This window comes from Lactuca sativa, chromosome 6 (assembly GCF_002870075.4).
Source record: "Lactuca sativa cultivar Salinas chromosome 6, Lsat_Salinas_v11, whole genome shotgun sequence".
Taxonomy (NCBI): Eukaryota; Viridiplantae; Streptophyta; class Magnoliopsida; order Asterales; family Asteraceae; genus Lactuca; species Lactuca sativa.
This window is the reverse complement of record NC_056628.2, coordinates 130647840-130719928: the sequence shown is the minus strand read 5'-3', so window position 1 is coordinate 130719928 and position 72089 is coordinate 130647840. Positions and strand designations below refer to the sequence as shown.

General features: G+C 38.7%; 3 protein-coding genes across 4 annotated transcripts; 1 reads left to right on the top strand and 2 right to left on the bottom strand.

Moving 5' to 3' along the window:
• Positions 1 to 27526: 27526 nt before the first annotated feature.
• Positions 27527 to 35473, bottom strand: LOC111880470 (uncharacterized). 2 transcript variants are annotated; one of them, XM_023876904.3, is made up of 4 exons: positions 35178 to 35473; positions 33221 to 33359; positions 32974 to 33135; positions 27527 to 28824 (listed from the first exon to the last, which is right to left on the bottom strand). In XM_023876904.3, exons 3-4 carry the CDS (start codon positions 33006 to 33008, stop codon positions 27735 to 27737), a joined length of 1125 nt encoding a protein of 374 aa, XP_023732672.1. In that variant the 5' UTR covers positions 33009 to 33135; positions 33221 to 33359; positions 35178 to 35473; the 3' UTR covers positions 27527 to 27734. The 2 variants fall into 2 exon arrangements, with proteins under 2 accessions (XP_023732672.1, XP_023732673.1); XM_023876905.3 differs by lacking the exons at positions 32974 to 33135; positions 33221 to 33359; positions 35178 to 35473 and adding an exon at positions 29151 to 29922.
• Positions 35474 to 42670: 7197 nt separating this feature from the next.
• Positions 42671 to 68363, bottom strand: LOC128126719 (uncharacterized). Its single transcript, XM_052764710.1, has 2 exons — positions 68202 to 68363; positions 42671 to 46802 (listed from the first exon to the last, which is right to left on the bottom strand). Exon 2 carries the CDS (start codon positions 44708 to 44710, stop codon positions 43490 to 43492), a length of 1221 nt encoding a protein of 406 aa, XP_052620670.1. The 5' UTR covers positions 44711 to 46802; positions 68202 to 68363; the 3' UTR covers positions 42671 to 43489.
• Positions 49248 to 49978, top strand: LOC111880403 (uncharacterized). Its single transcript, XM_042896133.1, has 3 exons — positions 49248 to 49499; positions 49563 to 49658; positions 49757 to 49978. Exons 1-3 carry the CDS (start codon positions 49248 to 49250, stop codon positions 49976 to 49978), a joined length of 570 nt encoding a protein of 189 aa, XP_042752067.1.
• Positions 68364 to 72089: the final 3726 nt, after the last annotated feature.

Below are 72089 nucleotides of genomic sequence, written 5' to 3'. Positions count from 1 at the left end.
CACAGGTAGTAGCAACCTTAGATGAATATCACAAAGACAATAATCTATCATACAACTCCTACTGGTGGGCCGGCATTGTGGCCGTAGACCCACCGCTACTGGAAGGTAACTCACCTCAAAGTAGCCGCTGATCTGCGTGGGAACTGACTGTCTTCTGCTGCCGCTGCTCCGGAAATCCTCCGGCTATAATTCCCACAAAACCCTTAGTCAAACACTGCTAACCTACCTCGGGGTAAAATGACCATTTACCCCTAACCAAACCAAGAGTCAAGTCAAAGTCACTGCCAGTTGACCCGACTCGCCGAGTTGGCTTGCCAACTCGCCGAGTCCCTATCCCTTTGTCTGACCATAAACCCGTCTCTACTCGTCGAGTGAGGCATTGACTCGACGGGTTTTCCTTCTAAATCAAAGGCCAATAGTCCTTTATTCTACTCGCCGAGTTATATGAACAACTCGCCGAGTTCATCTTCATCCGAAGAACACTCTATGTTGGGACTCGCCGAGCTGTATGAACAACTCGCCGATTCTGTTCTTGAGGCAAGAAGATTGCCTTGAACTCGCCGAGTCATGGCATTGACTCGCCGAGTTACTTCATGAGCGAGTCTGGCTTCCGACCCAATGACTCACTACTCCAACCCACAAATACGAAAAGGGGGAAAACTCGGGGAATCGCGACTCGACTCGCCGAGTCAGATGAACGACTCGCCGATTCGGCCACATGCAAATACTATACACGCGATTCTGCTTGAATCCAGCTCATGTCATTCATAGGTCTGGGTTTCTAGGGCCTGATTAACACGTAAATTTTCCAAATTTACATGTAAATAAACACCCATGAGGGTTTTAGGGCTCAAAATGTACCAAAAGAGTAGATCTAGGGCTTTCATGCAATATGGCTCCATAAAGGCAGTAGATCCAAGCTCCTGGAGCTCAATCATGCCTAGATCTGGAGGCTAACAACTTATTACAACCCACAATGCACAAACAAGCTTGGGGAAAGGCTCAAGAAGGACTTTCATGGAGCTACAATGGACAATAAGCATGAAAACAGAGCGAAACTAAGTTATACCTACAGGAAATCACATAGATAACACAAATATGCCTGGCCTCCTTCTTCTCTTTTTGATCCACACTCCTTCCTTCACCAAATCTTGAAGAAAACACACCAAAAAGCTTCAAACTCACAAGGAACAAGGCTTGAACGAAGTATAGAGGTCTGAGGGTGAATGGGGGCGAGCTTGGGGGCAGATAAGAGGGTTTAAATAGGGTGCTAACCCTTAAAATTTAGGGTTTCATCAGACAGCGGGGACTCGCCGAGTCCAGAATATAGACTCACCGAGTCCAGAATATGGACTCGCCAAGTCGCCAACTTAAACGTGTTCCGGATCCCGTCTCTACTCGGCGAGTCGGACCTCCAACTCGCTGAGTTCAAGGCTAAAAAAGAAAAACACTAAGATAAATTTTACGTATCAGGAACCAGGTGCTACACTTTTCCACATAAATCATATGTGATTAGATACATATAATCACATGTGATTAAATATATTTAATCGCATATTTCATTATCGTGCTCTCGATTCAATAATTATTATTTTTCTCAACTTTAATCATATGTGATTAGATACATATAATCACATACGGGGTTTCCTTCTTGTGCTAAGGAGGTTCCCTAGACTTGGGAGGGGTTTAAGGAGGCTAGAGAGAAGTTAGAGAGATAAAGAAAGGCTTATGGTGTGAAGAAAATATGAAGGATTAATCCTTTATTTATAGGGATTTTATCGTAGAGTAGACTCTAAGCTTCGTCCGTATCTTCTGCGTACGAACTCCGTTTTCTATGTTATTTATATCCACACGTTGGTATTTACGAGTACCACAACTTTCATTTAGAACCCGTTGGCTAATTCTCATTGTATCTTAGATTTACAAAACTCTATTCGAATTCGCCGCACTCGAAAAGTAGAGACTAAGCTTCGTCCATATCTTTCACATACGAGCTTTGTTTTTGATGTTATTTATATCCACGTGTTGGTATTTATGAGTACTACAACTTTCATTTATACACCGTTGTCTAATTCTCATTCTATCTCGGAATTACAAAACTGTATCGAATTCGCCGTGCTCGAAGAGTAGAGACTAAGCTTCGTCCATATCTTTCGCATACGAGCTCCGTTTTCATCTGTCCTTTTATCGTTTAACTCCTATTAACGATATATTCATTTCTTGTTTAGATTATTTTGGCTAAAAATCGACCGATCTAAAATTCGAATTTCGAGTTGTGCACTGTTATGCTAAATCTTAGAAAAATCATAACTTCCTCTTACGAAGTCAGATTTTGACATTCTTATTATGCACGCTCTCAATTTAACATATACTACAACTTTCTTCTATATCGCTAAGGCTAGAAAGTATTTTGTCGTAAATTCACTTTTTACGATTCCCGGTGTCGCGCCGGTTTTGCCGTAAAACTTTGACGGGTCATAACTTCTTCGTTATAACTCGGATTTCGGCGTTCTTTATATGTACAGATCATGTGTGACATATACTATAAATTGGTTAAGATTATTTATTCTAAATAATGTTCTATCAAAAAGTCATTTCTGACGCTCATTGTTTCTAAAGTGACTAGTCCGGATCTACGGGCGTTACAATTATCTCCCCCTTAGGATGATTACATCCTGGAATCATCAACGAAATAGGGTTGTATAATGACTCCTTACGTTATCTCTTCATCCTAGGTAATAACCGTAACTTCTATGTCGCTTCGAACGAGTATCTAACTCTTGGACTCCCTGACTACAAACGGTGCTCGATCTTGCACCCACTTTCTATCTCACGTTAGACTCCAAATTATGACCTACAAGTCATAATCTCTATCCTTAGTGGAGACTCCTTCTTCTTCTTAACAAACTTAAGATATGTTTTTTATTACTATAATGGATTGATGTGTCATATTTTAATGACCTATCATCGTAGGTTGCAATGCTTAGACTCAGGTCTCTTAGAGTCAAATTCCAGAACTTACTATGCCTTCCTTCATGTACTAATGTGATATAATCACATCTTAGAAGGTAGTATTCCTAGATACAAGCAACTATCGGGATACCTCTACTGATCGCTTTGATTGTCTTTCCCTTCTAGTTTCAATCTTAAGTCAGATGCTACATCGGACTTGGTTCTCTGAACCATCTAACATACTCTTCTTAGTCGGAATCAATTTGATATTACCACTAGGGTCGGAATAACAATCATCTTCTTAGTCATTACTGAAAAAGTAGTAACGACATACTTGAATAAAACGGATTCAATTACTAGCTTCTTGGTAACCTTGTGACTTTCCTTGATCCAAGCGTGAGTCCTGTGCTTTCGGTAGTATATGCATCTACTACCTTTCACACCATCTCATACTCGTCCCAAGTATTGTCTCGCAGTTTTTTAATTTACCATAAAAAATCACATAGCAAATTGACACATCAAATAACAAAATGCAGGTTTATATTATTCCTTGAAACGATTACATAGGTGTTCAAGTTCAACCTATACTATGCCTCTAATAGGCTACACCTCCTAATACTATCCGCTTGGCTTCTTCATAACTTAATCCTCGGATATCCATCCTCACTCCTGATTCCTTGCATTGCCATCTAATTCGTCAAGGATCATTTGGAATGCTCCTGCTTTTGCCTTTAGTGGCGCATTTTGCCTTGCAGCTTCGTTCTTCTTTGGACAGTTCTTCGAAATATGCCCATCATTTCCACATTCGTAGCACTTCTTATTGTCGAATGTACAATATCAAGAATAGTGATCGGTCCTACCACACTTATAGCACGTCACTTCTCCATCGCATCTTCCGAAGTGATTCTTTTTGCACTTCTCACACCATCTTGCTTCACCGCCTCCTCCTCCAGACTTTGGGAATTTTCTCTCCTTGTTGGACCTTGAAGATCCTTCATTGTTCCTTTTTCTCGCCAACTTCAGCTCTCTCCAGACCCTTTTTCTCTTATCTGGGTCTCCACATTCTTAGCAGCCTAGATGGCAACTTTCATAGTGGTTGCTTGCTTGACCATTGGACCAAAGTCCACTGGTAATCCGTGGGCAAACTTGTTGACCTTGGAGAGCTCAGTTGGAACTAGATAAGGAACGAGCTTCATCTTCTCCATAAAACTTGCAGCATACTCGGTGATACTCATCCTCCCCTTCTTCAGATTCTGGAATTCATTGTTGATCACCAGAAGATCCTGCTCAGAGCAGTACTGCATCTTTAATTGCACTAGGAAATCTTCCCAAGACATCTTGCTTGCTTCTCCCTTGGGCATCGTGTTAGCTAGTAGCTTCCACTAGCTCAATACTCCCGACTTTAATAGAGGGACCGCAAGGGCAGTCTTTTGTTGGTTGCTACACTTGCAACTCTCAAACATTGTCTCCATCTCGGAGATCCAGTCCATAACTTCCACCGGTGATGGGCTTCCAGAATGACTCGGGGGTTTGGATGCCATGAAATCCTTGTACTTGCATCCAAGTTCGTCATTTTCTCCATCCTGATTGTTTCGTTTAACTATCAGTGGGTTGTCTTGACCAACCGTCCCACTGTAGTTCACTCCTTCTGACTGCCCATCATTCAGCTCGGGCTGTTCAATAGGCAACGTAAGTTCCTCTCGATTTTGTTGAAGTAAACGCCTTGTTTCCTCCATTTGACGATCCAACATCATTTGGATCATTGCTTGTACCCTGGCCATGGTGATTGGCTCAGGTGCGGTTACTACAACAGGTATTTGTTCAATCACCGGGGGTTGTTGATTCCTATTTCCATTTGTATTCCTGACTCCACTTTTGGTTCATGCCTTTTCGATCTATACACCAAATCCGACGGTCAGTGTGTAATGACGATAATTAAGATAGGAAAGATTTTATCTATGATTGATATATAAATCCCCTTATCTCTCCAAAAAGTTATATGCCAGTTCTAATACCGTAATTAAACCTTTAGAAACCTGAACACATAAAGTTTCCAGATCCGGTCGGCAATAGACCATAGATCCGATCATATAATGCATATCATAAATCATTTAGCACATAAAAGCATGTTAGTCATTTTTCCCTAAATAAGCTAGTGCTTGTGTCTATTCAAGTGTATTACCTAAGACACACTCCTCACAATCATTGCTTAGCATTCTAAGTTTAAGTCTAGAAATAAATCATTATGCCTAGTTTGCTTAAACTAATCTTCTGATACCAACTGTGACATCCTTATTTTCACGGCCAAAAAAGACCGATTTTTTTATGCTTTATAAAAATCAGAGTATCTCTTTCAATAAAAACGTTGCAGAATTTGTTCCCAGAAAAACATGATAATTTCATTATCAACGCATTTCCGAAAAATGTATTTTTATTCCTTTTAAAACATTTGGGATGTCATCGTCAATACAGAAAAATAAGCATAAACAGAACTTACATTCGTTTACACTAGTGATCTATATCTCCTTAATCTCTCAGTGTAATGTAACTTCACATCGTCACCTGTGATACAAGTAAACAGAGTGGTTTAGGTTGGGAAACATGGTGATTACATAGGGTTTTCAACCCACAATAATATAATTATTATGTTTAATCATCAAACAGTTAACCCAATTACTCATCCCCATTATCTTCTTTATTCCTAAGTACCTTCCCTAAGGATTTATCCTAAGGGTCATCTCCTACATCATATTTACCTCTCATCTCCTTACATCGCATTTCCTTATATGTTTTTTCCTAAGGACTCCACTAAGGATCATCGCCTACATCGCATAGACAATATTGATTCAGGGATTACTCCCTCAATACGTGCCCAACAAGGGTTAGGGTATCATCGCATGAATACGTAGTTACAACATCGTCTGAACTCGTAATTCATAGTAAGGGGTTAGAGTATCATCGCATGAATACGTAGTTACAACATCGCCTGAACTCGTAATTCATCACCTACAGGTTATGAACCTGCTGGTGTTTCCACTGGGTTGTCTATAATAGTCTGTGGTCGCCATCTATACTCTGGTAGATGACTACATCTCCAAATTGCCGGACAAGGTTATAATATCTTTCATCCTACATCCCGATGCATCATCACCTATCTATCCTCACCTAATTATCATCACATATCTCTCATCATTTTATTTCATCACACATCAACTATTTCATCTACCCATGATTTATCCCAACATATTTGTAGATATAAAATAAATATATAGCTTAAATCGTTTAAAACATGTATAAAATCATTCATCCAGCATAGACAACAAGTATCCAGATAATATGCACACATGGCACGTAATGTATATAAAATACTCCATATCTATGTGTAATATGAAAGTAACTATGCACTCACTTGTTAAAGTGATGATTCCAAACTCGGATAGCGCTTCGCTTCTTAACAATATAATTTCCTTCGACAAAACCTAGTATAATTACCACTAGATTTTAGTCTAATATTTACCATGACTAATTATTAGTCTTAGCATTATTATTATTATTATTATAAGCGTTTAAAGAATATTTTCCAACCACTATGTACAAACAGGGGCCAGAAAAAAAACACCGGAGGGCAGAACCATTTTGGCATATAACACTTCTACAATCCAACAACCCTATGCGGCCCTTTAAACCAGATTCCCCGTACCGCGAGTGGTTAAAAAGATATTATAGCGACACTTATATAACCCATAATAATAGCCTAAATAATTATTATCAGGTCCTAATAACATCACTATATTTTAAATAAAAGCTATATTAGAAATAGTGTAAGTGTAGCTCACTTACAGCGGGTTTTTATTAAAAAAAAAAGGTTTTGCTGGAGCAACATTTTCGAGCCGAAAGCTTTTCTTTACGGAGCCGTCGGGCGCTCCGGGGTTTCCTTTTCATGCTAGGGAGGTTCCCTAGACTTGGGAGGGGTTTAGGGAGGCTAGAGAGAAGTTAGAGAGAGAAAGAAAGGCTTATGGTGTGAAGAAAATATGAAGGATTCATCCTTTATTTATACGAATTTTATCGTAGTGTAGTCTCTAAGCTTCGTCCTTATCTTCGCGTACGAGCTCCGTTTTCTACGTTATTTATATCCACCCGTTGGTATTTACGAGTACTACAACTTTCATTTAGACCCCGTCGGCTAATTCTCATTGTATCTCATATTTACAAAACTGTATTCGAATTCGCCGCGCTCGAAAAGTAGAGACTAGGCTTCGTCCATATCTTTCGCATACAAGCTTCATTTTTGACGTTATTTATATCCACATGTTGGTATTTATGAGTACTACAACTTACATTTAGACACTGTTGGCTAATTCTCATTCTATCTCGGAATTACAAAACTGTATCAAATTCGTCGCGCTCGAAGAGTAGAGACTAAGCCTCGTCCATATCTTTCGCATACGTGCTCCGTTTTCATCTTTCTTTTTATCATTTAACTCTTATTAACAATATCTTCATTTCTCGTTTAGATTATTTTGGCTGAAAATCAACCGATCTAAAATTCGAATTTCGGGTTGTGCATTGTTATGCTAAATCTTAGAAAAATCATAACTTCCTTATACGAAGTCAGATTTGGACGTTCTTATTGTGCACGCTCTCAGATTAACATATACTATGACTTTCATCTAGATCGCTAAGGCTAGAAAGTATTTTGTCGTAAATTCACGTTTTACTATTCCCGGTGTCGCGCCAGTTTTGCCGTAAAACTTAGACGGGTCATAACTTCTTCGTTATAACTCGGATTTTGGCGTTCTTTATATGTATAGATCCTTTGTGACATATACTATAACTTGGTTAAGATTATTTATTCTAAATAATTTTCTATCAAAAAGTTATTTTTGACGCTTATTGTCTCTAAAGTGACTAGCCCGGATCTACATGCGTTACAAGGTACGACCCTAATCTGTTGGTCGAGGTCGGTCAGAGATTCATGCGGAGTACCAAAGTCGTACTCATACTGAGATGATTAAGCAGGCCTGAAGTAGGCTACAGACTGCTCAGAGTCAGCAAAATAGTTATACCGACAAGCGCCAGTCGGACCTGGAGTTTTTGGTAGGGGATATGGTTCTCTTGAAGGTGTCACCTTGGAAGGGTGTCATCCGATTCAGGAGGTAGGGCAAGCTGGGTCCCAGGTACATCGTTCCGTTCAAGGTTTTGGCTCGGGTGGGCCGTGTAGCTTATCGTCTTGATCTTCCAGCCGAGCTTAGTCAGATGCACAATACTTTTCATGTCTCCGAGCTGTGGAAGTGCTTAGTGGATCACTCCTCAGTTGTACCTTTAGAGGATATTCAGGTGGACGAATGCCTAAACTACGTTGAGAGGCCAGTAGTGATTCTGGATTAGAAGACGAAAACCTTGAGGAAAAAGGTTGTACAGTTAGTGAAGGTGTAGTGGCGACACCGCATGGGGTCAGAGTGGACTTGGGAGCTAGAGGAGGAGATGAGAGAGAATTATCCAGAATTATTTGAGACAACAGACTTCGAGGACGAAGTCTGAGAGAAGTGGGGGTGAATTGTAATGCCTGGTTCCTGATATGTATGTAACTTATAATTATTCATTGTCATATAGCAACTCGACGATTTGGAGGCCCCAAACTCGTCGAGTAGAGATGTTTTGGACCACACATTTTGGCAACCAACATGATGAGTTAGGAGGTCTCAACTCGACGAGTTGGCCAGGTAAAATGAAACCCTAATTCCAGGGTTTTGCACCATATCTAAACACCTTAACCCTAAGGCTTTGGCCTCATTTCCAGCTTCCACTGTCCTAGCCCTAAATCGCAAAAACCTAAAGCTACTTTGAGTGATTGTGATCCATTTTAGGTGTTTTTAGTGTGTTGAAGCCATTGGAAGAAGGAAAAACTTGAAGACACAAGAAAGAGCTTATAGATGCAGAATCCTTGCCTCATCCATGACACCTTTCTGGTATAAAGCTTGAACCTTGACTTTTAGTTGTTAAGATCTTCTTTTAGGGCTATTTTGGTTGGTTTTGTCCAAATATTATGGTCCTTGGGATATGGATGTCCCAAATGGGTTAACACTACAGATCTAGGGTCTTGAAGGGTTTTCATAGCATAAAGGTGCCAACTTTATAGCCATGGAGGTCCCATGCAACCTTTAGACCATCATTTTGGCCTTTTGGAGCTTCTAATGGTCATTCATGTGGAGAAAGTTGGGACTTTACATGATCCTTTTGTCCCTAGAGTCCAAATCTATGACCTCATGGTCTCTTTTGTAGTTTTGGTGGTGTTTGGATTAAGACTTTGGCCTTTCTGGGTTAGGGTTTGAGCTTAATCCCTTTAGGAAAGGTGTTAATGGGTAAAGTTGGAAACTTTACCCTTCTAGGAGCATTTCCAGTCCAAATCTGGAGTATAGGGTGTAGATCTGAAGAATAATAGCTTAATGCATTAAGAAGAGTTAGCAGACTGTAGAACTTGACGAGTTCACGGAAGGACTCGACGAGTTGTATTGAGGAGTCCCGATCCTACTGAAAAGGAAGAACCCGAAGAGTTGGAGGAAAAATCGACGAGTTGGATCGCGATTTCATGATTCTGTGATTCATGGGAACTCGGCGAGTTAAAGGGCAAACTCGACGAGTTGATGTCACACCCCCGAACCAGACGGCGGAAACGTCCGGGGGCTGTCGTGACTCAATTGAATACCATCACAATGAATATACATGAAACATAACATCATTCATCACCAACATTTGAATATTACAACTGATAGTGTTTACATTCATTACATTGTCTCAAACCATTACATTTCCAAAAAAATCAAATTGTTCGGTTCATACATAAATAATCTGCAACCGTCACTGAATATGTTTTCCTTTGGTTCACTGGTTCCCTGAGAATACAAGTATTTTGAAAAACGTCAACATATGAAATGTTGGTGAGTTCATAAGTAGTGTTTGAAATCCAATGTTTGTATTGTTCGAAAAACCACCAGAAAATCCGATATTTTCTGAAAAGAAAAGCTTTGGAAAACGTTTGTGAAGATCCATAGGTATGCTTGTTTGTTTCTATACTTGTAAAAAAAATGTTCATTGAAGTCGTATGCATTTCAAATCTGTATGTATTGAAAACCCTAGGAAAACCCGATGTTCTCCTAGTTCCTTGAATTACATGAAGTTACATTGAAACCATTGCATAGAGTATAGTGTCAGTCCCAGGCGACGTTGGAAGGTTCTCGAGCATGATTATTTACTACAAACCCGCATTACACAAACGCCCAGTTTATAGTTATACTAACGATCCCGAAGGCGTCGTCAGTACTAATCACGTTATCCAATCGCCCTGACTAGGTGTAGTCCCACATCCGAAGAGAAGGAGGTCACGAAGACCCCGGTAACTCCATTAACCGGTTGGGGATAAAAATGTACGAGGGGTCCCCGACCCGCCTCGCATGAAATGTAGACTTTACTAGCAATACCAAAGGACCGTTGGGGACCGGTGGTATACAAGCCATTGAAAGTCCATTTACGTTGTGTCGGATCGGTAAAACCCAACACTCCGTAAAAAAATGTCTTCGGGCCTTAAGATCAGGTCATTGGGCTAGCTAGGCTCAACGAACAAGATTTTACACTTTTGGGGCCCAAAGATGGTGCGTAGACGTCTGTGCACACTCGCATGTATAATGTATTACCAATCGTTACTTGTATGAATCGTAGTGTCGTAGTGTTAGTAGTTGTAGATTTCTATTGGCTCGAGACCGAGCCAATTCGTTTAACAACGACTTTTGGTATTGTAATGTATTGTATTTAGTCGATAGTCGCGGTGCCATTATTTGATCAAATTGTATACATTGAATTAGCCTTGAAATATTTCTGTTTTCAGCCCCTCATTGTTTGTAAAATTTACATTTTCAACCCTTTTATTAAATATTTCCCGGTTTGGTCCTGGAACTAATTTTCTTGACATTTTAACACCAAAAATTATTGAAATTAATATTTTTCAGCATATTTTTCATAGAAAACAGTTTAAGTCCCTGAAAATGCAGTTTTCTCGGTTTTAATCCCTTCTTTTCGCAACTTTGACAATTTTGGCCCAAATTGGAAAATTTTTGCAACTTTGGTCCTTTTTAAATTTAGAAAGCATTTTAAACCTTTGAAAAGGACTTGGGTCACTTATGGTCCACTGTTTTACAGAAAATCACAGTTTTGGCCCTCCAAAACAGAAAAATTCGCATAATGGGCCTCATTGGGCCGAAATTTTCATTTTTAGCCCATTAAGCTTGAAATTCATGTTTTTAATCCTCTAATTGAGTATAATTCCAGAAATAGTTTTATGGAAACTGTTTTGGCACACTTCATCCATCAGAATCTGTGAAATGTCAATTTGGGCCCTTAATTTTGTATTTTTCACATTTTCGGCCCAAAATTTGTGTTTTTAGCTTAAAGAAAATTGTTACTAAATCATTTAGCTATCTTTCTTGAAACACTTTGTGTGTAGAAATACATTTCATGCTAAAATCATATAACATAAGTTATATCTCGGTTTTGAGGAGATTTATGGCTAGATCCAACATTAAAACACATAAAAGCATACATATAAGCATGGAAAGCATACAAGGCATACAAACACATATAGATCTACACTTTCACTTGTATTCCCCCCCCCCCCACAAAACTCATAAAAACAGAAAATAGGGGGTATGAAGCTCACCTTGGGTGTTGATTCGGTTTTTGAAGAAAGATTGGAAGAAATGAAGTGATTTTTGGCCTTTGCACTCCTTGATGAACTTTTCGAGTTTATGGGGTTTCTAGAGTGCAAGATCATGATTTTTGCATGGATTAGGAAGAGATTCTTGATAAATAAGGAATACAAGTCATAGATCTAAGCAAAACCTTACCTTAGATGATGATTTTGTGGAAGAACTTCCTTGAATGCTTCCTAATTTTCGAGATTTTGGATGGAGAAGAGGAAGAAGTCTTGAGTGAATTTTAGAGAGTGTTTGTGAGTGTTTTGTGTGTGTGTGGTGTTGCTCTCGGCCGAGAATGAGAGAGGAGAGAAGAAGAGATGTGATTTTGAAGTGATTTGCATGGAAGAATGGGAAATAATGCATGGAAGTCCTATGGGTAATAGTGAGGTGGCAAGCAAATAGTCAACTCTTTCTTGGATTTGGGCCTTGGGCCGAGATTTTGGAAGGGAAAAGAAAATTTTGGGCCTTAATGCTTAAGCCCAATTCTCATGGTTAAGTTGAGTGATTTTTGGTCCAAATAAATATAAAGGTGATTTTTATAACTTGTTAGGGTCAAATTAGGTCAATTATGGATCAAAGCTTTCAATTTATTTCATTCTAGGCCCAATATGGCCCATAATATTGAAATAAATTAGTGTGGGTCCAATTAGAGCCCAATTAGGGTTCTAAGCCCATGATAGTCTAATTGGAAGCTTATTGGTCCATTTGGATCCAATAAGGAAGTTCTAGTCCAAGGTGTACCTAAACAAGAACTTTTAGGGTCTCCAATTGTTTGATGACTACTTGTAGTACTTGTATAATGTATTTGATTGAAGTTTTTGATTCACATTAACTTGAATGTTTAGATTACATGACACAAAATTTCCAGTTGTGACATCATCCCCCCGTTAGAGGGAATTTCGTCCCGAAATTCTGTTTGAAAGCTAGGTTTGAGCTTGTTAGAATAGGTGAGGGTACTTCTGCTTCATTTGGTCTTCGCGTTCCCATGTGAATTCTGGCCCACGCTTCGCGTTCCACCGTACCTTCACGATCGGGATGCGACTTTGCTTAGTACGCTTCACCTCCCTGTCCATGATTTCGATTGGTTCTTCGACGAACAGGAGATTCTCATTGATTTCGATTTCGTCAAGAGGAATGACAAGGGTTTCATCTGATAGGCACCTTTTCAGATTAGAGACATGAAACACGGGGTGTACACCGTTTAGCTCCGCGGGTAGTTGTAGTCTGTATGCTACTGGACCTATTCGAGCGACGATTTCGAAAGGTCCAATGTATCGCGGGTTCAGCTTTCCCCGTTTTCCGAAACGTATAACCCCTTTCCAGGGTGAGACTTTTAACAGTACTCAATCGCCGACCTGGAATTCTAAGGGCTTTCGCCGTTTATCAGCGTAGCTCTTTTGTCGGTCACGCGACGCTTGCAATCGAGATCTGATCTGTACGATCTTTTCTGTGGTTTCGCGAATAATCTCCGGTCCTGTTATTGCCCTATTCGACGTATGCGTTCTTGCTAGCTGGGTGTCACCTACTTTAGCCCAGCATAACGGTGACCTACATTTACGCCCATACAGTGCTTCGAAAGGGGCCACCTTGATGCTCGAATGGTAACTATTGTTATATGAGAATTCGATTAACGGTAGGTGGGTATCCCAAGACTTTCCAAAGTCTATCACACAAGCACGAAGCATGTCTTCAAGCGTTTGAATGGTTCGCTCACTTTGACCGTCCGTTTGTGGGTGATACGCGGTGCTCATATCGAGATGAGTTCCCATTGCCTTGTGGAGTGATTGCCAAAACCGCGACGTGAACCTACTGTCCCTATCCGAGATGATAGATTTTGGCACTCCATGGAGTCTTACGATTTCTCGTAGGTACAAACGCGTCAGTCTCTCCATCTTGTAGGACTCTTTGATTGGTAAGAAATGGGCAGATTTCGTCAGTCGGTCGATTATTACCCATATGGTGTCCAATCCGTCCGACGTCTTGGGCAGCTTGGTCACGAAATCCATAGAAATTCCTTCCCATTTCCACTTAGGGATTGCCGGTTGTTGTAACAGGCCTGAAGGTTTCTGGTATTCCACCTTTACCCTGGCACACGTAAGGCACTTACCAATATAGGTCGCGATTTCCGCCTTCATGTTAGGCCACCAATAGTGTTGCTTGATGTCCAAATACATCTTGTCCGAACCGGGATGAATGGAGTATCGTGTCTTGTGGGCTTCCTTCATAACGGTCTCCCTAAATCCTCCGATTTTTGGGACCCAAATACGGTTCATGAAGTGGTATACCCCATTCTCTTTGACTTCCAGGTTCTTCTCCATTCCGCGTAATGCCTCGCTAGTTCTATTTTTCGCTTTCATAGCCTCTGCCTGGACTGATGCAATTTGAGTGGCCAGATGAGACTGAATGGTTATCGAGTGCGTTTTCGTACGGCGACTAGAGTACTCCTTCCGACTTAATGCGTCAGCTACCACATTGGCCTTGCCTGGATGGTACTTGATCTCGCATTCATAGTCGTTTAGCAATTCCACCCATCTTCGTTGTCTCATGTTCAGCTCCTTCTGATTCAAGATGTGCTGGAGGCTCTTGTGGTCCGTGAAGATGGTGCACTTTGTACCGTACAGGTAGTGCCTCCAAATTTTCAGAGCGAAGACCACGGCTCCCAGTTCTAGGTCATGGGTCGTGTAATTTACTTCGTGTGTCTTTAGTTGGCGGGACGCATATGCTATCACTCTTCCACGTTGCATGAGAACGCAACCTAAGCCTTGATTCGACGCGTCACAGTAAACTACAAAATCTTCCGTTCCTTCAGGTAGAGATAGTACAGGAGCGCTACAAAGAGCTTGCTTCAAGGTTCGAAACGCAATCTCTTGTCGGTCTGTCCACTTGAATGGCACGCTCTTTCGCGTGAGCAAGGTAAGCGGCTTGGCGATCTTAGAGAAGTTTTGGATGAATCTCCTATAGTAGCCTGCTAGGCCTAAAAACTAACGAATTTCTGTGGGCGTAGTCGGAGTTGAACATCCTTCCACAGCTTTGACCTTAGAGGGGTCCACATGAATTCCGTCTTGGCTAACTACGTGGCCTAGGAAATTCACACTCCGAAGCCAGAACTCACACTTGGAGAGTTTGGCGTAAAGCTTTTCCGATCGCAGAGTGTCTAGAATTTGTCGTAGATGCTGGTCGTGCTCCTCCTTGCTTCGAGAATAGACGAGGATGTCGTCGATGAACACAATGACGAAGTTGTCAAGGAACGGTCGACAGATTCGATTCATTAGGTCCATAAATGCGGCGGGTGCATTTGTTAGACCGAAGGGCATTACGACGAATTCATAATGTCCGTAGCGAGTTCGAAAAGCGGTTTTAGGAATATCTTCTTCTCGGACTTTGAGTTGGTGGTATCCGGATCGTAGATCTATTTTAGAAAAATAGCTAGCTCCTTGGAGCTGGTCAAATAGATCATCGATTCGCGGGAGTGGGTAGCGGTTTTTAACAGTGAGTTTATTCAACTCCCTGTAATCGATGCATATTCTGAAAGATCCGTCCTTCTTTTTGACAAAGAGCACCGGAGCTCCCCATGGCGAGTAGCTAGGTCGGATAAATCCCTTATCCAGAAGCTCACTGAGTTGGCTGGACAATTCCTGCATTTCAGCAGGTGCCAACCGATATGGTGATTTAGCGAGAGGAGTTGCTCCTGGAACGAGGTCGATTCGGAACTCAACCTGTCTCTCTGGGGGTACTCCTGGAAGATCTTCGGGAAACACGTCCGGAAATTCACACGCTACTGGAATGTCTTGGATGTTAGTTTCTTCTTTGGTCTTGTCCACTATGTGAGCCAAGAACGCCAAATTGTTCTTTCGCAAGTGTTTTTGTGCTTTGATGCACGAGATGAGACGAAGATTCGTACTGGGTTTATCTCCGTAAATTACTAGGGTTTCGTGATTTGGGAGACGAAGGCGAATGGCCTTCTCATGGCACATAATCTCAGCATGGTGGGGGCTTAACCAATCCATGCCGATAATCACATCGAAACTCCTAATTGATACTGGCATCAGATCTATTCGTAAGACGTGTCGGTTGAGGGTTAGGGTACATCCGATGTAGATCTCCCTAGTGGATTCGGTTTTCCCATTGGCCATTTCCACCGTATGGATTTCATTTAGCTTCTGGGGTTGTTGTTTTAATAAATGTTTAAACTTCTCGCTTACGAAACTTCGCTCCGCTCCGGGATCAAATAAGATGCATGCATAAGTGTGGTTTAGGAGAAACGTACCGGTCACAACTGCGGGGTCTTGAACTGCATCACTCTGACCCATAGTCAGCATTCTTCCTGCTCCTCTGTTTCCTGAGTTGTTGTTGTTGTTAGGGAAATCTCGACGGAAATGCCCCGTCCTTCCACACCCAAAACAGGTGTGGCTAGGCCCTGCGTTGTTGCCGCCGGTATTGGTGTTGATGTTATTGCGAGGGTTGTTGTTGTTCTGGTTGTTTCCCTGACTCTGGTTCTGAGAAGGATAAGTCCTGCAGAACCTTGCAGTGTGTCCCCTTCGGTTGCAACTGGTGCAATGGAACTCCCTACATTCTCCTTGGTGATGGAAACCGCACTTGTTGCATTTGGGAAGATTACCGGAATAGGATCTTGAAGCATTTGAAGTAGCTGAGGCTGGAGCATGTGGTGTGGCTGGAACCGGTGCGGTGACAGCGTTAACTGCCACGGTTTGCTGCTTTTTAGAGGCCTCGGGGCCCTGACGCCCCTTTCTCTTGTTGTTCCATCCTTTCTTACCATCACCCTCCTTTTTCTTCTCAGTCTCCACTGGCTTCTCGCCCTTTTTGTGGTTATGATCATATAGCCTCTTTGCCAATCTCTTCGCACTGTCAAATGTTTCAGGGTTTGCAGCTATCACATTCCCTTGAATGGGGGATGTCAGTCCCCAGATGAATCGTTCGATCTTCTTTCCCTCTGATGTGATCATACCCGAGCACAACAGAGATAGTTCACTGAATCTCGATATGTAAGCGTCGATATTCCCATTCTACACCGTGAGATTCCATAGTTCCTGCTCCATCTTCTGTATTTCGCCTCGGGGGCAGTATTCAGCCGTTAACATCTCTTTCATTTCTGCCCAGGGAATAGAGTTGGCAACAGGGAGTGTCATAGCTTCTACGTGACCATTCCACCAAGTGAGTGCTTGGTCCACAAAAGTGCAGGCCGCGAACTTCACTTTCATCTGCTCGGGGCACTCGCATATCTCGAATACCGACTCTACCTTCTCGATCCATCGCTTCAGAGCGATCACTCCTCCAGTGCCGTTGAAAGTTCGGGGTTTAGCATTCGTAAAATCCTTGTAGGTGCACGTTTTAGTGGTTCCTTGGTTCGTCCCATTGTTCGAACTTCCGGATCCTTGTCCGTTACCTCCTCCGTTGTTCCCTCGGTGAAGTTGTGCCATAGCTGCTGTGACCGCAGCAGACACGGCTGCCTAGAAAGCAGTGGAGTCAACTTCGGGCGGAGTTGGTTCGGGATTCCCGCGAGTAGCTGGGCGACGCATCTTTCTGTCATGAAACGGAAAGATGTTGAGTGTACGTGATTTCTGCGAGGTGGCGACCCTATTAACTAGGTGTATGGTACGAACCTAAACATTACTATCATCAAGCATACAATCATAACGTCTCAACACATAACAACTGAGAATATCATAGCAAAACACACAAAAGTTTATTAATATTATTCGCATTTAATACAAGAAAATTTGCTCGTAGGAGCATACATATGTGACACTAATCCGACAGCATAACGGCTCCATGAGTAGTGTAGTCACTTAAACATAGAGCCGGAGTACATAACATAGTTCCTAATAACCTACTATGATAAGTCTATCCCTAACCGCGATGAGCTGCGTCAGGAGGTGGTGCTGAAGATGTGGATGCTCCCTGAAGACGAGCCACCAAGCGTTCTGCATCCTGAAGTCGAGATTCCCACCTTACCTGCCTCATGTGAAACTCCCGGAGGATGTCACGCGTCTCCTGTTCCGCACGCTCGACCCTAGTCCACAACTGGCGTACTTGATCAGCAGTGCCCTGAGCAAGGTCGCCGGTGTCCCGTAATCGTCTCACCATGACCGGTAGGGCTCGGTCGGCCGGTCCTCCGTCCCTCAAGTCAAAGAACTCACGTGACATGCCAAACGGGGGTCGCTGTCCCTGATGTCTGCTCCATCTCCAAAGATCAATGCCCCAAGGAGGGGTAGGTCTAGTGGGTCCCACACGATAAGCAGGCACCCTGATCGGGTAAGGGGGGTCGATGACCTCGGACTCTGCGTCCGAATCACCCCCTTCGCTGTCATCGAGTTCCTCTCCGAAAGGTTCTTCGTCTTCTTCGGGTTCGGCAGGCTCGCCCTTGACTTCTGCCTCCGGTTCCCCGTCAGATTCCTCTTCGGGGTCCTCCTCAGGTTCTTCTTCAGGCTCTTCCTCAGGCTCCTCCTCTAGCCACCCGTTGTTTCCCTGATTAGGGAAGTAGGGGTCTCCAGGGTGATGAAAACCAGCCATGCTGTCTGCGCGAGTACGTAAATATGCTAACATTATCCTAGGATGCTATGACTATTGCACAGACTAAGCAAACATTCTCTTTTTGGGTGATAAAGGGTATAGTTTTAGGTTCCCTGGCTATCCCGATCTCATCAAGACGTGTGTTAGTTTTACCTTGGAGAGAATGTAGTTGATCAGGCTACATTCACTCCGTGGTATCACTAAGAACAGTCCCGAATTAACCGAGATACCAGTGTTATTGTGTTTGATTCAACGTTAGGTCCTTATCTCTAATGCAAGCAAGTGTGTTTTATTTACTTGTTTTGTTCAGAGTTATGTTAGTCCCTCTTTTTGGTTTATAGTTGCATATCTATGTATGGCTCGACATGCTAGTTCACTATAAACAAAGCTCTGATACCAACCTGTCACACCCCCGAACCAGATGGCGGAAACGTCCGGGGGCTGTCGTGACTCAATTGAATACCATCACAATGAATATACATGAAACATAACATCATTCATCACCAACATTTGAATATTACAACTGATAGTGTTTACATTCATTACATTGTCTCAAACCATTACATTTCCAAAAAAATCAAATTGTTCGGTTCATACATAAATAATCTGCAACCGTCACTGAATATGTTTTCCTTTGGTTCACTGGTTCCCTGAGAATACAAGTATTTTGAAAAACGTCAACATATGAAATGTTGGTGAGTTCATAAGTAGTGTTTGAAATCCAATGTTTGTATTGTTCGAAAAACCACCAGAAAATCCGATATTTTCTGAAAAGAAAAGCTTTGGAAAACGTTTGTGAAGATCCATAGGTATGCTTGTTTGTTTCTATACTTGTAAAAAAAATGTTCATTGAAGTCGTATGCATTTCAAATCTGTATGTATTGAAAACCCTAGGAAAACCCGATGTTCTCCTAGTTCCTTGAATTACATGAAGTTACATTGAAACCATTGCATAGCATATAGTGTCAGTCCCAGGCGACGTTGGAAGGTTCTCGAGCATGATTATTTACTACAAACCCGCATTACACAAACGCCCAGTTTATAGTTATACTAACGATCCCGAAGGCGTCGTCAGTACTAATCACGTTATCCAATCGCCCTGACTAGGTGTAGTCCCACATCCGAAGAGAAAGAGGTCACGAAGACCCCGGTAACTCCATTAACCGGTTGGGGATAAAAATGTACGAGGGGTCCCCGACCCGCCTCGCATGAAATGTAGACTTTACTAGCAATACCAAAGGACCGTTGGGGACCGGTGGTATACAAGCCATTGAAAGTCCATTTACGTTGTGTCGGATCGGTAAAACCCAACACTCCGTAAAAAAATGTCTTCGGGCCTTAAGATCAGGTCATTGGGCTAGCTAGGCTCAACGAACAAGATTTTACACTTTTGGGGCCCAAAGATGGTGCGTAGACGTCTGTGCACACTCGCATGTATAATGTATTACCAATCGTTACTTGTATGAATCGTAGTGTCGTAGTGTTAGTAGTTGTAGATTTCTATTGGCTCGAGACCGAGCCAATTCGTTTAACAACGACTTTTGGTATTGTAATGTATTGTATTTAGTCGATAGTCGCGGTGCCATTATTTGATCAAATTGTATACATTGAATTAGCCTTGAAATATTTCTGTTTTCAGCCCCTCATTGTTTGTAAAATTTACATTTTCAACCCTTTTATTAAATATTTCCCGGTTTGGTCCTGGAACTAATTTTCTTGACATTTTAACACCAAAAATTATTGAAATTAATATTTTTCAGCATATTTTTCATAGAAAACAGTTTAAGTCCCTGAAAATGCAGTTTTCTCGGTTTTAATCCCTTCTTTTCGCAACTTTGACAATTTTGGCCCAAATTGGAAAATTTTTGCAACTTTGGTCCTTTTTAAATTTAGAAAGCATTTTAAACCTTTGAAAAGGACTTGGGTCACTTATGGTCCACTGTTTTACAGAAAATCACAGTTTTGGCCCTCCAAAACAGAAAAATTCGCATAATGGGCCTCATTGGGCCGAAATTTTCATTTTTAGCCCATTAAGCTTGAAATTCATGTTTTTAATCCTCTAATTGAGTATAATTCCAGAAATAGTTTTATGGAAACTGTTTTGGCACACTTCATCCATCAGAATCTGTGAAATGTCAATTTGGGCCCTTAATTTTGTATTTTTCACATTTTTGGCCCAAAATTTGTGTTTTTAGCTTAAAGAAAATTGTTACTAAATCATTTAGCTATCTTTCATGAAACACTTTGTGTGTAGAAATACATTTCATGCTAAAATCATATAACATAAGTTATATCTCGGTTTTGAGGAGATTTATGGCTAGATCCAACATTAAAACACATAAAAGCATACATATAAGCATGGAAATCATACAAGGCATACAAACACATATAGATCTACACTTTCACTTGTATTCCCCCCCCCCCCCCCCCCACAAAACTCATAAAAACAGAAAATAGGGGGTATGAAGCTCACCTTGGGTGTTGATTCGGTTTTTGAAGAAAGATTGGAAGAAATGAAGTGATTTTTGGCCTTTGCACTCCTTGATGAACTTTTCGAGTTTATGGGGTTTCTAGAGTGCAAGATCATGATTTTTGCATGGATTAGGAAGAGATTCTTGATAAATAAGGAATACAAGTCATAGATCTAAGCAAAACCTTACCTTAGATGATGATTTTGTGGAAGAACTTCCTTGAATGCTTCCTAATTTTCGAGATTTTGGATGGAGAAGAGGAAGAAGTCTTGAGTGAATTTTAGAGAGAGTTTGTGAGTGTTTTGTGTGTGTGTGGTGTTGCTCTCGGCCGAGAATGAGAGAGGAGAGAAGAAGAGATGTGATTTTGAAGTGATTTGCATGGAAGAATGGGAAATAATGCATGGAAGTCCTATGGGTAATAGTGAGGTGGCAAGCAAATAGTCAACTCTTTCTTGGATTTGGGCCTTGGGCCGAGATTTTGGAAGGGAAAAGAAAATTTTGGGCCTTAATGCTTAAGCCCAATTCTCATGGTTAAGTTGAGTGATTTTTGGTCCAAATAAATATAAAGGTGATTTTTATAACTTGTTAGGGTCAAATTAGGTCAATTATGGATCAAAGCTTTCAATTTATTTCATTCTAGGCCCAATATGGCCCATAATATTGAAATAAATTAGTGTGGGTCCAATTAGAGCCCAATTAGGGTTCTAAGCCCATGATAGTCTAATTGGAAGCTTATTGGTCCATTTGGATCCAATAAGGAAGTTCTAGTCCAAGGTGTACCTAAACAAGAACTTTTAGGGTCTCCAATTGTTTGATGACTACTTGTAGTACTTGTATAATGTATTTGATTGAAGTTTTTGATTCACATTAACTTGAATGTTTAGATTACATGACACAAAATTTCCAGTTGTGACAGTTGAGTCAACTCAGAGCGTTGACTTTGACTTTGACTTGGACCAAAGTTGACCCTTAAGGGGTTATGAGTATGAAAGAGGTACTTAAGGAAATCTTTTATGTGTAGAGGATTGAGTTGGGTTGATATTCTGAGCCGGGGACTGTTCGGATACTTCCAGTTTTCGAGGTGAGTTACCATCCTGGTATAGGTGTGTCGAAGGCATCTATGTCAGCCCACTAGTAGTTGATTATAGTAGAGATGATTGTGTTTATGATAATTGTTTGGTATGCCATTATCTATTGAGATTTATGTGCTTGTTTGCTATGTTATTACGGGGTAGTGGTAGAGATGAAGTAAACCCCATAACCGATCGAAAGAGATCGAATGGGTAGGCCAGCACCCAGATATGCTAGGCAGTATGTGATTTATGTACTTATATGCTAGGATATTATGTGGTAGTGGTAGGGGTGATATAGACCTCGTAATCGGTTGAAAGAGACCGCAAGGGTAGGCCAAGACCCATATATGTTAAGCAGTAACCAGTTAAAAGATACTGAAGGGGTAGGCCAGCACCCAGATATTCTAGGCGGTATCCGGTTGAAAGAGACCGAATGGGTAGGCCGGCACCCATATATGCTCGGTAGTATCCGATTGAAAGAGACCGAAGGGGTAGGCCAGCACCCGGATATGTTAGGCAGTATGTTAATTGTATGGTATGTGGTATGATGGGAGAACTCACTAAGCTTCGTGCTTACGGTTTTGAGTTTTAGTTTCAGGTACTTCTACTTCGAAAGGAAAGGAGCCGGCATGATCGCATCGCATCACACTATGATTTTCCACACATGAGATCTTTTGGAGTTGTACTTTGATGTTGTTTTCTTATGGCATGTTTTCGTTATTCATATATTTGTTATTGAGATATTGGTTTTGATTATGACTACTAGTTTTTATAATTATGTAATTATAAAAAATCAATTTTTTGGTCATAAATTTGGGATATTACACTTTGAGAGATTGTTAATCAAATGGTCTTAATCAAAATATCAAGAGGTTAGTGTTCTTACCTTTCTTTAGTTTAATTTCAAAGTAGGTTGTTATAGTAAAACTTAGATCCTAGGGTGCATGTGCACATATGGCTTGTCTTCTTATTTTTTTGTGCTTATCTAATGTGTATTGATGTATTAAAACCCCTACAAATCTACAAAAAGATCGTGCCGAGAACCCTAAACTGGTCGTGTCACGAGCCGCAAACCAGTCGTGTCGTGCAAGTTGTCTGAACAACCTTCTCCTTAAGGACTTAATCCCTTTAGTATAGAGGTCTAATTTTCCGGATCTGAACCTTATAAAGGAATTATTGGATAAAGTTTCCAATTTTATCCATAACCAAGGCTTAATCACTCACAAACCAAAACCCTAAGTCTAAAAACTCAATAAAAGTGCCAAATCCAAGTGCATGGCTCAAAGAAAGCACATAAACACCTTTTTTTTTTATCCAACATCAAAGTTCTAGAAGCATCTAAGTATCATCATTAAGCTCTGGATTTCCTTAAACTCTAATATCACTAAGATTATGGGACCAAAAATACTATAAGCCACCAATAACCTAGACCTAGCATGTAAAAACCATTAACGTTGGATTTTGGAGATTTACAAAGCTATGAGAGGCAAAAAGAAGGTAGAAAACTTCAGTAGCTTGCTTCCTTCAACACTAAAATGTACTCTTCTTCTTCAAAATGACAGAAAGGAAGCAATAAGAAAATAAAGCACCAAAAGAGGCTAGGGTTTGGGTTAGAAAATATTTTCTGGAGTTCGAGGGTGAAAATGACAAAACCTATGAAATTATGTCCTTAAATAGGCCCAAATCCCAAGGCCTTTAGGGTTTGGCCTATCTATCTTATAGGTCTGCGATCTTCATTAAGGGTAGCCTTGCTACTTTATCGCGTCACGCCCCTCAAGTAGTCGCAACACTACCTATAGAAAATCCTAAAAACATAAAATTTTCAAACTTAATTAATCAAAAAACATACTGGAAACATGGGTGTTACACCAAAATTTATGGATTTTACTAGGCATGCTTTAGATCGCTAGAATTGTCCAATATGATCTTGTTTTCTTTATGGATATATAATGTATTTGAAATTAAGTATATGGGCATTTCTATTCGAATTTGTCTATTTGGATGGTAGGGTCCCCCATAAGATCATAATGACCCCAAATGGACTTACATTAAGTCAAACTTATTATGAGGAAAAAGTTTTTTTGAAGTTAAGCTTTAGTGATTCTAATGTAGCTAAAACACCAGTTGATATAAATCATCACATGAGTAAATACAGATGTGAAGGAGTTACACAAGTAGAATATGCAAGAGTTATTGGTAGTTCGATGTACCTTCTAAATTATATTAGAACCATCGTAGTTTTTTCAATAAGCATATTAAGCAGATATATCATTATCAGAGTGATAAAAATTTGAAGAGTATTACAAGAGTATTGTGATAGAAACGTATAGCAATGCAAATTACATATCTCACATATAAAATTTCAAGTCAATCAGTGGTTTTCTATTTACATGTGGAGTTAGAGTTATATAATGTAAATCATCAAAACAAACGGTTATAACCAGATCCACCATGAAATTTAAGTTTATAGCATTTTGAATTCAAATAAATTACAACGCGTTTTTTTAATGAAGTATCATTTTTAAGGGTACCACATTTTTTTTAATGAATTTAAGTTTTTATTAGAAAAATAAGACATGAAAATTTCATTCTACTAATAAAAATGGTTTTAAATGTTTGTTATATATCAAATATTTTGAACTTTTGGCATGAAATTTTAAAAAAGAATATGATTGTTTAACTATCACACATTATTTTGAAATATGATTGTAACTCAACATGGTTATAATGCTCAATTTATTATGATTATGAATCATATTTTTATGCATTAAAGTTAAATAATTCAAAAATGTAATGATTCAAAATTTGTTATGAACAACATATTAATTTAATTAAATATATTATGATAAAAAATCTTTAATGATTCAAAATGATATGATCCAAAAAAAATATTATGACATAAAATAATAAAATAATATGATCCAAGAATATAATGATTCTCGTTCTCTTAAGAATCAAAAGGTTTATTATTGTCGAACTTCAAAATTTGAACCGACTAATACTTCAAAAAATAAAATTAAAAAAAATCTTTAAAAACTTTAAAGATTTACTAAAATCATTAAATATACTAATAATAAAAATATAATAAAAATATCATTCAAAAACGAGAAAAACACAACAATAATACAAAAATAAACATAAAAATCATAAATAATAATAATAAAAGCTAATTTCGAGTTTAACTACATTAAAAAAATGAAAGAAAAACGCACCAAGTAATGATATATGGACGTGTGTAAGTTGTAACATATGATCGTATTCTGGAGTTTATATTACGTTCCAAGGACGATAGTAGCATGCAATTACATCACGACCAAAGATTGTGTTTGATATTTGTGTCCTTGACGACATGGGTGATCGAGATTTGTTCTCGCAGTCTTCACTATTTTTTGAGTTCTCATGAGATCCGAACCGGTCTGTCTGAATTAATTTTTTTTTTAATCAAGTGATACATAAGGATGGATCGTGCTTGATTTTGAAACCACAAGGATCATGGTGTATCATCGACAACACTACTTTTAAGGTGCAAGTTTTTGAAATTATAGGGAACATTCAGGAAATTTGTCAGAATTAAATTTTTAATAATAAATAATTAACATTTTATGGTATAAAGAGTACATAATGTTAGATCACAATTTCATTAATAATTTAAAGACAAAATTACAAAAATGGTCCTTGTGGTTTACCAAAAGTCACAAAGTCGGTCTTTGTTAATTTTTTTTAAGCAAATGGTCCTTGTGGTTTGCAAGACTTTCACAGATGACCCTTTTTACTAATACCGTTAGTGTTCAGCCGTTAAGGAAAGGACATTTTCGTCTTTTCAAGTATAAAGGGACTAAATTTGTGATATATGGTAAACCACAGAGATCATTTTTGAAATTTGTTTGAAAACAAATAATTATATGACTTAAGGATGGGAGGAGAGATCGAACATGAGACCTCCATCTATTAAATGACCAAAGCCTTAACCAGTTGGGCTATATGTATATTTGGTTTATACGTTCCAATTACTAATTTATATAATAAGTAGAATGTTAAAACATAAGCAATAAATAAATTACAAAACACATTTTTTTACGTATTTTTTTTAAATAGAAGAAAATGTATTTTCGTATTATAAAAAAAATTACGAACAATTTGTATGCATTTTTATGTATTTATTTTACATAAAAATATATTTTTTATCTTTAAAAAATACGATTTTGTATAAAAAATACGTTTTCGTAAAATATATATATTTTGTATATCTTTAAAAAATACGTTCACATAAAATATTTTTTTATGTCTTTAAAAAATACGTCTTTGTATAATAAATACATTTTTTATGTGTTTGAAATAATAATATTAATTAACACCGGTTTTAAAGCCATCGATCCAAAAGAATTTATACATTTTTTTATGTCATGAGTAGTGTTATACGAAAACGTATATTTTAAAGATATAAAAAATATTTTACGAAGGATAAAAAAAATGTATTTCGTAAAATAATAATAATAATTAACACCGGTTTTAGAACTATCGATCCAAAAGAATTTATACATTTTTTTATGTCATGAGTAGTGTTATTTATTATTATTTCAAAGACATAAAAAATATATTTTATGAAAACGTATTTTTAAAGACATATATATATATATATATATATATATATATATATATATATATATATATATATATATATATATATATATGGGAAAAGTGAATATACCCTTAAGGGTATATAAGATTAGGTACCCAAACACACTATAATACGTCGTTTTGTTTAATATATTTATTATAATGTGTAAACTTCAACTTAACTTGTTTAACTTTCAAGATTTTTGAAATTTCACTAATATCTTTCTCTTATATCATATCTTTTTGCCGAACACTTATTAGACTATATATATTGTAGTTGAAAATAAAAATTACGTAAGAGGAAGATTTATGTGTAATTTATAATAATCTTGGAAGTAAATCAAGTTTGAAGTTAAATTATCAGAACATTGAACAATTAGAATGTATTATATGATACAAAACGACGTAATATGGTGAGTTTGGATACCTAAGCTTATATACCCTTAAGGGTATATTCACTTTTCATATATATATATATATATATATATATATATATATATATATATATATATATATATATATATATATATATATATATATATATATATATATATATATTACGAAAAAAAAAACTGTATTTTTTAAAGACAAAAAATACATTTTTATGTAAAATAAATACATAAAAATGCATAAAAAATTGTTTGTAATTTTTTTATAATACGGAAATACATTTTGTTTTATTAAAAAAAATACATAAAAAATGTGTTTTGTAATTTATTTATTCTTATGTTTTAACCTTCTACTTATTATATAAATTAGTTTTTGTATGTATAAACCAAATATACATGCAGCCGAATTGGTTAAGGCTTTGGCCATTTAATAGTGTTCTATTTATTTTCACAAAATTAGGTCATTTATACATAAAAAGACGAAAATGCCCTTACCCTAACGGCTGAATACTAACAGAGTTAGTAAAAAGGGCCATTTGTGTAAGTTTTGCAAACCACAAAGACCATTTGCATCAAAAAAAATTAGCAGAGACTGACTTTGTGACTTTTGATAAACCACAGGGACCATTTTTGTAATTTTGTCTAATTTAAAGTTTAAATTCAAACATTTATTACATATATCAAAGTATTCACACAAGATACAAAACAAGTAAAAGATAATATTACATCTTTAAGATCATAGACAATTGACCACCAATCCAAAATAATCACACAATTACAATTTCCTATTAAAAAAATTTAAGTACAATGCTATAATAGAGAAAAACGAAAGTAAGTTGCTATAATAAACAAATAAACAAAAATACACGATTATTTCTTGCATTTAACCCTTTAAAAAGCAACGTATCAAGTTTTAATGACTAATTTCACGGATCACACACTCATACCCTACAATCACAAAGATGCAACATCCGAATCCGACTCAAGCTTCCACCAAGCACGACTTTCATCCACTTTACCTCCATCATCTTCCCCACCAACTAAATCACTCCCATCCGAATCATACAATTTCCTCTCTCTTTCATGATTATATCTCCACTCCAACCTTTTCAAAATATCACCATCTTTCCACTTCCCCACAACCGAAACCCCTTCCTTCTTTGCCTTTCCCATAATTATCTCCTCCCACGAAAAACACGCATCAGAAACCCTCTTAAGAACCCCACCTTTACAATCACCAACAACCACCGTTTTCAAACATCTCAATCTCGCCTCCTTCAAAACCTCCACAAAGTCTGAATCATCTGACACAAGCACCAAACACTCCATCTGTCTCCTATCCATCATATCCACCATGTGATCCCTCAACGCCACGTCAGCAGCCTGTGGTTTATTCGAAACAGTTCTAACCCAATACCCGGCACGCTTTAACTCGTCTCCCAATCCATACCCAACTTTTGGAGTCAAAATATCTCTTGCAGCGTTACTATACTTTTCCATTTTCATCGAATACTTTCCCACTAGTTTGACCCTTTGACTTCCTTTACTTGATTCGATTTGACTCACACGTTTTGCATGTTCGCGTTCGTGGATTTGTTTAAAATGGTTTATAAGTTTTTCGTAAGTGTAAAACTTTCTCCCACAAACACGACATATGTATGGATCGATAGGTTTTGTAATGCCTTTGTTTTCTAGTTGATTTAATGTTTTTCTATCTTTTCTATGTAGTTTAACTTTAGGGGGGATGTAATCGAAAGATCTTTGATTAGCATAAGCTATCTTGTATCGAACAATTCCTAATGATTCAGCTGCCTTTTTTAGCCTAATGGCAGCATCGAATGGGGATACTGATTTTGGAGGCTTGTTGTCCAAGTCCCAGAAAACAGCTACAATGTTTCGACCAATGCCTTGAGTTGAAGGAAACGGGTTTGGGATTTTATGGGTTTGATCTGTGTTGAAATGATAATGTCTAAATGTTCTTAACATTGAAGGATCTATTCGTGTATTCCTAGTATAGATTTTGGGTAAAACGATCATTGTCAACCTACAAAACATAATACTTTCAGTTAGTCATAGACTCTACAGGCTAAGTGTGCTTTCATTTTGAAAAAAAAAAAAAAAAAAATTGGTTCAGGCATTTTGTCGAACAACTAGCGTGCATGCCAGAAAAAGGTCATATTCTAACATTTTAATTGATAAGTGAAATCCGATTTTTAAGTAGAGAATTAAACAAACAAATCGTAGGGAAATTTAACAATATATTGATATCAATCATGATCATCTTTTTTTTTTCAAACTCCGAACCATAACAACACAAGCAAAAGACATGAAACTGAAATGATACTTAGAATACTGAAAAACATTGCATACCTGTATTTGTAATCACTCTACCCTCAAAAAATTAGAGACCAAAGCAAACGATAATCACTCCGTATTTGGAAGAGTGTTAGCAGCAATTTGTAATACGAATAGTTTATTGAAGAAGTTTGTTTCAAGAAAACGATCTGGATAATAGGGTCGGCGAACTAATGACGAGCAGATGTGCAACAATTAAAGTCTGAAGATATAAATCAAGTTCTTATTTATTATTATTATTATTTTTTTTTAAATTCTGTGTGCTAAATAAAAGTTTTATTTATAATATCTTATGGAATGAAATCTTGTTTGGCTGGGGAAGACATAAAGGTGGAGCAAACTAAGAAAAAAAGAAAGGGATAATGACTTGAGAGAGGCTAACATACTTTTGACTTTGATGACATTTGGTCATTGAACTTTATTTCGTGTTTTATTAACCATTTAACTTGTTGAATTGTACTAATGTTCCCTTTATGACCGGGTTTAGCCAGTTTTAAAGGGTTTATCGATCCTACGTGTACTTTTTATCTTACATGGCGAAAGAGGTGGCATGTAGGCCCCGATTTTTCGTCTCCTTCTCGTTAAACCTCACCCCGAAGTCTCATTTGGTCCTTAAACTCGACTAGGGCACAAAATTCTCTATCGATCATTCGTCTCCTTCAATCGTTTTGTAGAATGGCATCATCTCCAAATCCTACTGATCAGAACTTCATTGTAGTGGATTTCCACTACAATGGTCAGTTTGCACCCAATCCCTTAGTTTACTTTGATCCCGACAAAGCATTAGTGCGAGATGTTGACTTCAGTGGGTTTGGGTATGAGCAATTCATGGAATTCCTTCACAAGCTCACCAAATCGAGAAGCAAAGACATCTATTTCTGCCTTCCACAAGAGTCTTTAAGTCTTGGAATTCATACACTGGTGAACGAGGGTGATTATAAGGAATTTTTGGATTTGGCGTATGCTAATGATAAGAGAATGAATGTATATGTGGATCACCATAATAAACCTATCTTCGACTGGATTGAGGCTGAGGAAAGTGAAAGTGAAAATGAAGACTTAGATGAAGATGAGGATTCAGTTATACAAGATTCATGTTTTGTTGATCATGAAGAAGATGATGCTACCTATCCATTTCCAGCAAACAAAACTGCACATGATAGATTTTTAAACATCCTTTGTGAACCTACAAAGAGTGAAGATCAAGATGATGAATACGTGTCACCCCAGTACCCTGTGTATGATGAGAGAGAACCATGGGATCAGATGAAACCAATTATAGGTATGCGATTTTCTAACCCTACTGAGCTTAAACATATGTTAAGCAATTATGCAGTTGCTAGTGGGTATGATCTATGGTTTGAAAAAAATGACTCTGATAGATTGTTAGTGAAATGTTGCAAAAAGAATAAGTCACCATCTTGCCCTTTCAGACTATGGGCCTCCTAGATGAGTAAAGAAAAGACTTTTCAGATCAAATCTCTAGTGAATGAATATAATTGTTGTAAGGTGTTTAAGTTTAGGTCAATCGTAACTTATAGATGGATAGGGAAACATTTTATGAGTCAAATTATAGAGAACCCAAAAATGAGTGCAAGGAAGATGAATGCTAAAGTGTCAATGACATTCAACATAAATGTGAGTGTGGGGAAATGCAGAAATGCAAAGAAATTTGCATTACAAGAGATTAAAGGAAGTCTAATTAAACATTATGGGAGATTGTGATTATATGGTGAGGAAATTATCAGGTCAAATCATGGGTCTACTGTGAGGTTGGATGTAGACATCATGCCAGATTCCACAACTTTGTTTTCCAAGTTTTATGTGTGTTTCAAAGTTGTAAGGGATGGTTGGTTAGAAGGGTGTAGACCTGTAATTGGGCTTGATGGTTGCTTTTTAAAGGGTATAGTTAGAGGAGAAGTTCTTTCAGCTGTTGGGAGAGATGCAAACAACAACCTCTACCCTTTAGCATGGGCTGTGGTATGTGTTGAGAATAAAAAAACATGGAAGTGGTTCATAGATTTGCTTATGGATGACATTAATGGTGGTCTTGGTGCAGGCATTACCCTTCTTTCTGATGGACATAAGGTTAGTACTAGGTCCTTTTTATGCTTTTTCACTTATAATGATGTTGTGATTTGTAGGGGTTATTATAAGCAGTTAAGGAAAGATGTCCAGAAACTGAACATAGGCAATGTGCTAGACACATTGTGGCCAATTTTAATAAAAGGTTTACTGGTCAAGAATACATGAATTTATTTTGGAGGGCTGTAAGGGCTAGTACTGTGGAGAAGTTCAGAGGTGTAATGGAGAAGATCAAATCTATTGATACTCATGCTTATGATTACCTTATAGGCAGAGATCCTACTACCTGGTCTAAGGCATTCTTTTAAGAAGGAAGAGATTGTGATGCAGTGGAGAATGGGGTCGGTGAGAGTTTCAATTCCGCTATTAGGCATGCTAGAAGGAGACCTATAATCACTATGCTGGAGGAGATTAGGTTATTTGTGATGGAAAGGATATACACTAAAAGAGTTGAAGGAATGGAATGGGATTTGCTTATATGTCCAACTATTAGGAAGCGTATAGAAGATTTGAAGGTTAAATAGAGGTAAGTTTTTTACTTAATATGCTTATGTTAATTATATGTGTTATTGATTTATATTTTTTGCTTTAAACAGATTGTGGGGAGTTACTCCTTGTGGTTATCAAAAGTATGAGGTTAGATTCACTGATGTTGCATATGGAGTGGATCTAATTGCAAAGAAGTGTGCCTGTAGAATATGGCAACTTACAAGGATACCATGCTTACATGGAGTGGCAGCAATCTCTTACTTAAATCATGATGCAGAGACATATGTGTCCCAATCATACACTACTGAGGCTTACCTAAAATGCTACAAATATAGCATTAATCCTCTCAATAGTAGTGATATGTGGCCAGATGTTCCATACCATAAGCCTTTGCCTCCCAAAAGAAGAAGATTACCTAGTAGGCCATCAGTTAAAAGGAAGAGGGATGCAATTGAACGAGAGTTGACTGGACCAAGTAGACAAACTGTCTCAAGAAGGGGAAGCCTAATAAAGTGTGGTATTTGTAAGGAACTAGGTCACAACAAGAAAAAGTGTCCATCTAACCATCAAAGCAATACATCAGGTGAATATTTTTAAAAACATTACATCATTTGAACAAATAATTGACATTTTAATTTTTGTTTGCAGTACCAAGTTCATCCAGGGACAGTGGAGCAAACCCAAGTTTATCCAGGGGCAATGAAGGACCACCACCTACAGCCTAACCACCTCCACCACCACCACCTGCAGCCCAACCACCTCCACCACCACCACCTATAGCCCAACAACCTCCTCCACCACCACCTGTAGTCTAACCACCTCCACCACCACCACCTACAGCCCAACCACCTCCTCCACCACCACCTGCAGTCCCCATGCCAAGAAGAAGGGTCCCAGTTAATAGAAGTGGAAGGAGGAAATATTCTAAACGGATCATCAAACAAGCATTAAGGAGGCAGATAACTGAGGTTGGGAGCAATGCAGATAACCCTTCAGTTATTGATTAATTTGGTGGGTATGTAGTGGGTAGGTAGGAATATCTTTTGTAAGGCAGTTGTGATGTAAAGACAAAGTAGTAGTTTTTTTATTATGCTTTTCTCTTGTACTATCAAGTAGGTGTATGGGCACATGGTGACCCTTCTTTTGTCTATGCAGGAATCTTTTGTGTTATCTAGAAACTACTTTTGTGTATGCAGACAAAAACGTATTTAATTTCGAATATTAATGGAGTATTTCAATGAATCCAACCACCACATTCACTTACTTCTTTATTATATGTATGCTACTTTGTGATTCCATTCCAGTCAAAACTAATTCTTTGGAGGGTTGTAAGGGCTACTAATTCAGCTTTCATTCCCTCCACAACTTCCATTAGAGGCATCTGTACAAGCTCTACATCCAACCATTTCCAATATTTGCATTTACCCTTCCACAAAAAAATTTCAAAAGGAGATTTCAAATCTGGAATAAATGAATCAAAAAAGAGGGAAAATTCAAGTGAAATTGCTTACCTCATTGCACACCATGAAATGCCTCCCTGGATTCTTTGGTGTTGTTGATGTTAGAATACGTGCAGGGAACCCATAACCACAAGTTTCTGGATCATTCACTGTGGATTTCTTGCTTGATCGATTGAGGGAGGATGAGAAGCTGTAGGAGGAAGCCATCGGGTATTAGGGAAACGGGGTATTAGGACACAATAAAGGAACAACAAACGCCCCTCCTTTAATAACAAGAACCCTACATGCCACGTAGGATCAAACTGACACGTAGGATCAATAAATCCATTGAAACCAGCAAAAAACAATCGAAAGGGAAACATTAGCACAATTCAACAAGTTAAAGGGTTAATAGAGCACGAAAAAAAGTTCAATGACCAAATGTGACCAAAGGCAAAAATATGTTACTCTCTCAAGTCATTATCCCAAAAAAAAATATTCTTGAGTCGTATGTCTTTGACGTATGACACTAGTAATGAGGTAGTTGTTTCATTAAAAAAAATCACATTAACACTCTATGGTTTTATTTATCAATTTTGTTGGTTGTCGATAAAAGGGAAGTGTATAGTATAGGTTTTGGTATAATATTATCCTTAGTGTTTGAATTTACTACAAATACCTTGTTTGTCACATGCAATAGTGGTCTTAATAAGCTTACTAGCTGTAGTCTTTTATGGAAAAAAAATGTTGAAATTTTAATAAAGAGGGAAATTGAAACTTAGACCAAAAAATTTAAACTATCTCCAAATTTTGGTTTCACTTTTAACATTATTACGGTAACACAGTTCTAGTTATATGTTTTTTTTTCTTTTATTGATACTAACTTTTACTTTTAGATACATATATAAATTAAAACGTAATTATAAAATTTTTTTAGCTACGTGTTTTTTTATATGTCATAAAAATATACTTACAGTCACATATTGTTATTCTTTTATATTTATAATTATTAATTTTAGACATACATATTAAACTAAACTTTTATAATTAAACACTTATAGCGACATGCTTTTTTAAAATGTTATAATAGAGTACTTACAATTAACATGATGCAGTGATTATTGGCTAGTATTTGTCATATTTTTTATGTAAAAGAGTGACAAAATGTGTGAAAATAGTTTGCAATGGTGACGGTTTTTAAAGTGTTGGTGACATTGTGTGATAACTATTAGTTAACATGTGACTAAAACATTACTGAAATTTGATTAATGACCTTTAGTGATGCAAATAACCAAAACCGTTACAACTTTTAAAAAAAACCGTTATCATAGGTTATTTTTGTACTAGTGTTGTCTCATTAACTTGTAGGTAAATTTGTCTACATGTAAAATTTTGTTAAATGTGATGAAGTTTAGTAATAAATTATTTTTAATTTTTATGAAGGCTAATGTTATGTTTGGCTTACTAGTTGAAAAGCTAGTTATTAAATAAAAAGCTAGATGTTAGCTGAAAATCTAACTGTTAAATAAAAAACTAGTTGAATACTAAAAAACTAGCTGATAAAAAATAACATTTGGTAAAACTAACTAAAAAGTTTGCTAAAAGATATAAAATGACATAAGAGTAATCTTTATTGTAATGTTCGTAACTATATGAGCTGCTAGATTACCTTATAATTTGGTCATATGTTTAATTATAAGTTTGCACGGAGTTAAAAGATGAGTCTCAACCATATTATGGACCTAAGAAACAAGGCATCCATATAGGTGGTTTTAGCCTTTTTTAGGTCTGACGTAAATAAAATTTTCATTTATGTATTTTATCAAACACCTAATGTGCATTTTTCTACCAAATAAAGAGAGTTCCAATCAATCGATGTATGCAAATAGACGAAAACTGACTGGTGAGGCATGATATAGAGAACAAACGGGGTAGAGATTCCAATGTGAGACCAATGAAAAGAACATTTTAAGAAGAGAAGAAAACATTTACAAGGGAGAAACAGAAACAAAAGGCGGACGTTACTAACCTGAAAGGTGATGCTTTTCTTGGCTAGCGCCGTGGAATCCAAGGGAACAGAACCGGTGAAACGTATTGCAGCGGTCCGTGCAATTGCTTACAGTGGTGGCTTCCAAAGCAATCGAAGTGGACAGCTGGTAGGTGTATAGAAAGAAGCGGGAAATGGAAAGAGACCAGAGAGTACAGCGGCAAAGGGGGGTCAATCTAAAAAGAGACGGACGAAGGAAGGTCGATTACGTGGGTGGATCAAGTGGACATTATGTTCAGGCGAAGAAGACGGTGACTAAAGCGCAAGATATAAAAGAGTGTATGGAAAAGGCGCAAAGTAGCATAACCTCTTTATAAACAATAAATATGGGCGGGGATTTTATAACATTTTATTAAATTGCAAAAATATAATTTTGTCTATAATCGAAATTAAATATATCATTCATAATAATTTATTTAACTAATAATATATAATTCAACTTTGAAAAAATCCTGTCTCTCTAAAACACGTCTTCATTCCCTCTTTCTCTATCATGTCTCTTGTTCTTCACACGTCTCTGGATCTCCTGTGTTAAAAAAATGGGTTTAATGGTATTTGGAAATCTGAGAATCGTGATTATCACTTTCAAATCGAAGTATTTTGGTGGTACTTCCAAATCCTCAACTGGATAAGACTCAGAGAGACAATAATAGAAAGTGTTTGATGATATTTTTGTATGTACCAGAAATGAGACCAAAACCAATTTGAAGATATCTATCTGAAAACTGTCATATGACAGTTTTAAACTGTCAAAAAAACCATAATAACTGACATAAAAATGGATATTTGGATAAGGGTCAAACCAATGGTCAATTATCTGAAAAACCCAATTTTCTGATGCATTTTTAATATAGCTCGACCCCAGCTAGGGGCTCTTGTGACAACTCGAAATTTCAATTCCTATAAACGTCAATTTTATTCAATGGAAGTCAAACTTATCCAATAAAAGTCAAACTTCTCATTTTGATCTATCTTATTTAAAGTAGATTTAAAAATCTAAATTTGGTTTAAAAGCCTTTAAATAGAAGGGTTGCTAGAAACGAAAGTAAATTATAAGGAACCAGGAGCCAAGAACATGTCCGAGGACCGCAAACCCTCGCAGCCGCAAACGAGCCTTCGCAACCGTAAAAGTCCTTCGGTTTGCGGTTGTGATCCTCCTTTGGGCCGTGAACTCGCCTCGGTTTGTGGTCGTGAACCCTCCTTCGGACCACAAACTATCCCCTATATATTTGTTTGACTGCATTTATCCACACTTCTACTCCTTTGGCCGAAAACTCAAGCCCTTTTCTCTCAAAGTCTTCAACTGAAAACCCGGTTTTCTCTCATTTATCCACCGAAGATCATCCAATTTACCTTCAGATCTTGTTGTGGATCATCAAAAGTTCATCTTTTCTTCAATCAAGTGTTCTTCATTTCTGGGTTTACGGTCGTAAACCCTTGAATCTTCAGAGGCCGAAAACCTCTTACGGCCGTGAACACTGAAGGGTTGGCCGTGAACACCCAACAGCTTCTTGATTTCGGTTCTAACACCTCCTTTGTAAGTAATTCTTACATCCTAGGTTGTTTCCTTGATACCTTAGAGGTTCTATCCACTAATTCCATGCCAATATATTGTATAAATTGCTATTTAGGACTTGGTTTTGTGTCGGGAGCTATCTAGTGGAAACAATCATCCTATATTGAACTTTCAAACAAATTTACTCACATAAGGTGAGTTCATAACCCTACAATTAACCTTTTTAAATGTTTTAAATGCTTTTAGGGGGGATACAAGTTGAACACAATGTAATTGTGTTAATATTTACATGTGAAAAACAAAAGGATTTCTTATGCTTAAATGCTATCGAAATCATTTTAGAAAACTCTTTTAAACTATTTTAGAATTATGTTTATATCAAAATCATATTCATCTATATATTTATGTATAAGTATGCTTTAACGGACTTAGGACTATTGCTAAATACCGTAACTCCTGTTCCTTGTTTGGTTGTAGGTTGAGGGTAGGATCACTAGTCCGACTGTCGGCTAACTCATAGTTATACTTGTCGGCTAACTCATAGTTATACTTGCTGATGAATATATACATGAATATTAAACCCCATTCTCAAAGGAAATACTTAACTCAGTTGCACATACTAGACAATTGAGTATTTTTAGTAACAGTTCAATCAAATATACTGGTAACTATAATAGGTATGGTTTAGAGGATGAATACATGCTATTTTCTAGAACAAAGAAACACATATGAGTCAATACATATATACTATTACTATTCAATACAAAGTATACTATCCACTTACAAGAACAAGAAGGAACTTACATTCTATAACAAGAACAAGATAACTAAAATGTGAGATACTACTTCATGGCATAGCAATATTCTTGCTATGTCACGTTTTGTAACCAAATTCTCCTGGAGGGAGAGCGTAAGTTTGTGTATAGATCTATATGGGATTGACCATCCCACACCTTGCTGCTAGCTACAGTGGAACCTGCAGGTCTATGGGTGACAAATGTCATAGCATTTTCGACGTTTGAAGAACGTCATGTTTTATTCTAGTCAATCAAGTATGGTTACAACCTAATCACATTTTTAACCTTAATTAACCAGTTCGGTTTAAAGGTAGTGTCACACCCCCAAACCAAAACGACGGAATCGTTCAACGGCGGATGACTTCATCTAGTATCATAACAGTAGTATAAATAGTAAAGAAAGCAAACACAACCATCATAAATATAATTTAAAAGTTACATTGTTGCATGTGATACATTGTTTCAAAAATAAATTACAATATGATGATTTAATAAGTTTTGAAACTAATGTTTTAGCGTCCCTTCCCCAAAAGCTGGTGTTTACCTGTATTAATGAATCCCTGAGAAATACAAGTAGTTTTGAAAAAGTGTCAACAATTAAGTTTGTGAGTTCATAAGTGTTTTTGTATAAGAATTGTATGCCCTTTTGTATGAAACGACTGAGTTTGTTTCTAGAATATCCAATATTTTCCATAAATGTATGTTAGTATTAAAAGCTCCAAAAACTGGAATGCATAAGTATTTTCTATACCTAAAATAGTGTAAGTAGATTTATACATGTATATATAATGACTAAGGCGTTTGATGGCCCCGTAAATCAAAATGTTTTAATACTCCATGTGAGTTTTATAACCTTGCTATTGACCCAGACTGTCTATAACAACGTTCTTCCGGCGTTGAAGTGTTATGACGTTTGTCACCCCAGACTTGCCGATCTAATTGTAGCTAACAGTTTAGGTGCGGGATTATCAGTCTCGTATAGATCTATACACAAGTATCATGCTCTCCCTACAAGAGATTATGGTTTATAATATAGGACTTGAAATGCGTTCTTAAAAGTACGTTGAATTCGAATGTCTCACAAAAGTTAGTATCTATAGATTTACATATGAAAAGTCCATTTTTTTCATGTAAATGTAAGTATTTCCTCTTTATAGTGTTTATAGTATGTAAAATATCATGAATATCTTGCAAACTATACCTATTATAGTTTTTCAAAAGTGTGTTCCATTAGAATGAAAAACCTTGGTGTATTACCAACTTTGCATGTAAAGTATAACAGTTGTAATAACGTTATTTTACTTATTTAACATTTATACACAAAATGTAGATGAAGCATTAGAAACTGTATGTAAAGATTTGCATTTTAACATAAGTTTTTCTTGCGTTTCACTTGCATCTTTCCCCCTAAAATATAGTAAAGATTTGAAAGTATAGGGGTATGAATTCACTTGGTAGAAGTGACGATTTGATGAAAACGATGTTTTGCTTGGGCAGCACTTCGACAGGAAAGAAGTCAATTTCTCAGAAATCTCGAGGCTTCGAACTTTCGTCAGAGTTTGGATATGAAACTGGGATGTCGGGGTAGTCTCGAGAGGGTAGAAGTATCAAATTTGGGAGAGAATGTGGTAAATTAGCAATCAAAAGTGGAGCCCTCGCATCCTTTTTATAGTGCTGGAAGAGGTCTCGAACGTGGGGAGTTCCCTAGAGGACCGTGGTGCTTTCCTTCGTGCTTCATGGCTTACAAACTTTGGACTTGATGGACGATGGGACTGGCTCTGAGTTTGTGAAGGCGGGGCGTTCCTTAGGAACGCAGGGCGTTCCCTTCCGACCAGCCTCGTAGTTTGTGCCTCGATCTTTGAAATTCCGTAACTTTCGCGTACGAGCTCCATTTTTGACGTTCTTTATATCCACGCATAGGTGATAATATACTCTACAACTCTCGTTTAGACTTCGTTGGCAAGTTTGACTTTATTTTTAATATTATATTTTTAACAGGCCGGGATAGGAAAAGTCCATTAAAAATTCATAACTTCTTCGTGCAACGTCCGTTTTCATCTGTCTTTTTACCGTTGTACTACTATTGTCGATATCTTCAATTCTCGTTTAGGTTGCATCAGCTAAAAATCACTCGATCTTTATTTCAAGTTTTTTGCTGTCAATTGTTATTCTGAAACTTAGAAAAATCATAACTTCCTCATACGAAGTCAGATTTGGATGTTCTTTTTATGCACATTCACGGTTTGACATAATCTACGAATTTTGTTTAGATACCTAAGGCTAAAAAGTATTTTACTGAAATTTCGCATTTTTACACTTAACAACGTTTTACCGGTTATGCCGCGGATCTTTGATTGGTCATAACTTGTTCGTTATAACTCGGATTTGAGTGTTCTTTATATTTATGAAAACCCTGACACGATATCTATCATTTTATTGAACCCAATTGAGACTTTTGAACATTTCATTTTTTACGCTATTTTTATTAAATCCAAAAGTAGATTACAATACTTGACTTTTAGGTCATTACATTGACTTGAAATATCGGGTTGTCACATCATCCCCTTGTTAAAGAGAATTTCGTCCCGAAATTTATTTTAAGATAAGTATTTGTGGACTAGGGAAAAGATGCAGGTATTTTTGTTTCATCTGATCTTCGCGCTCCCAGGTGTATTCAGGCCCTCGCTTGGCATTCCAGCGGACCTTCACAATGGGTATGCGACTTTGTTTTGTTCTTTTAATTTCCATATCCATGATTTCTACTAGCTCTTCTACGAAGTGGAGACTCTCGTTGATTTCGATTTCGTCCAGAGAGACAACGAGGGTCTCATCAGACAAGCACTTCTTTAAGTTTGACACATGAAAGGTAGGATGTACGTTATTGAGTTCCTGCGGTAATTGAAGCTTGTAAGCTACCGGGCCCATCCTGGCAAGGATCTCGAATGGTCCGATATACCTTGGATTTAGTTTCCCATGTTTTCCAAAACATATTAATCCCTTTCAGCTTGAGACCTTCCATAGCACCCGGTCTCCAACCTAAAATTCCAAGGGCTTCCGTCTTTTGTCCGCATAACTCTTTTGTCTGTCTCTTGAAGCTTTCAGTCGTTCCCGGATTTGGACAATCTTCTCGGTCGTTTATCTTATGATTTCCGAGCCTGTAAGAGTGCTGTCAGGTATTTTTCCACTAGCTAGTTATGTGTCACCCACTTCAGCCCAGCACAGAGGTGATCTGCACTTGCAGCCATAGAGGGCTTCGAATGGAGCGACTTTGATGCTAGTGTGATAGCTACTATTGTACGAGAACTCGACCAGTGGTAAATGGGTATCCCATGCCTTACCAAAATCAATCTCACAAGCTCTTAGCATATCTTCCAAGGTTTGAATGGTCCTCTCACTCTGACCGTCGGTTTGTGGGTGGTAAGCGGTACTCATGTCTAGTCTCGTTCCTAGAGATTTTTGTAGCGATTGCCAGAACCGTGAGGTCAATCTACTATCTCTGTCTGAGATAATGGATATCGGTACACCATGCAGTCGCACAATCTCCCTGATGTATGTTCTAGTTAGTTTCTCCAGCTTGTCCGTTTCCTTTATTGGTAGGAAGTGCATGGATTTGGTTAGTCTGTCTACGATCACCCAGGTGGTGTCAAGTCCACCTGCTGTCTTGGGTAACTTGGTTATAAAATCCATGTTTATCCGCTCCCACTTCCACTCGGGTATTTCAGGCTGTTGTAGCAATCTCGAGGGCTTTTGGTACTCTACCTTGACTTTGGCGCAAGTCAAACACTTGCCTACATAGGTAGCAATTTCGTCTTTCATGTTCGGCCACTAATACAGTTTCTTGAGATCCAGATACATCTTGTCTGAACCAGGATGCATGGAGTATCGATTCTTATGAGCTTCATCCATGACAACGTCTCTAAATCCACCAAGCTTCGGTGTCCAGATCCGATTCATGAGGTAATGAACTCCATCATCCTTGACTTCAAGGTTCTTATCTATTCCTCTTAAGGCTTCACCAGCCACATTCTCTGTTTTCAAGGCTTCCATTTGAGCTTCCTTGATTTGTGTGGACAGGTGTGAATGGATCATCATGGTTAAGGATTTCACTCGGCGGCCCGAGTACTCCTTTCGGCTGAGAGCATCATCTACTACATTAGCTTTTCTGGGATGATAACGAATTTCTCATTCGTAATCGTTTAGTAGTTCTACCCATCGTCTTTGCCTCATGTTGAGTTCCTTTTGGTTGAGGATGTGCAGAAGGCTCTTATGATTAGTGAAGATTGTGAATTTTGTGCCGTAGAGATAGTGTCTCCAAATCTTTAGAGTGAAAATGACTGCTCCCAGTTCGAGATTGCGTGTAATGTAGTTAGCCTCGTGCGCCTTGAGCTGTCTCGAGGCGTATATGATGACCTTTCCTCGTTGCATTAGAACACATCCAAGACCTTGGTTTGACGCGTCGCAGTAGACCACAAAGTCTTCTGTTCCTTCTGCAAAGATAATATAGGTGCGCTGCATGGGGCTTGTTTCAGTGTTTGGAACACAGCTTCTTGTCTTTCTTCCCAACTGAAGGTTACACCCTTCTGAGTCAGGGTGGTAAGTGGTTTAGCAATCTTCGAGAAATTTTATATGAATCTTTGGTAATAGCCAATAAGACCCAAGAATTGTCGGATTTCTGTTTGAGTTCTTGGAGCTGACCAGTTCTCGATTGCCTTGATTTTGGAAGGGTCCACCTGTATCCCTTCTTTGCTTACCACGTGACCTAGTAAATTTACTTTCCGAATCCAAAATTCGCACTTTGAGAATTTTGCATATAGCTTCTCTTTCCTTAGTGTTTCCAAGACCTGCCGGAGGTGCTGACTATGTTCTTCCTCACTTCGGGAGTAGATTAGTATATCATCTATGAACACGATCACAAATTTGTCCAGGAAATAACGACATACTCGGTTCATTAAGTCCATGAACACCGCCGGTGCATTTGTTAATCCAAAAGGGCATCACTACAAACTCGTAGTGACCATAATGAGTTCGAATGCTGTCTTGGGAACATCTCCTTCCAGGACTCGCAGCTGGTGATACCCGGATCTTAAATCGATATTTGAGAAGTAGCTTGCTCCTTGGAGTTGGTCGAACAGATCGTCTATGCGCAGTAGGGGATATGGGTTCTTGATTGTAAGCTTGTTTAGTTCCCGGTAATCGATGCACACGCGGAAAGATCCATCCTTCTTCTTTACGAATAGAACCGATGCTCCCCAAGGTGAGAAACTTGGCCCGATGAATCCCTTGCTAAGTAGTTCGTTCAGTTGGCTGGATAATTCCTGCATCTCTGCCGGTGCTAGACGGCAGAACGAATTTGCTACTGGTGTAGCTCCGGGAATCAAGTAGATTCTGAACTCGACTTGACGTTCTGGTGGAACTCCTGGAAGATCTTCAGGGAAGACGTCGGGGAAATCGCAAACTTCTGGAATGTATTTGATATCTTTCGTTTATTTTTCCTTATCAACCACGTGGGCTAGGAAAACATGGTATTCCTTGCGCAGTTATTTTTGGGCTTTGACGCAAGAGATGATTTGTAAATTGGTACTGGGTTTGTCACCATAAATAACGAGAGTTTTTCCATTTAACAGATTAAGGCGAATGACCCTTTCGTGACAAAGTATATCGGCATGGTGAAGGCTTAACCAATCCATACCGATGATGACATCAAAGCTTCTTATAGTGATTGGTATTAGATTGATTTGGAAAGAATGTTCATTTAGAGTTAGCGTGCAGCCTATGTACATATCATTTGTGCTTTTTGTTTTACTATTTTCCATTTCCACTGTAAATATCTTATTAAGTGATTGAGGGTTTTGTTTAAGCAAGTGTTTGAATTTATGGCTCATGAAACTCCTCTCCGCACCACAATCAAAGAGTATGCATGCATAAGTGTTATCGAGGAGAAACATACTCGTAACCACCGTGGGATCGGCTATTGCTTCGTTCTACCCTATTGCCAACACTCTTCCTACACCGCCAGCATTCCTTGCCTTAGAGCAATCTCTCTTGTAGTGCCCGATCTCACCACACCCATAACACGCCTGGCCCACACCGACTCCAGGAATTTGGGTGACTGTTCGTGTCGGTGCCTTACAGAAACGAGCAGTGTGCCCTTTCCTGTTGAAGTTATTACACTGCATCTCCCGATAATTTCCGTTGTGATGGAAGTTGCATTTGCTGCACTTTGGTAGGTTTCTAGCATATTGCTTTGCTAGTGTAGGGGTAATAGGAACAACAGTGGGAGCAGTAGCGGCATGGACTGCCACTATATGTTGTTTCTTGGAAGGTTCCTGCGAAGATTGACCCTTCCTCTTATTCCAAAACTTCTTGTTGTTGTTGTTGTTGTTGGAATTGTTGTTGTTGTTGGAATTGTTGTTGTTGTTGTTGTTACTTCCCCTGGGTTGCTCCAGAATGGTTGTCATGAAGTCTTGGCAGACTCCATGGTCAACGAGGGTCTGTGCCAACTGTTTGGTGCAATCGAAAGTAACTGGTTTGGAAGCCAATACACCTCCTTGAATCTGGGGTGATAGCCCCCAGATATACCTCTCGATTTTCTTGCTCTCTAGAGCAACCATTCCCGGGCAAAGTATTGCTAAGTCACTGAACCTATTGGTATAGTTTGTGATGTACGAGCCTACCATAGTAAGGCCCCAAAACTCCTGCTCGAGTTTCTGTACCTCACCTCTCGGACAGTACTCTTGCATTAGCATTTGTTTCAGGTTCTCCCAACTCATAGAGTTAGCCACTACCGGAGTTAGTGACTTAACATGGTCATTCCACCATGTTAGGGGTCGCTCAGAGAAAGTACATGCAGGAAATTTTACCTTGCTCCCTTCTTGGCATGAGCAGATCTCGAATACTGCTTCTGTTTTCTCTATCCATTGGGATAGAGCCATTACTCCCCCATCCCCGTTAAAGGATATGAGTTTTCTGTTGGTGAAGTCCTTGTAAGTGCATTCTCCCGAACGACCCTTGTGTTGGACATTAGTAGAGCTATTTATCCCTCCTCCTGACTCGTTGTTACTCATTTGTGCCATTGCCGTTGTCACGGCAGCTGTTACAGCAGCCTGAAAAACATCGTCTATTGGTGGAGGTGGTGGTGGTGGTGGAGTAGGTGGTGGTGTTCCTACAGTATTGATGCGTCGGGGATTCCTTCTTGGCGGCATGATTCTGCCATAAGTCAAAAGACGAATTCTTGATAAGTCTTAAGAAATGGTTATGGAGAGTCTTAGTATTACATGTTTTACGTCCCGAACAATAACGAATTTGTAAGTTAATTGAAAAAAATAGAACTTACAAAATAAGTAGATGATTTTCTTAGCATTTTAAGAACTTAATGAAATACCCAATGATATTAATATTTGATACAACGATCAGGAAAATTTGACCTTAACACAGGTCTAGAGTACATCAATGAAAACGGGAAAATTTTGACAGCAAGAAGACCCCGAATTGTGTACTCACAATCCACCGGGTTAACATACATAAAGGAAAGAGTAGCACCAATGCTCACTCGATAAGTCTAGCCTATAACATAGTGCAAGTAGTACGTGCGCTGCTCCGAGCGGGTGGTACGCTGCTAACCATGGTATGTGGTCGTGGAAATCTGAGTTCGAGCTACTCGGCGTTCAGCCTCGATGACGCGCCTCTCCATTGCGACTTGGCTTTTCCGGAACTCTCTCACCTCGGCTCTAGCAGCGGTAATTTCTTTCTGAAGGGAAAAGGTGTGATTTATTGTTCGCTCATGTTCTTCGTCCAGGCGACGAAGACGTACCACCGTGACTTGGGCGGTGGCACCAACGTCCATGATCTGGTTGGCGTTGACTCTAGCTTGCTCGCCTTGGTTGGCGATGCGACGAATCATGACGAGGAGTGCTCTATCAGCTGAACCTCTGCTACTGAGGTTATAAAAGCCTCGTCCCATGCCGTAGGGAGGACGTTGTCCTTGTTCCTTGCTCCATTGTTTCAGATCTTCAGCCCAGCGGGGCGTCGGGCTCTGAAAGTTCCATCAGGGATTTAGTGCTTCCTGGGGAGGATTGTAGACATCCGGTTCTGAGTCAGTGCCCTCATCATCTTCTTCCTCTTCTTCTTCGTCTTCGAGGTCTTCTTCTGGATCTTCCTCGGGAATCTCTTCGGGATCCTCTTCTGGATCCTCCTCGACCCAGCCTCCATTGCCCTGGTTAGGGTAGTAGGGATCCCTGGGGATATGAAATCCTGCCATTTCGTCTGATTGGGAGTAGAGATAAGAGAAATATATATAAAACTTGAGTGTAAACAGAAAATTTTATGATAAGACCTACACCGAGTCCTCTTATAATTACCTAGTGTATACAAATTACATACAATTGAGATCGAATAGGCTGTTGGATAAGTAGCTTCACTCTAAGCCCACATCCAAACAAGGAAAAGGACCTAAAGCGAAATCATAAATCCTAAGTCTATGAAACCTCAATCATGTGTAACTTTAAAGCATGCACTTTGCAATTACAGAGCTGTCGGGGAAGGTTTTTTTTTTCTTTAGTTTTTATAAGCATATTTCTATTTATTTGACTATTTCTAGTTCTAATGAAATTTCAAGGTTTACACATTTTTTATAGCTTTTTATAGTGTCAAAAAATACTCTAGTACTATTTAAATTTGTAAGTTTGATTCTAGTGTTACTTTGGTAAGTTTTTGACTTGTTGCTCACTACGACTATTCCCCAACATACGTTGGTCAAATCTTGGATAAATATAGTTGATCAGGCTATATTCATCCTAGATCTGATTACATATTCTGAGGCCTAGTCATAGTGTCCAACTTGTGTTAATACTTTTGTATAGTTCTAACTATGAAATTAAACTGTTACATGCATGTATTTGTACCTTTATGAAACTACCATTTTAATTTAATAAGATCTTGTTTGTGTGAAAACATTTAGTTAGAGAGTTTTAGTCCCTTTGCATTTATAGTTTGTATATCTTATGTGGTTCGATATACTTAGTACGCTATAAACAATGCTCTGATACCAATCTGTCACACCCCCAAACCAGAACGACAAAATCGTTCGAGAGCAGATGACTTCATGTAGTATCATAAGAGTAGTGTAAATAGTAAAGAAAGTAAACACAAGTATCATAAATATAATTTAAAAGTTACATTGTTGCATGTGATACATTGTTTCAAAAATAAATTAAATATGATGATTTAATAAGTTTTGAAACTGACGTCTTAGCGTCCCTTCCCCAAAAGCTGGTGTTTACCTGTATTAATGAATCCCTGAGAAATACAAGTAGTTTTGAAAATGTCAACAATTAAGTTGGTGAGTTCATAAGTGTTTTTGTATAAGAGTTGTATGCCCTTCTGTATGAAATGACTGAGTTTGTTTCTAGAAAATCCAATATTTTCCATAAATGTATGTTAGTTTTAAAAGTTCCAAAAATTGGAATGCATAAGTATTTTCCATACCTAAAATAGTGTAAGTAGATTTATACATGTATATATAATCACTAAGGCGTTTGATGGCCCCGTAAATCAAAATGTTTTAATACTCCATGTGAGTTTTATAACCGTGTTATTGACCCAGACTGCCTATAACAATGTTCTTCAAGCATTGAAGTGTTATGACGTTTGTCACCCCAGACCTGCTGGTCTAACTGTAGCTAACAGTGTAGGTGCGGGATTGTCAAATCCCGTGTAGATCTATACACAAGTATCACGCTCTCCCTACAAGAGATTATGGTTTATAATATAGGACTTGAAATGCGTACTTAAAAGTACGTTGAAGTCGAATGTCTCACAAAAGTTAGTATCAATAGATTTACGTATGAAAAGTCCACTTTTTCTTGTAAATGTAAGTATTTCCTCTTTATAGTGTTTATAGTATGTAAAATATCATGAATATCTCGTAAACTATACCTATTATAGTTTTTCGAAAGTGTGTTCCATTAGAATGAAAAACCTTGGTGTATTACGAACTTTGCATGTAAAGTATAATATTTGTAATAACATTATTTTACTTATTTAACATTTATACACAAAATGTAGATGAAGCATTAGAAACTGTATGTAATGATTTGCATTTTTAACATAAGTTTTTCTTGCGTTTCACTTGTATTTTTCCCCCTTAAAATATAGTAAAGACGTGAAAATATAGGGGTATGAACTCACTTGGTAGAAGTGATGATTTGATGAAAACGATGCTTTGCTCGGGCAGCACTTCGACCGGAAAGAAGTCGATTTCTCAGAAATCTCGGGGCTTCGAACTTCCATCAGAGTTTGGATATGAAACCGGGATGTCAGGGTAGTCTCGAGAGGGTAGAAGTGTGAAATTTTGGAGAGAATGTGGTAAATTATCAATCAAAAGTCGGAGCCCTTGCATCCCTTTTATAGTGTTGGAAGAGGTCTCGAACGCGGGGCATTCCATCGTGCGTCATAGCTTACTAATTCGGACTTGATGGACGATGGGACTGGCTCTGAGTCTATGAACGCGGGGTGTTCCTTAGGAATGCACGACGTTCCCTTCAGACAAGCCTCGTAGTTTGTTCCCCGATCTTTGAAATTTCGTAACTTTCGCGTACGAGCTCCGTTTTTACGTTCTTTATATCCACGCGTAGGTGGAAAGTATCTTCTTGCAAAGCGAATCTGATGATTCTCATCGCTTTAATGTTGCTCATAAGTTTGTCTTTCTCATCTTGAGGCACATCATTTACATCAAGAAGCAGTTGGTTGTACTTTTTCTGAGTTTTGATAGTTCTTTTGGTCTTTGTGTGAACAAATGGACCTAAAGTGTTTGCTTCTGAAATCAAATAACCATTATCGTCTGAACCGAGAACACAGTCTTCAAAATGTAGTGCCCAAACGTCATACTCATGCGGGAAGAGAATCAGGATCCTGGTTATTGATCCTATGCTGCTTGAGTTATTTAAGGAGTTGATGTTCGAGTCGTCGTGTTGCACTTTCACAAGATCTTTGTAACCTGCTATGAATCAGATGTGCAAACTAAACAAATAATAGTGTAATATAAAGATCACAGTTAGTTGTCAGAAAACCAATAACGATGATTAAACTAGATCCTATATTAGCGGAAACCCTAGTATCTCAACAAACAGAATAGATGCATATATAGTACACAATCTCCTACTCTGATACCAATTATTACGATTAATATCATTTATGATCGATAAGATTCAACAGGTAAATAAAGAACACGATGTTGATCAAACAAGTGTTGAATGATTAAAGTCATGCCTTGGATGAACTCGATGAAGAATTACAACTATAAAGGTGTGCTAGGGTTACAAGAATAATCAAAACAGTTAACTTGAATAAGATGCATGCATGCACCATATATACTCTAACCCTAGAATTAAATACGTGAGGACAGGCCCAACCCGTTTACAAAAAGGACTAATAACGAAGCCCAATGACGCAACACTTTAATATTCAACAGGGTTTGGGACAAGGAAGCTGTGAATGAGGCCAGGGGTGGGGGTTATGATGCTTAAATAGGGTGCAAAACCCCGAAATTAGGGTTTCACTCTGGAGGAGCTACTCATCGAGTCGGGGGTCTCGACTCGCCGAGTAGGTAGCTTAAACCCCGCACATAGTCTTCCCTCTACTCGAAGAGTTAGAGCCACCAACTCGTCGAGTCCTTCTTTCAAAATAAATAAATAAATGGGTTAAATGCGTACCAGGAACTGGGCGTTACACGATGAGTCTGAAATGTCTCTTTTTAGAGGAAATTTTTTAGAAGTATTGAATTTGGTTCGGGATCAAAATGAGAGTGTATGGAAAGTTACGTTACAAAATGCTCCAGGGAACAGTCAAATGGTGGCTCCATGTATTCAAAAAGACATTGCTCGTTGTTTTGCACAAGAAGTACTTAAATCAAATTTTGAAGAAATTAGTGATGATGTTTTTGCTTTATTAGTTGACGAGTCCAACAATATATCTAAAAATGAACAAATGGCGGTGGTTTGACGATATGTTACATGTGAGATTGTTAAAGAGCGATTTATTGGTCTTGTTCATGTGAAGGATACATCTGCGTTGTCTCTAAAATCTGCTATTGACTCTTTATTTTATGAATATGGATTGAGTTTGATGAAGATCAGGGGTCAAGGGTATGATGGAGTAAATAATATGAGTGGGAACTTAATGGTTTAAAATCTTTAATCATGAGAGAAAATACGTTTGCATATTATGTTCATTGCTTTGCTCACCATCTTCAGCTAGTCATTGTGGCGATTGCAAAAAAACATCACGATGTTGGAGTCTTTTTTTATATGGTAGCTGTTCTAATGAATGTTGTGTGTGCTTCTTGTAAACATACAAATATGATTCGGGAAAGTCAAAAAGATAAACTAGAAGAATCCATCGGTCATGGTGAAATTGAAAGGGGAAGTGGATTAAACAAAGAACTTTCTCTTACTACAGCCGGAGATACACGTTAGAGTTCTCATTACAAAACTCTATTACATTTGGTTGGTTTATTGTAACATCTGGATTCCCATGTATATTATTTTATTCATTTATTTTGGAGTTTGTGGAGGGACTCGACGAGTTAGTGGTTAGACTCGCCGAGTAGGGTCGCGATTTCTTATCCGGGTTAATGACCGGACTCGGCGAGTCCGTGCTGTTTAATGAAACCCTAATTTCTCGGGTTTGGGGACCTATTTAAAGGCCCTTAGGGCTGTCATTGGCGGCTACCAAACCCCAGAGAGAAACCCTAATAGAGTTAGAGCGTTTATGAGAGGAAAGGAGCCATTTCTTGATCTTTTTGGTTGGTTCTTGCAAGAAAGAGGTGATTCCAGCTTAGAGGAGACCAAGGAGGTGGTGCATCTGAGGATTTCGAGCAAAGGACTTCATCCTTGAGGCGGAGGCTAGATCGTATTTCTACCGAGTCAAAGATTACCGAGACATCTAAGGTGAGTCTTCTCACTATACTGTACCTGGATGGGTACTTATGTGTGACCGGAAGGTCCTGTATGATATGATATATGTGTTATATGGTATGTATGTGCTATGTATGAAATGTATGGTAAGGACCATAAGGTCAAGAGGGTACGGACCGGAAGGTCGATACGGGTAGGACCGGAAGGTCTACCGGAACCCGGGACGGAAGTCCCCTAAGACACCTGGATCGGAAGATCCCTTAGAATATGGCCTGGAAAGGCGTACGTGTGGTATGTGGTATTTTGGGGAACTCACTAAGCATTTATGCTTACAGTGTTATGTGTTATGTGTTTCAGGTACCAGTGATGATCGCAGGAAGGCGCCAACATGATTCGTACACACACGCGGAGTTTATATGTTTTTGATCTTGGGGTTTCATATTGAGATAATGTTGATACAATGTTTTGAAAAGTGAATGTGAATTATATTGTATGATTTTAAAAAAGTGAAAAAAAAATGTCTAAATTTTTACGGTGTTACAAGTTGGTATCAGAGCCTTGGTTTGAGGGATTCGGATGCACCCCTGGGCGTATCTTGACTCAAATTGAGGATTTGAGGAAATTTTTTAACAATGAAACAATTTTTAAAAAGAAAAGAATTTTGAAACAAGCAGAGCAGAGCCGTGTGTACGATCAGCCAGCGCCCGAACGGTGATTTCCCAAAATACCCTTACATTAAGTGTTATGATACGTGAAATACTATGATATGTTGGGTTATGTTATCCATGCTAGAGTAGGCTAGGTATTCATGATAGGACTAGAGTGGCCTGATTTGTGATGCCTTAGCCTAGAAGATTGCTGCTATTATGAGATGCTTGAGAGCGAGTAGATAGTGGTGAGGAGTTTATGAGAGGCTTACCAAAGGGTAGCCTATGCTAGCGAGATGTAGAGTACTTGTGAGATAGGATCCAAGGAGGAGGACTTGGGGTGAATGTTGATGCGGTGTGGTCGGTAGTATAGGGCCCGTACTACTGAAGACATCGGATCAGAGAGCAGTCCAAGTAAGAATCCTTAGGATACTGGGGTACGAGTAGAGTTGCGTTATCGAGTGCGAGTATGCTCGATCGAGTCTCTGATAATTTTTATGTTGTATTTCAGAGACATCATGGATGGGACACGACACACACCAGAGGGCAGCGGAGCCAGCGACGAGGCAATTCATCAGATGATTCATGAGGAGGTGGTTGCGGCCATACGGGCCGAGATTCTGGAGATGTTTGGGTCTATCAAGACCACACTGATTGAGACTTTTGATGAGCGGTATGCCGCTCTTACTAATGCTGCTGTTGTTGCAGCCACCGCAGCCGTCGCGGCTGGAGGCCGCAAGGGGGATACTCGTTGCTCTATCGGGAGTTCAGCAACACGAAGCCTCCAGAGTTTGATGGGACGCAGGACCTGATTGTTGCGATGAGATGGATATCTGACATTGAGGGATGCTTCTACACCTGCTCGTGTCCGGAGCATCTGAGGGTTCGGTTTGCGCTAAACCAGCTTCGCTTGGGAGCGAAGGACTTGTGGAAGTTTGTGACGGCGCACTACACGCCTGCTGAGCTTGCTGCAGTGACCTGGGAGAGGTTCACTGCTATGTTTCGAGATGAGTACGTTCCCCAGGTGGAGAGGGAGCGATCGACACAAGAGTTCTTGACCCTCAAGCAGGGTACTGAGTTAGTTACTGTGATTACCAGGATATTTCATGAGAGGGCGATGTTCTGCCCTGAGCACGTGTCGACCGAGCAGGCACGTATGAGCCGATATCTGAGTGTTCTGAGGAGAGACATTCATGAGTTTGCGGCAAACTCATCATACCGGACATTTGCTGAGCTTCAGGAAAATGCTCGGAAGAGGGAGATTGAGTTGGAGACACAGGCCAGGGAGGAGGCCAAGTCTCAGAGGATGGATCGGCGGTCGGCACACTCTCAGCCGGCAGCCAAGCGGGCCAAGCCCGCCGATTCGAGGTCTGGGGGTCAGAAGGGTCGCACTTGCGGAAAGTGCAGCAAGGGTCATGATGGTGTTTGTAGGTCTGGTGCTTGCTACAAGTGTGGCAAGGAGGGGCATATGGCCAAGGATTGCCCCAAGGGGTTCATGGTTTGCTTTCATTGCGACGAAACCGGGCATCGAAAGGCCAAGTGTCCGCAGTTGAGGGGGACAGCACAGGGGATGCTGCATGGATCGACCCCTGCTGCTACACGAGCTATTGAGGGGCAGCCAGTGAAGGCTGAGGCGCCAAAGGCGCGAGGAAGAGCATTCCAGCTAACTGCAGAAGAGGTCCACGCAGCTCCCGATATCATGGATGGTATGTATTCTTTCATGTATTTACTATTATGTTGAGATATTGTGCTTATATTATGATATGCGTAGGTACTTTTCTTGTGAGTTCTGTACCTTCCTTGGTGTTATTTGACTCGGGTGCGAGTCGGTCTTTTGTATCTTTTGCTTTTAGTCAGCACATCAGTATTAGTCGAGAGGCGTTGAGTCGGCCTCTGAGAGTTTCCATAGCTGATGAGAGGGCGGTGTATGCCACCAAGGTGATTCGAGGATGTGTACTCGAGATTTCGGAGTGAAGTTTCCAATTGACTTAGTTCCTATTTCGATGGGGGATGTCTGTGTCATCGTGGGCATGGACTGGTTGAGCAGATTTAGAGCGGTTATCGACTGCGAGCGACAACTGGTGACTATGCGAGACCCTAGTGGGGGAGTTCTTACGGTGTACGGCGAGGGTACACGTTATGGGTCGGCATTTTGTTTGGCCGCTAGAGCGAGACAGAGTCTACAGCAGGGCTATAAGGGATTTGTAGCATATGTGATGGATACGAGGGTTCATTCAGAGAGACCGAGGTCAGTGGATGAGGTTCTGATAGTGTGTGAGTTCCCGAATGTATTTCTGGAGGAGTTACTAGGTGTGCCTCCCGAGAGGCAGGTAGAGTTCAGTATTGATCTGGTTCCGGGGGGCTGCGCCTATCGCCAAGGCGCCCTATCGCCTTGCACCTCCAGAGATGCAGGAGTTATCCTCGCAGCTTCAGGAGCTGCTGGGGAAAGGGTTTATTTGGCCGAGCAGTTCACCATGGGGAGCGCCTATGCTTTTTGTCAAGAAAAAGGATGGTTCACACCAGATGTGCATTGATTACCGGGAGTTGAACAAGCTGACGATCAAGAACCGTTACCCATTGCCGAGGATCGATGATTTGTTCGATCAGTTACAGGGAGCATCTTGGTTCTCCAAGTTTGATTTGAGGTCTGGATATCATCAGGTGAGGGTGCGAGATGAGGATATCCAGAAGACAACATTCAGGACTCGTTACGGGCATTACGAGTTCGTGGTGATGCCCTTCGGGCTCACCAATGCACCGACGGTGTTCATGGACCTCATGAACAAGGTGTGCAGGCCGATGTTGGATCGCTCGGTGATCGTGTTCATCGATGACATTTTGGTGTATTCGAGATCCAGAGAGTAGCATGAGGAGCATTTGAGAGAGATCCTCGGAGTATTGAGATCGGAGAGGCTTTATGCCAAATTCTCCAAGTGTGATTTCTGGTTACGAGAGGTCCAGTTCCTTGGACACCTCGTTAACCAGAAAGGGATATTGGTCGATCCGGCCAAGATCGAGGCAATGATGAGTTGGGAGGTACCGAGATCACCTACCGAGATCGGGAGTTTCCTAGGGTTGGCTGGTTATTATTGGAGATTTATTAGGGATTTCTCCAAGATTGTCATGCCACTCACCAGGTTGACCCGGAAGGGTGTTGCTTTTTCGTGGGGCCCAGAGCAGCAGGCCTCCTTCGAGACACTTCGCCAGAGACTATGCGAATCCCCGGTGTTAGCCCTTCCGGAGGGAATGGAGGATTTCGTGGTATATTGTGACGTGTTGATATCAGGGTTGGGAGCGGTGCTTATACAGAGGGGGCATGTGATAGCATATGCATCGAGGCAGCTGAAACCTCATGAGTCGAGGTATCCCACCCACAATCTGGAGCTGGGGGCAGTAGTGTTCGCCCTCAAGATCTGGCATCACTATCTGTATGTGGTTCAGTGTACCATATACATGGACCATAAGAGCTTGAAGTACTTGATGGATCAGCCCAACCTGAATATGCGCCAGAGGAGATGGTGGGATGTGGTAAAGTATTATGATTGCTAGATCCTGTACCACCCGGGTAGGGCTAACGTGGTAGCCGATGCCCTGAGCCGTAGGGCGGAGAGCGTCCCGATCTGAGACGTTTGCATGAGATTGACAATGATGGCTCCGGTGTTGGACACCATTCGAGGGGCCTAGACTGAGGCCGTGAGACCATAAAACCACAAGAGAGAGCAGGTTATCAGACAGGTATCGGAGTTCGTTACCGATAGTCGAGGGCTTATGACATTTCAGGGTCGGATTTGGGTACCGTTTGTGGGCGGAACGCGTACCATTTTGATGGAGGAGGCACATCGATCGAAGTTCTCGATCCATCCTGGGGCTACTAAGATGTATTTGGACTTGAAGAGAGAGTATTGGTGGCCCTGTATGAAGAGGGATGTAGCATGGTTTGTAGAGAGGTGCTTGACCTGTCGCAGGGTTAAGGCCGAGCACCAGCGTCCGCATGGTAAGTTGCAGCCTTTGGAGATTCACGAGTGGAAGTGGGAACAAATTACCATGGATTTTATCACCAAATTGTCGAGGACTGCGAGAGGCGTCGATGCAATTTGGGTGATCGTTGACAGACTGACGAAGAGTGCTCACTTTCTTGCTATTAGTGAGAGATCTTCTGCTGAGAGGCTGGCAGAGTTGTATGTGAGAGAGGTGGTTACGCAACATGGAGTACCGATCTCTATTGTCTCAGATCGAGACGTGCGTTTCACTTCCCGATTTTGGAAGAAGTTTCATGAGGAATTGGGTACGAGGCTGCATTTCAGTACCACATACCACCCACAGACTGACAGGCAGAGTGAGCGGACGATTCAGACGCTCGAGAACATGCTCCGAGCATGTGTGTTGGATTTCGGCGGAAGTTGGGACACGTATTTGCCCTTGGCGGAGTTTTCCCACAACAACATCCATCATTCGAGCATTGGTATGCCACCCTTTGAGCTGTTGTATGGGAGGAGGTGTCGGACCCCCATTTTCTGGGGATAGGTAGGGCAACGTGTGATGGGTACTACAGAGATTGTGCTTCAGACGACAGAGCAGATACAACAAGTCAGACAGAGGTTGTTGACAGCCCAGAGTCGTCAGAAGAGTTATGCGGATAGACGTCGGTTAGAGCTCGAGTTTCAGGTCAGCGACTTAGTACTCCTGAAGGTATCTCCTTGGAAAGCAGTGATCTGGTTCAGGAAGAGGGGCAAGCTGGGACCCCGATATATTGGTCCATTCCGAGTGATTGCGAGGGCAAGCCAGGTAGCCTTCCGGTTGGAGTTACCTGCAGAGTTGGGCCAGATCCATGACACTTTCCACGTGTCGCAGCTGAGGAAGTGTATAGCCGACGAGTTGGTAGTGGTACCATTAGAGGATATTCAGGTGGATGCGAGCCTGAACTATGTTGAGAGACCGATGACGATTAGGGATCGGAAGATCAAGGTTCTGAGGAACAAGGAAGTGTCTCTGGTGAAGGTCCAGTGGCAGCATCGGAAAGGGTGAGAGTTGACTTGGGAGCCGGAGCGTGAGATGCGTGAGCAGCATCCAGAGTTGTTTGCAAAGTGAGACTTCGAGGACGAAGTCTGATTCTAGTGGGGGAGAATTGTAACATCCGGATTCCCAGGTATATTATTTTATTCATTTATTTTGGAGTTTGTGGAGGGACTCGGCGAGTTGGTGCTTAGACTCGCCGAGTAGGGTCGCGATTTCTTATCCGGGTTAATGACCGGACTCGGCGAGTTCATGAGTGGACTCGGCGAGTCCGCGCTGTTTAATGAAACCCTAATTTCTCGGGTTTGGGGACCTATTTAAAGGCCCTTAGGGCTGTCATTTGTGGCTACCAAACCCTAGAGAGAAACCCTAATAGAGTTAGAGCGTTTGTGAGAGGAAAGGAGCCATTTCTTGATCTTTATGGTTGGTTCTTGCAAGAAGGAGGTGATTCCAGCTTAGAGGAGACCAAGGAGGTGGTGCATCTGAGGATTTCGAGCAAAGGACTTCATCCTTGAGGTGGAGGCTAAATCGTATTTCCACCGAGTCAGAGATTACCGAGACATCTGAGGTGAGTCTTCTCACTATACTGTACCTAGAAGGGTACTTATGTGTGACCGGAAGGTCCTGTATGATATGATATATGTGTTATATGTTGTTATATGGTATGTATGTGCTATGTATGAAATGTATGGTAAGCACCGGAAGGTCAAGAGGGTACGGACCGAAAGGTCGATATGGGTAGGACCGGAAGGTCTACCGGAACCCGGGATGGAAGTCCCCTGAGACACCTGGATCGGAAGATCCCCTAGAGTATGGCCTGGAAAGGCGTATGTGTGGTATGTGGGATTTTGGGGGACTCACTAAGCATTTATGCTTACAGTGTTATGTGTTATGTGTTTCAGGTACCAATGATGATCGCAGGAAGGCGCCGGCATGATTCGTACACACACGTGGAGTTTATATGTTTTTGATCTTGGGGTTTCGTATTGAGATAATGTTGATACAATGTTTTGAAAAGTGAATGTTAATGATATTGTATGATTTTAAAAAAGTGAAAAAAAATGTTTAAATTTTTACGGTGTTACATTTATTTTCATCTGTTACTGATGTTCTTGAATATTTTGAAGATGAAGGCCTTAATAGTTTTAGTCAACATCAAGCAAGTGGTCTTCGAATATATCTTCGATCATTTGATTTTGTATTCCACTTGCCGTTGATGTTGAAAATTTTGGGGATCACATACTGTCGCAAGCTCTACAAAGAAAAGATCAAGATATCGTGAATGCTATAAGTTTGGTGAAATCAACCACTGTAATGTTAAAAAAGATGAGAAATGTTGGGTTTGATGCACTTATTGGATATCACCTCTTTTCATGAGAAAAATGGCATTCAAATGTTGAACATGGAAAAAGTTATGTTGACCCAAGAGCCCGAAGACAATATACCAATATCTCCGATAATCCTTTTTTTTTTTTTTTTTTTTTTAAACGTGGTTTTGGATATGCAAATTTAAGAGTTCGGTGATCGTTTTAATGAAGTAAGCTCCGAATTGCTTATTTGTATGACGGTTTTGAATCTACATGATTCATTTTGTGACTTTGACCCATAGTTACGGAAGTTGATCGATTTATATCCACATGATTTTAGCTATAAAGATAGGTTGGATATTCTAAATGAACTTTCGGTTTACCCCAATCATATGCAACAAGATGGAAGATTTGCAACTTTGAAGAACATATCCGACCTTGCTAAAGTTATGGTGGAAACCAAGATGCATCAGTTCTTTCCTTTGATTTATCGTTTAGTGAAATTGTCATTAGTTTTGCGGGTTGCAACCGCAACAGTGGAGATATGTTTTTCTACGATGAAGCTTGTAAAGTCGGATTTGCTAAAGTGATGGTGGAAACCAAGATGCATCAGTTCTACGCCACCCACTGCCGGAGGTCCTGCCACCTGTCAACTGTGTTGTTGTGCTATTTCGTAGGTACTCCACACACCAGAAATTGTTTTACATATGGTTTTCCTGTCGATTGTCGCAGCCCAAAACGAAATCAATTTGTTTTTGTTTGTTCTTCTGCGATCGAGGTTGCACAAGGAAGAAACATCAAAATTCAAACTTTCATTTAAATTGTTTAAATACCACCCCACTTTCGAAATTTCTTTTCAAAAGGAGTCCAAACCCTTTAGTATTCCATTCCAAAATAATTAAAAACCCCCTTTTTGAGAAATGATTTACAAAACAAGTCCAAGACTATCAAACTTCAATTAAAAGTTTCAAAATCTACCTTATTTTAGAAAAACCCTTTCAACTAAATCCTAAATTATAAATACAAAAATTTAATAAATTTAATGTTGAATTATATTGATTTATTTTATATTAAACAAACTTTAGATTAAATAATTTTTTTGGAATTATTAAATAAATTTTTAGATAAAATTTATTTAAATAAATAACTATTTAAATAAATTTTGGATTAACAAAACCTTGAAAATTATTAAATAAATCATTTACTTAGCTAAAATACCAATTATCATCCACATATTAATTTATGTTAATGTTTCCTTATAAAAAAAATTAGAAATTCCAACACCACCAATATTTATTGGCTCTAACACATTTGGTCGCCATATTGGAATCCCTACCACTCTCTCTTTAGCCTGCAACGCGAAATACTGGGGACCCCCTCCCTTATCTATAATTTTTATAGGTTCGTTTTCTAGAGATTTTTCTAGTTTATCAAAAAGAGGTGTTATAGGTGGTTGAGATTTTTTTTTAATTTTTTTTGGTATTTTTTTTTTTGTGATAGGTGTGTGGTGTGTGGTAATGTGATAATGTAACGGTGATGGTGGTGAGGTGATGGCGGGGTGATGTATTAGTGTATATTTGTGATGGTTGGTGGTGTAGTGTCGGTGATTATTGGGGTAATAATGGAGGTAATGATATTTGTGATTGGTGGTGATGATGATCGGTTGTAGTCATTACTGGTTAGTGGTGATGAAGGTTGGTAATGGTGGTGAAGGTTATGGTGATTGCAGTGGCGGATCCAGAAAGAAAAATCAGGGGTTGCATAAATTCTTTAGGGGTTGCACTACTAGAAATTTTTTTGTTACCGAATGAAGTTTCCATCACAAAATCGCCACTAAACCAGTGAATTTACACTAAATTTATAATTATCAGATATTGTGATGGATTACTGCGTGACAGATTTCCAACGGATTTGTGACGGATTTTCGAATAAAAACACAAAATTTATATTTAACGGGAAAATTAGAGGGGTATCCCGGGCTACATAGTAGCTCCGCCCCTAGGTGATTGGTGATGGCAGTGGAGCCGGTAACGATAGTGGTGAATTCATTAACATCATTAGTGGAGTTAATGGTGGTTGGTGGAGTCAACGACATACGGGTTGTGGGTGTGAAGGTACACGAGGCACTTACATTTTCTAATTAAAATAAATATAATTAAAAGTAAACAAAATAAGAAAAATGACAAAAAAAAAGAGGAAAATTGTTGGCGAGAGCTGGATAAGCTCTAATTTTCTAGATAATTATCAACCAATTGTATTTCCTTGTTTGTAGCATATAGATTAGAAGTTTGTTATTTTGTATCTGTATAAATCCTTGTACTCTGTTTATTTATCATATATTGAGAATCTGGAAATCTTTTTCCTCCATACGTATTCTCTCAAGCTCTCATGGTATCAGAGCAAATCCTTTGAAAGTCTTGTAACAGATCGAAGCAATGGTGGAATCTAAAACTAGAGGTGGATCTGGTTCGAATGCACCAGTCGTTGTACAAAACATTCAAGATGCACCGTTCCCTTCTGGTGTCATTCTTGAAGAAAATAATTATCCTTTGTGGTCTCAGTTAATGGAGATGCGCATAGGAGCTCGTAAAAAATCCGGTTTTCTCACTGGATCCTCGGTTAAACCAACAACGAATGAGAAACTTATCGAATCATGGACCACAGATAACAACAAAGTGAAAAGTTGGCTCATTGATTCAATGAGTCCAACCCTAATGCGAAGATTCATCCGACTGAAAACGGCAGCTGAAATCTGGAGTGCTGTATCGAAAACCTTTTATGACAGGACAGATGAGACCCAACTCTTTGAACTAAACCGTAAATCCTTCAGCACTCACCAGAACGGAAGACCTTTAGCAACTTACTACAATGAAGTCTCTTTCAAGAGATCGACACACATATGAATGATGAATCTGATAATGTTGAGGCAGCGGTGGCGGTAAACAAGGCGCTGTCAAGATTCAGGGTCCACATCTTTCTTGTCGGCTTGGATCCCGAGTTTAACCAGGTTCGGAGCGAATCTATTAGAAAGGACCCTCCTCTTAGCCTTGAGTCTTGCTATGCATATATTCGGAAGGATCAGAATCAAAGGAGTGCAATGGAGGCTGTACCCGTTGAACCCGATAGCATGGTTCATGCTGCAACCCGTAACAGACCCTTCAAGAATAAAGGTCCAAACGAAAAAGGCGGAAACAATTTCACATGCACTCACTGTGGAGAGACAGGCCACTCAAAATTAAGGTGTTACAAGATCATCGGTTATCCCGACTGGTGGGATTTTTCGAAGAAACCGAGGAAGAAGGTCGGGCAAGGACTAGCGGCGGCTGCACCTTCCTCTTCCAATAGTGAAGGTGCTTCAGTGGCAGCCCATACTTTCACAAATTCTGGTAAGTCTTATCCTAACCACACGAAAACTAGTAGTTGGTTAATCGATACGTGAGCCACCGATCATATGACAAACGATCCTAGTATCTTAACCACATCTTGTACACCAAAACAATCGAAAATTTATACAGCTGATGGAGATGTCGAAAGTGTAACTGCTGAGGGAACAGTAAAGGTCTCTAAATCCATGGAATTAGACTCCGTACTTGTTGTTCCCTCGCTATCAACCAATTTACTTTCAGTTAGCCAAGTTACTGAAGCTCTAAACTGCTATGTTATCTTCTGGCCAAATGATTGTGTGTTTTAGGACATGGTGACACATCAGATTCGTGGCTATGGTACTAGGAGGGGAAGACTCTATTATTTGGAAGAAGATTGTAGGAGTCAAGTGAATCACGTGGGAGTAGTAGAAGCAAATAAGTCCATGATTGTGGTATGGCACCACCGCCTTGGACATCTTTCTTTTGAGTATCTTAGGAAATTAAAACCCAATTTGTTTTTGAATGTATCAAACAATTGTTTTAATTGTGATATATGTGAACTTTCAAAAAATAAAAGAATATCCTATAGTCCTAGTACTCATAAAGTTACAATGCCTTTTATGGTAATTCATTCCGATGTGTGGGGGCCGACACCAATTGCTACTCCTAATGGTGCACGCTATTTTGTTACTTTCATAGATGAATGCACACGTATGATATGGGTATCACTTCTCAAACACAAAGGAGAAGTTTTTAATGCATTTGTAGAATTATATAATCATGTGAAAACGGAGTACAGGAGGGATATTCAAACTCTCCAATCGGATAATGGTGGGGAATACGTGAGCCTTGATATGAAAAACTTTTGCAAACAAAACTCAATCCGCCATCAAACTTCATGTGCAAAAACACCACAACAAAATGGGTTAGCTGAACGGCGAAACAAATCTATACTAGAGATAGTACGTGCCTCACTCTTTGACATGAAAGTTCCTAGGAATTTTTGGGGAGAGGCGGTCCGATCTGCTGCCTACATTATGAACCGCACACCCTCGAGGGTGATCCAATTCGATACCCCTCTTAAAAGGCTTCATAATCTGCTAGAAACGGAACCAAAACTGAATTTGGAGCCACGTATCTTTGGGTGTACTGCATTTGTTCATCAAAACTACGGTAAGCTTGAACCACGAGCTGCTCGATGCATGTTCATCGGATATGTGGAATACAAGAAAGGTTATAGATGCCTTGATCCCGACAATGGGAAAGTGTATGTGACCCGTGATGTCTCATTCCACAAGACGGTACCGTATTTCTCGAATGAGGTATCACTTCAGGGGGAGAGAAATAGTGATGAAGTGATCCTGAATAAGACACAAAACTCTAATTCTAGTAATGATGATGATGAAGTTGTATGTGTAACTGAACAGATACCACCGACACAAATGTTTGATGAATCAGTTGTGGAAACGAATCCTTTTCAAGGATTCGATGAAGGTTTTGAGACAGAGACGGAGGAAGAGAATGATACCGATGATGCCGTTTTTATAGATGTATCCAGCGATACAAACAATGGTAACAATAATATAACTGGTTCTGTTTTACAGGCACATGAGCAAGAACCGGAGGCGAGTGTAATACCTGATGGAGATGGCGACAACACTCAAAGACTCCCAACACGAAGTACATGTGGAAAACCAAAGAAAATGTACGAAGCATATCCAAAGGCGAAAAAGAAATACCCGATCTCAAATTATGTTTCTCAACATAGGCTCGCGAAAGCACATGCTTGTTTGGTAGATAATTTGGCAAGCACCACTATTCCGGAAAATATTGAAGAAGCTTTAAAAGATGAGGGGTGGAGACAAGCAGTGAATGAAGAGATGAAAGCACTTCAAATGAACCAAACATGGGATCTAGTAACTCTTCCTCATGGAAAAAGGACGGTGGGGTGTAGATGGGTTTTCACAGTGAAATTGGACTCGAATGGGAATGTGGTAAAACTCAAAGCTAGGTTGGTGGCGAAAGGGTATACACAGAAGTATGGAATCGATTATGGAGATACGTTTGCACCGGTGGCAAAGATGAACACAATTAGAATTCTCATTTCACTTGCGGTAAATGAAGATTGGTCGTTAAAGCAGTTTGATGTAAAGAATGCCTTCTTAAATGGCTATCTTGAAGAAGAAGTTTACATGGACCCTCCTCCGGGTGTTGATAGTCATGGAAAGGTGTGTAAGCTGAAGAAGGCCTTGTATGGGTTAAAGCAATCACCGCGAGCATGGTTCAGACGGTTCTCTACCTTTATGAAGAAGATAGGTTATAGACAAAGTGATGCAGATCACACTTTGTTTATAAAGACCAAGCCCGGGAAAGTGACGGCCCTAATCGGTTACGTGGACGATATGGTAGTAACAGGAAATGATAAAGAAGAAATTGAAAGGCTTTAGAAGATCTTGGCCACTGAATTTGAACTAAAGGACCTTGGAAGTTTGAAATACTTCTTAGGTATTGAAGTAGCAAGGTCTAAAAATGGAATATCAATGAATCAAAGGAAGTTTATTTTGGATCTTTTAATAGAAACCGGGATGTTGGATTGTAAACCCATTGATACGCTTATTGAAGTGAATCATCACTTAGAGATGGTTCCTGATCAAGTGCCTGCTAACAAAGACCGTTATCAAAAGCTGGTAGGGAAGTTGATCTACTTATCTCACACACGACCTGACATAGCTTATGTTGTGTCAGTTGTAAGCAGGTTTATGCATGCTCCAAGTGAGAAACATATGCAGGCTGTTTTTCGAATATTAAGATACCTAAAGTCATCTCCTGGTAGGGGGTTATTCTTTGGAAAACATCAAGACCATAATGTAAGTGGTTTTACAGATGCTGATTGGGCTGGCGATCGTAGTGATGGAAAGTCCACTTCCGGATATTTTACATTCGTTGGAGGAAATTTAGTTACCTGGAGAAGTAAGAAACAAAAGGTTGTCTCTAGGTCTAGTGCAGAAGCTGAGTTCAGAGGAATGGTTCATGGCACTTGTGAACTTTTGTGGATTAAACGCATCTTAAGGGATCTAGGAGTGTCTCTAAGGGCTCCAATGAAGTTGTATTGTGATAATGAATCAACGGTGAAGATTGCTAATAATCCAGTTCAACATGATAGAACTAAGCATGTGGAAATTGACAGACATTTCATCAAAGATCACTTGGAATGTAAGACAGTAGAACTTCCACACGTAGGATCGGAAGATCAACTTGCAGATATGTTGACCAAAGCAGTGTGTGGAAGGATTTTTCGTAGCTCTCTTGACAAGTTGGGAATGGTAGATATCCATTCTCCACCTTGAGGGGGAGTGTTGGCGAGAGCTGGATAAGCTCTAATTTTCTAGATAATTATCAACCAGTTGTATTTTCTTGTTTGTAGCATATAGATTAGAAGTTTGTTATTTTGTATCTGTATAAATCCTTGTACTCTGTTTATTTATCATATATTGAAAATCTGGAAATCTTTTTCCTCCATACGTATTCTCTCAAGCTCTCAAAAATCTTATTATCTTATGTGTACTTCACAAGCTTTTGAGACGATAAAAGTCTCACGAACCAAAAGGATAGCTTTTGAAAACCACATGGGACGAGTCCTGTCAATTCTTTAAAACTTGGATTCAAACTATCGAAACTATCGATGTCGATAGATGTAAACCACAAGGAGCAAAGCTATAACTTACTCTAATTCGATATTACAAAGGAACAACTTCAATATATGGCAATCACTAAAGTAAATGACAGGCACCAATAATAACTAAAACAATAAAGATAATGACAAGAATAAAAACCTAAACTAAGAATACCAACCTAAACTATATGAAATAGCAATTGTATTGAAGAAAATTAACAAAAACCAACTTGTTAGTTGTTTTAGTGTTTTTCGGGAAATAAGATGTAGTCGGAACAACAAGAATTTCCAAGAGTCTAAGTTGCTATCATGTTAAAAATTCATGAATTAAATGGTTTACTAGTGAAATGCAACGAGAAACTCAAACAACAACTGATTTATTAAATTTGTAAACTTAAAGAAATCTTATATTCTTACTCATTGATTTGAATAAATTTGAAGTACAATTGATATAAAACTATTTTTCTATAACAATTGGTTTAGAATGAGGAATACTTTACTTAAGGTTCTAGGAGGAAATCGGACGGTCGACTAGGATTAAGCACTTAATCGGTCTAGAAGGGGATTAATCAGCGTCTAGGCGGAGACTCTTAACTGTTTTAGAATTTGTTTTTGTAAAAATTAAATAATACTTTATTCAAAAAGTATTGTATTTTCAGAAATAAACATTTGAAAATTTGAAATTTGAAAATTTGAAAATTTAGGAGTCTTATTTGAAATTAAAAAAAATATATATTGACATTTAAAATTTGAAAATTTAAAATTTTTTGGTGTAATATTTGAAAATTTTTAAAAAATTAAAAATTCTAGCCGCCCAGGACCGCTTAGCTCCGCCTAAGCCTGCCTAGACCGATGCTGACCGGCTTCGCCTAATTTGACCACCTAGCAAAAATCGTAGGCAGTTGATGCCCGCCTAAGGCGGCCGCCTACCCACCAATTACAAAATTACAACACTGTCTTTACCTAACGTGTAGATGTTCATATATAGATAGTAAATTATAAATAAGACACAAAAGGTGGGGTGATGATCTGAAATCGTTCACGTTGAGAATTTTATGTTTTTAACAAATGAGGTAGTGTTGAACTATAATTTTCGAAGGTTGTGTCAATTGGGCATATGCATATACGCATTTCAAAGAATTGGTTATAACCATAACAGGTTTTGATCTAGTCAATTTGGGTATCTCTTGGTCAAAAGCTTAGGTTCCGTACGACAAGGACATGAGACTTTATGAGATTCCCATTAACAGTTGAATGGAGTCCTATGAGGTGTGAGCAACAGAATAAACAGAGTCACTGATAATGGGATATAATAACAGAGTTGAAGGGATGAAATGCCTTAGACATATTCCTAATAAGTCAAAAGGAATGTGTCATCATGACAAAAATTTCACTTCTAAGAAGTAATTTCAAACTTAAACTTGGTGTGTGTAACATTTGAAGTGATCTACAAAACCTAAGATCTCAAATATCGGATATCACGTATTTTGCAGAATTATCTGAGGCCATTCATTAATTATCATCTTTAGTGTTATTCTAGCATAATAATGTCGATAAATAACAGTTTTAAATGCTCACAGTCAACCTTATGAAGATAATTGAGCTTGTTTCTATTGCTTCTAAAATTCTGCTAGAAATAAGCATGGTCATGGGATTCATGTTGCGTCAATCGCAACATGTAAACAAACAATAGAGACGCAAACTATTATGGTTTAGCACAAAGCATTGCTAGAGGAGGTGTTCCTTCTACAAGATTTGCTACTTTTAAAGTTTGTGACGTATTCATCTACTATAGAGATATATTGACAGCTTTCGACGATGCAATAGTCGGCATAACTAAGATAATATTCATTTCGCTAGCGAAATAATCATTATATCAACCCTCACGGATCTTGCATCGTCAAAAGTTGTCAATATAGCTCGGTAGTCATAAATTATGTGACAAACTTTATAAGCAAGGAATCTCGCAGAAAGACAAATGAGGTAGTGTTGAACTATAATTTTCGAAGGTTGTGTCAATTGGGCATATGCATATACGCATTTCAAAGAATTGGTTATAACCATAACAGGTTTTGATCTAGTCAATTTGGGTATCTCTTGGTCAAAAGCTTAGGTTCCGTACGACAAGGACATGAGACTTTATGAGATTCCCATTAACAGTTGAATGGAGTCCTATGAGGTGTGAGCAACAGAATAAACAGAGTCACTGATAATGGGATATAATAACAGAGTTGAAGGGATGAAATGCCTTAGACATATTCCTAATAAGTCAAAAGGAATGTGTCATCATGACAAAAATTTCACTTCTAAGAAGTAATTTCAAACTTAAACTTGGTGTGTGTAACATTTGAAGTGATCTACAAAACCTAAGATCTCAAATATCGGATATCACGTATTTTGCAGAATTATCTGAGGCCATTCATTAATTATCATCTTTAGTGTTATTCTAGCATAATAATGTCGATAAATAACAGTTTTAAATGCTCACAGTCAACCTTATGAAGATAATTGAGCTTGTTTCTATTGCTTCTAAAATTCTGCTAGAAATAAGCATGGTCATGGGATTCATGTTGCGTCAATCGCAACATGTAAACAAACAATAGAGACGCAAACTATTATGGTTTAGCACAAAGCATTGCTAGAGGAGGTGTTCCTTCTACAAGATTTGCTACTTTTAAAGTTTGTGACGTATTCATCTACTATAGAGATATATTGACAGCTTTCGACGATGCAATAGTCGGCATAACTAAGATAATATTCATTTCGCTAGCGAAATAATCATTATATCAACCCTCACGGATCTTGCATCGTCAAAAGTTGTCAATATAGCTCGGTAGTCATAAATTATGTGACAAACTTTATAAGCAAGGAATCTCGCAGAAAGACACCCCCCCCCCCCCCCCCCCCCCCCCCCCCCCCCCCCGTGATTCCTTCTGTCAAATCATAATAGCTTTTGTTTCTCACTTGGTTACTAACATGCATCCCCTGCCCATGTTTGTCTTTAGCAAATAAAATCTTGAATCCCATAGAAACAAGCTTTAGTTATCTTCCTAAATTGTGAGTATTTAAATCAATTTTTTGATGTCCAAATTATTATGCTATAACAACGTCAAAATGATATAGAAAAGGAACACTAAATTGAAATTAAGTACCATTGCAACATATATGCTATTAAATATATGAGGTTCTTGGATACTTTGGTCTTCTATATCACCTCTTAATCTCTCAAATTACGTGTTAGTGAAATTAAATTTGTCACACAACACACTCCGATTCTCTTAAATTTGTCATACAACACACAACAATCCTAGGCCTTCATCTAGGACTCCGATTCTTGTGTTACACTCAAAAGAAGGAATCTTTTTTTTTAATAGCAAAATTTTATATAAAACTAGCGAGAGGCTAGGGATTAAAGAGCGTTACAACATTCACAAGTAGGAATCTAATATTCGATTGTTACGGGAATCCCATAAACTCCCTTAAACTTGCTGTCAAGAACCACAACTTTTGATAAAAAAAAAAAAAATTATATACCGATATGACTGCGTCAAAAACTCTAGAGTCTTTAAATTAGTCTTAGGATTATTGCATATATAATAGAAGAGCGTATAAGAAACCTTAATTAGAAGTATGAAAAATGTATGAAAAAACAAGATAAAGCAGAGATGGTGATCATAGCTGTCTTAGTAAGTACCAAGGCAACATTCTGTTTTCATCACTAATACTCTGAAATTACAAATTATGAAAATGAAAACAGATTAGGAAAAAAATTGTAACCTGGAGCAGATCTCTGATTATATTCCATATGCGCATTTCAGTGAGATTATGGGAGCTCTATTGCAAATTTGAAATGTACCGAATACAAAGAGAGAGGTGAAATAAATAGGCTTTAGGACCATCGAATCCATATGCAATACGTAAAAATACGTAAAATCTACAAATAAAGGTGTTGCAATGACTAAAGTAGTAATAGTTTTGAACGAAATGATAATAAAAGTACAGATAAAAAGGGTAAAACTTAATCCATACAACTGTCTTCATTTGTCTTTGGCTCTAAAAGTGAAGAACGCCACTCGTGACATCAATGTCTATAACTTTCTTCTTTTGGTTACAAAAAAAAGCAAAGCCTATGGCTATTCGACACCTATTCACATAGTAACCAAATGAAACCATTAACATAATATATACACACAATCGATATAATGTAAATTTGGAAACTTTAAATGTAAAAAAACAATAACTTTTAAAATTGAGATCGTAAAATGTGTATATCTAAATATGATAGAATATTTTTATATTCTTTTTTCGTGTCTAATTACATCCGACACAAAGTTCAAGACTTTTAAATCTACTATATCATTAATAGCAATATGAAAAAAATAAAAGTGCTCGAAGCTAAGATATTTAATAAATAAGCCTTAAATTCTATCTACTCACTTTTTTATTGTTTCCACGACATTGAACTCAACTGACTCGATTCCAGGTAGTAGCTCATTGTTGATAAATTAGATAAAAATATTGTTTATATTTGTATTATCTTGGTCGTGTTGTGGACAACGTTTATGAATAACAAATCAAAGGAAGGATGTTGCTATTTCTTGTATCTGACCCTTCATTTTTTGTGACTATAAATTGTTTATCACTCTTCCAAAGGACATTAAACAGTTTTTTGGGGACGAGTTTATATATCCTTGAATATACATCATGTTTTGATGTTGATACTCTGTTGGGCTAATAGGTACCTTTGTTGTAATTGTAATCCAGGTGGATGTAGATCAAGCTTGGTAACTGCGCCGACCCAACAAGGTAAAAAGATTCTGCAGCATTATTACTAGAATATTTCATCTCAAGAGGCTCTTATTTAATAGTTTTCAAATTTACATTTAATCATACAACCTTTTGAGTTTTTCATATTCATTCAAATATTCTATTCTTTTTCGAAGAGGGTCTTGCATGTTGTTCCAAATATGCATTCATAGAGAAGATAATAAACTCCCATGGTGCCATGTTGCGCGTGTTTACCTAAAAGACACAAATTATACATTTGATTAAAATTACTCAAATCGTTCATATGGTTGGTTAAAATTATACGTTTGGTTTCTAACCCCTTTTTTTTTGCACTCGGATCATCTCTGTGGTTTGATTTTGTTGCGTTTTTCGTCCCTTATATATATAAAGTTAGGGATCAAACGTGCAATTTTGACCAAACCGTAGGTACGGAAAACGCAACAAAATCAAACCACAAGGATGATCCGAGTACAAAAAAAAGTTAGGGACCAAACATGCAATTTTGACCAAACCATAAGGACGATTTACATAATTTACTCTACACAATTTTATATAAGTTTTTTGTTTTTCAACTGCTAGAGCGTAACTTCCAGCGAATTGCTAGATTATGCAAAGAAAACCACGAATAAATTAACAATATTCAAACCTTTGCAGGGGCTGATCTAATGTTTAGCAAGGGTATGCAATCGCAGACCCTTCAATTTTTAGCGTTAGTTTTAATTTCTTATAAAAATATTATTTTTAAAGGATAAATACTAACACTGAATACCCTAACTGAAATATTTGCATACCCTCTTTGACCGATCTACATCAAAACTAATGATTTTTTTTTATCAAATTTTAAAGAAGAAAAATTAGTCTATACCTCTCAAACTTAAAATATTTGAATTCTAGATCTTAAAAACTAAAAACCAAACAAATCTCAACTAATATTTGAATGGCTAATTATTAATCTAACCAAATTAAGGGGGTAATTAGCAATTTTTAGCCAAAAATTAGTAGATGGCCAAAAATAGCCCATGAAACCGTAGGTTTCGAGATTCGCTTACTGTTTCGTCATTTCGTCTACTGTTTCGCGTTTTGTATATATAAAAAAAAAAGACAAAACTTCAAAAATGGTCCTTGTGGTTTTCGAAAATATCAAGTTTAATCCCTAAGTTCAAAAAACCTCACAGATTGTCCATGTGGTTTCAAAACTTTTAACATTTGGTCCTTCGGGCTCACTCCGTTACCATTTAGCCGTTAAGTCAGGGGCATTTTTGTCATTTTATTACCCAGGGACCATTTATAAGGTTTTATATTATTTTTTTAAATAAATAAATAAATTTAATATGCAAGGGTCCCACCTCTCTCTCTCTCTCTCTCTCTCTCTCTCTCTCTCTCTCTCTCTCTCTCTCTCTCTCTCTCCTGATTTAATGGCGGATGAGAGAAAATGGAATCATCGCTAAAAGAAGAAAAATAGATCCTAAATTGAGTTGCTCATAATCACTCACATCTACTGTTTCTTCTTCCTGTTTCACTAGATCTCACTACTACAATCGATCATGGATCCCATCTCTCTTTTCTCTCCTCTATTTTCTAGGGTCGACATATAATCAAACAGCTTGGGGTCAACTTTTATTGGTATGGGACCAAGTCTTTGGGCAAGCACTTCATCTTGTACCTTGATGAACTGTTTGCAACGAGAACCTTCTCTATGTCCGTGACCCATGGTAGGAAGTTGTATACAAATAATGAAATATTTTGATGCTACTTGAAGAATGGAATCGAGCTAGAAGTCTGAAAATTGAGCCATAAAATTGAACAGATCTGAAGTCGATGAGATGGTTCTAAATAGTTTGCAACACACAAGAACTCTAATGAGTTTAGACGGGAATAATCAATGTTCTTGAAAATCTGGTGTGAGATTTTATTGTTTTTACTTGAGCTTCAAAGATCTGGGTTTGTTGTTGCAGATGTGTGTGTTCAGTCGTACACACCATGTGTTCACTGAAATGCTTGACCAAGAGAAACTACCGATTTTAACCGAGATTACTAATCAGCATATGCTACCCAATATAAAATCAGAAAAATGAATTCTATGATAGAAAAGTATGATATCCAGATCAAATTTTTCGATGATTAAGATAATTTCTTGTTTATGGTGTGATTAATAAACCAAATTCTGAGTGGAATTGTGAGATTTTTTTTCTTGGAATAATTGTTTTTTTTCTAGACCTTATGAGACAGGTAGATGGTGTTTGAAGAAAAGGTCGTCTACGGTTTTTTCTCCGCCAAATACGGTCGTTGGAAACAACGTATAATGACTAGGAAATATCATCTGGGTCTCATGCTCACCCATTCTAGCAACCACAACCAGTGGAGGCTGATTTAGAGGTCGCTTAGCCCTAGACAAGAGCTCCTCTGGTGCTGATGCAAGTATTCTAACATGGATTGAAGCTCTGGTTATGGAGGTTTGATTGATTGGACCTATGTAATTTCTGGGTTTTCTGTACTAGAGATGAAGATGAATTAAGAAACAGGAGAAATGCTTTTGGATCGAATACCAAACCATATGATCTAAACTGAAATTGGGAGGAACAAAATGGGTTGATAGCTCGACTTAACACTTGATTGTGATGTATGTGAATGAAGATGATGAAGAAACGAGTTTTTTTTGAGAGACAGAGATCATTTAATATTATATATATATATATATATATATATATATATATATATATATATATATATATATATATATTATAATCAAGGCAAAACTTCATAAATGGTCCCTGTGGCAGTGAAATGACATAAATACCCTCCACTTAACGGCCAAAAGCTAACTGAGTTAACGAAAAGGACCATTTGTTAAAAGTTTTGAAACCACAGGGACCATCT

What these genes read in the sequence shown, in the direction of transcription:
- LOC128126719 (XM_052764710.1), bottom strand. Translation starts at nt 44,710, where the DNA reads ATGCCGCCAAGAAGGAATCCCCGACGCATCAATACTGTAGGAACACCA.
- LOC111880403 (XM_042896133.1), top strand. Translation starts at nt 49,248, where the DNA reads ATGTCTCTTTTTAGAGGAAATTTTTTAGAAGTATTGAATTTGGTTCGG. An exon ending in AAAATGAACAAATGGCGGTG is followed by an intron (nt 49,500 to 49,562) that starts GTTTGACGATAT and finishes GTTCATGTGAAG; the next exon opens with GATACATCTGCGTTGTCTCT. An exon ending in GGGGTCAAGGGTATGATGGA is followed by an intron (nt 49,659 to 49,756) that starts GTAAATAATATG and finishes CACCATCTTCAG; the next exon opens with CTAGTCATTGTGGCGATTGC.
- LOC111880470 (XM_023876904.3), bottom strand. Translation starts at nt 33,008, where the DNA reads ATGGAATCACAAAGTAGCATACATATAATAAAGAA. An exon ending in AGCATACATATAATAAAGAA is followed by an intron (nt 28,825 to 32,973) that starts GTAAGTGAATGT and finishes TATGTTTTGTAG; the next exon opens with GTTGACAATGATCGTTTTAC.